Source organism: Ovis aries, chromosome 3, assembly GCF_016772045.2.
Source record: "Ovis aries strain OAR_USU_Benz2616 breed Rambouillet chromosome 3, ARS-UI_Ramb_v3.0, whole genome shotgun sequence".
NCBI lineage: Eukaryota > Metazoa > Chordata > Mammalia > Artiodactyla > Bovidae > Ovis > Ovis aries.
In genome coordinates, this window is record NC_056056.1 from 1,442,865 (window position 1) to 1,500,836 (window position 57,972).

At 57.3% G+C, this 57,972-nt stretch overlaps 3 long non-coding RNA genes across 5 annotated transcripts; 2 read left to right on the forward strand and 1 right to left on the reverse strand.

The window, feature by feature from the left end:
* Window positions 1-404: 404 nt before the first annotated feature.
* LOC121818981 (uncharacterized) lies at window positions 405-10,895 on the forward strand. 2 transcript variants are annotated; one of them, XR_006059045.2, is made up of 4 exons: window positions 405-3,224; window positions 3,980-4,299; window positions 5,766-5,889; window positions 6,723-10,895. It is a non-coding gene; the product is annotated as an uncharacterized LOC121818981 (long non-coding RNA). The 2 variants fall into 2 exon arrangements; XR_006059044.2 differs by having other exon boundaries at window positions 5,766-10,895.
* Window positions 10,896-18,960: 8,065 nt separating this feature from the next.
* Window positions 18,961-31,920, reverse strand: LOC105607203 (uncharacterized). Its single transcript, XR_006059046.2, has 2 exons — window positions 31,163-31,920; window positions 18,961-30,599 (listed from the first exon to the last, which is right to left on the reverse strand). It is a non-coding gene; the product is annotated as an uncharacterized LOC105607203 (long non-coding RNA).
* Window positions 31,921-32,055: 135 nt separating this feature from the next.
* On the forward strand, window positions 32,056-38,711 carry LOC132659542 (uncharacterized). 2 transcript variants are annotated; one of them, XR_009600070.1, is made up of 3 exons: window positions 32,056-32,133; window positions 32,827-32,884; window positions 33,582-38,711. It is a non-coding gene; the product is annotated as an uncharacterized LOC132659542 (long non-coding RNA). The 2 variants fall into 2 exon arrangements; XR_009600069.1 differs by lacking the exon at window positions 32,056-32,133 and having other exon boundaries at window positions 32,697-32,884.
* Window positions 38,712-57,972: the final 19,261 nt, after the last annotated feature.

Sequence of the window (57,972 nt, forward strand, 5' to 3'; positions counted from 1 at the left end):
GGACCTCATCCTTGGAGGAGCATCTTGCGTTCCTGCCGAAACCACTTGGAGAAAGAAACGCCTGTTTATTGGCACCTTTGTTTCACACAAACGAAGATTCTAACGCTTTAACAACCCAGTTCTCAAGTAAACTACCCTTTTTTACAAGGATCTTGCTCTTTTCTGGCCAGACCTCACCCCAAAATGGCCCGCTGCCTTCATCTTCTTTGTTAATAGCTCAGCAACCCCAGCCTGCCTGCGGTGTGCCCAGCTGGGCCCAGGGGGTCTGAGGACGGGGGAAGACCCTCCAAGCTGTGCGGGGAGGCTTCCCCTGGGCAGATTGACCTGCAACCCCCTGCGCCTTCCCCCCGGTCCTGAGAGGCATCCTCCCTGTTGTGGGGTCTGTGAGGTGCGGGTCACTCTCTCCAGACCGCCGTAGGCCTTTCATGCCGTTTCCAAAGGGCTGTCACCTCTCAGGAGTGCGCTCCCGGCAGGAGGGTTTCGCGGAAGGGAGTCAGGGACACAGTCTTCTAGAAGCTTCTGGAAGGGCAGTGAAGGCGGTGAGAGGTGGGCCTGGCTCTCAGCGCAGGAAGGGAACCTGCCTCCAGGGGCCCCACGGAGTGACAGGCACCAGTCTTTGGAGTAACAGCCCAGTAGGGTGGGGAGATGTGGGCGCGCGAGGGATCCGGGGGCCTGGAGCACCGCCCGCCTGCTGCCCGGGGTGGAGGCTGGCTCAGCGTCCCGCCCCTGGTGGGTCCTGAGGGCACGTGGGGGCAAAGGTGGTTGCCTGCGGGGGGTCAGACTTGGCAGATTGAGTGTCTGTGCCCACATCCACCCGCAGGTGTGAGCACACACACACACACACACACACACACGCCCGCGGGCGAGGGGGGGCAGCGTGTGGCTGGGGGGCATGGATTTGAGGTCAGGAGCAGCGGAGTTGAATCTGAGGCTTGAGCAGCCTCAGGTCTCAAGCTCAACCCCACCCCCCAGGTGCCACAGAGGCCCAGGAGGAGGGATGAGAAGGTTCCAGAACCCCCCACACACTCCGAGTCATCGGGCAGCCCTCTTCGGGTGGATCAAGGCCGTTTTGTGGACGCACATGCCCCAGGGGCTCTGTGTAGGTCTGTGGGAGGCAGCTCTTGGGGCTCTGGGGCCCACAGCCCCTCATCACGGGGTACCCAGGACATTTCAACCTTTTTTGCTGCCGCGTAGATGCTGTGAGGCTGTGTGCTGGGTGGGGGGCACACCCAGGTGACCTGCCGGGCCTGGGGCAGGCCTGCAGGGTGGCCAGGGCTCCTTGGGGGCCGGCTCAGCACCTCTCCCCAAGGATCCTTTCTGCAGAAGGAGGGCAGCGAGGCAGGAAGACTCCTTCCCCTTCCTGAGACAGTCCTCGGTGGGAGGCAGCCCAGGAGAGGGGTCAGGCAGGCCTGGTCTTCCACCTCCCTCAGCCCTCCCTGTGCCCCCCACGTGGCACCCTGTCACCCTGTCCCGAAAGCTGTGGAGGCCACGTGGGCCCCAGGCCCCCTCATCCGCAAGGACACGAAGAGCTGATGCTTTTGAACTTTTGGAGAAGACTCCATCTTTTGGAGAAAACTCTTCAGAGTCCCTTGGACTGCAAGGAGATCAACCAGTCCATCCTAAAGGAAATCAGTCCTGAATAGTCACTGGAAGGACTGTGAATATTCATTAGAAGGACTGATGCTGAAGCTGAAACTCCAATATTTTGGCCACCTATGAAGAACTGACTCATTTGAAAAGACCCTGACGCTGGGAAAGATTGAAGGCAGGAGAAGGGGACGACAGAGGATGAGATGGTTGGATAGCATCACCAACTCAATGGACATGAGTTTGAGTGGACTCTGGGAATTGGTAATGGACAGGGAAGCCTGGTGTGCTGCAGTCCATGGGGTCGCAAGGAGGTAGATACAATTGAGTGACTGAACTGAACTGAACTGACTGACCACTTCTAATCTCTTCTCATCCCTGTAATTTTGCCTTTTGCAGAATTTTGCATCAAATTAATTATACAAATCATTTTGCATGAAAAGGACTCCTGTGGACAGTGATCTCTGCGTCCCCGCAGCTCCCAGCACTTGGCTGGCTGCAGAACAGACACCTGCTCATCACAGGCAAAGCACTCAGCAGGGATCCGACCCCCGAGCTGGTGCTTCTCAGCGTGTGACCTGGGGACTCCAGCATCCCCATCTGCCTGTGGAATGCAGGTTCCCAGGCCCCATCAGCGTCTCCAAACGAGAGCCTCTGGAAGAGGCGTTTCGAAGCCAACCAGCTGAGTTTACAGAGTCTTGGGGTTTGAGGATCACACTGGGCATCTTTGCTGAGTCATGTGGGAGGGGCCCAGGGCACAGACGTGCTGTCCCGACAGAGACCCCAGGACTGACGCCTTGCCCTCACCTCCAGGCCCGCAGCCTGGTTCCTGTGGAGTCTGGGCGCACGTCCCAGAATCTGCAGCTCCACCTGCTTCCTGCCTCTGCTCCCACAACTGACGGTTCTCCTTCTGCTCTGAGCAGAGGCCGCCCAGCACCCTGAGCCTCCCGGGGTCCCCTCCCGGGGTCCCCTCCTGGGAGCGCTTGTCCCGCTTCACCCTTAGAGCCTGCCCCTCCCTCCCAGGACCTGCCGTAGCCCGGCCCCGCCTCGTGTGTGAACCTTCCTGGGGCCCTCGGCCAGGGCAGCGGGCGCAGAGATGAGACGGTCAGCCTGTCAGAAGCTCTGGGAACAAGCGCCCTTCACAGGGCTCTCAATGGCGCAGGCCCCGCCCTAGTGGGGAAGGCGGCTGCAAACCCCTCTCCCTGCTTCCTGGAGCGTGTAGGTCGCTATTTCCATTTCAAGGCTGCGGCCATCAGCCTGCCTGCTCTTGAGTGAGGCATGTGGCCCACAGATCCCAGGCCCCGACGGTCAGCGAGGGGAGGGCTTCCCTTCGCATCATGGACAACGGGCCCCCATTAGCCAGGGCACTAGGAAGCTGATCCTGCTCTGCCCCGGGAGGAGGTTGGGGGACCCACCCTGACGGGCCGAGGGGCGGGGGTGGGCCAGAGGGCAGGGGCAGCCCAATCCTGGGACTCCCCCAGCCCCCGCGCCAGGCAGGGCTGCAGGCCTCAAGCTGCACAGCGTCCTCATGACTATGAAAGTCGTGTGTGGAGGAAACACGGGCCCAGTGGACAGATGAAGCAAAGGCCGGTCACCCCGCCCAGCAGAGAGCATCGCGGGAGCTGCCGTGGACCGAGGTGGGCACCGTCGGCTGGTTCTCCCCAGACTGCGCACGTTTCCTTTAACCCTGTGACTGGTGCCACTAGAGCTGGAGGGCGGGCATCAATGCCCCGTGGGGGGCCCGTGCTACAGCCTGTGATCACAGCCCTTCACCCCGCCTGCCTCCCTCCGCCTCCCGTGGTGGCTGTCTTCAGAGCTCTGTCCCAGGCTTGTTCTACCGTGTGCGTGTGGGGGTGCATATATGTGTGTGCATGCGTGTGCATAAGTGTGTGTGTGTCCATGTGTGCATGTGGGTGCGTATATGGATGTGTGTTTGTGTGTATATGGGCGTACATATGTGTATGTTGTGTGTGTATATGTGTGTACATGTATGAATGTGTATGTGGATGTGTGTGTGGATGTGTGTATGTGGATGTGTGTGTGTGTTTGGATGTGTGTGTTTGTGTGTTTGGGTGTGTGTGTGTATGTGTGTGTGTGTGTGGATGTGTGTGTGTGGATGCGTGAATGTGTGGATGTGTGTGTGTGAATGTGTGTGTATGTTTGGATGTGTGTGTGTGCGCACGTGTGTGTGTGTGTGTATGAGCTGAGCTCGCGTTGCTTACATCTCTTGTCACACGACACCCTGACATCTCCGCATCCTCCCCAAATATACTGCTCAGTCATCCCACCCCCTGGAGCAGCTGGCGTGGGGTCAGCAGCTTCTTCCTGCCTGGACGCCAGTGCTCACGTGATCCCGCTTCCTCTAAGACCCCTTGGCTTTCCTCCTGCACAGGGACAGCTGCTCACAGGGCTCACGATGGGTCAGTGGTGAAAAGATGAGACCAGCTGTGTCCCAGGAATCCTCTTGGGCCTCGGGTGCCAAGGAATAGCTTTGGGAAATGCTTCATGCAGGGGGTCCCGCCGTGGCCCCTGGAGCGAGAGAAATCCTGGTGAGCCTTCGGGTTCTGAAGCTGCATCTTCTCAGCTGCCAGAGAGGCACGTCTCTGAGGGCCTCTAGGAGGGACACGCGGTCCTCCCCAGATCAGCGGTCCACAGTGGAGGTGCAGCCGTCTCCAGGAAGTGAGAGCATCTCTCCAGCACTGGGCTCACCAGGTAGAGAGAGTGGGCTCCTGGCTGTGCCCTGGGTAGAAGGAGGGGCGTCCAACCACAGCCTGGCTTCTTCTGGGGCAGCGAGGGTGGTGGGGAGGGAGAGGAGGCAGGTGCCAAGACCACCTCTGTCCCAGGCAGCCTTCGGACACCTCAGCCCTGGGAGGGCAGGGAGGCCGTGCACCCAGAAAGAAGGAGTCTTCAAGCAACAACACCCTGAGGGCTAGGCTCTCAGAGCCCTGGGGAGCCCAAGGCCTGGGGGTGACAGGGAGCCGGAAGGGAGGTCAGAGCGTCTGTGGTTCTGTCTCCCTGCCCCTCGGTTCTCTCAAGCCTGAAAACGGGCAAGCTGCTTTCCAAGATGCTGGCTCCCAAGATGTTGGCTCCCAAGATGCTGGCTAAGAGGCACCACTGGAAAGGGAGTCTCCAGGGCCCAGGGCCACCGAGACCCTTGCCTTCAACTCCCTGGCTGCCGTCGTTCATCGCTCAGTCGTGTCCAACTCTTTGCGATTCCGCGGACTGCAGTCGCCAGGCCTCCCTGTCCATCACTGTCTCCTGGAGCTTGCTCACACTCATGTCCATCGAGTCAGTGATGCCATCCAGCCATCTCATCCTCTGTCGTCCCCTTCTCCTCCTGCTCTCAGTCTTTCCCAGCATCAGGGTCTTTTCCAATGAGTCAGCTCTTCGCATCAGGTGGCCAGAGTATTGGGGCTTCAGCTTCACCTCCTTCTTTGGGGTGTTGCAGGAAATGGTGGGGGCGGATCATGAAACAGAGGCTGACCATGGAACCCAAGAGACACGCTGATCAGGGTTCTGGGAGGGGCGGGGGTGGGGTGCAGGCCTGGGCCCCGGTGCCGAGCAGATCATCCCGGCAAGGGACCCAAAGCCAGGGCCACAGTCGGGGTGCAGCGACGGCCTGAGCTGCCTCCTCTGTGATGGAGGCCCTGCCGCCTCCCCCGCCGTCTCCAGCTTTCTCTAGGGTGAAGTGAAGGTGACGGACGAGGAAGGGCTTCTGTCTGCCATGAAGCACCTACAGTGTGCGCTAATACTGTTGTTATTGCTGTAATTATTGTTATTCCAAGTGCACAAGGATGATGGACGGCCTGCGGGGGCGGGGGGGAAGTCCAACCTGCCAAGAAATTCTCATATTTCAGGGCGAAAATGCTTTGAAATCCGAGGAGGAAAGAGGCTTAGAACCAAAGGCATTTGATTATCATTGCATTTGAGTCTACACACATAAGACCTGACTTCATTCAGAAAAGTCACCCACGAGAAATTAAGTCGAGATTTCCCCCATCCCTTGCTGCATTTACCAGCTCTGGGGCTTAGGAGATGGAAAGTACAGACTCCAGTTGGGAAGAAGCCTTCTGGAAGTTCTGGTTCAGCAGGCAGCCAGCAAGCACCCCTCCCTTCTCCCACCAACAGCCAGGAGCTTAGAAGAGGGAAGCTGAATTGTTATTCAATGTCCTTCCCAGCCCAGCTCCCACGCAGCTCATCCGCGAGCCCGTCAAGGTTGGCTGGAAAGTCCCGCGAGCCCGTCAAGGTTGGCTGGAAGGTCAGACCCCTGTGACCCTGTGACTGCGGGTGCCTGGAACCCAGGTCAGTGATTGCAGAGGCTGGAGAAGGTGCCTGCAGTTCCTGTCAGGGGCGGCAGGGCCAGGCTAGGGGGCTGGGCCCCGGGCCCCCCGCTCACTGACCCCGCATGGCTGAGACCACCCGTGACCGCCTGCCCTCCCTGCAGGGCAAGCTGCTGGCTCTAGTGGGTGAATGAGCCAAGATGCCCATGGGAAGCTGGCTGTGGGTCCTCAGACGGTGGTCTGGGCGATAAGGAATCCCTCCAGCAGGGGTCCCTCCAGTCGTCAGCGTCTCCCACCTGCAGGGAGCTGGGCGAGCGGAGCCCGTTGCTGGAATCAGGCAGCACGCTCATCGCCCACTTCAACCTCCAAATCTCCTTGGCCCCTTAGGCTGCGGGCATGGCTCCAGGTCCTGGAGCTGGGCTCTGCTGTCCGTCCTTGTGGCCGGCTGCACAGGCAGTGCTCAGCTCCTCCAGGCTTCCAGGGGAAGTGGGAAGCCCTTCACACCATGTGGCAGGTGACTCGAGGCCTGGGGCCCAGTGACTGGCCAGGGCATGATGCAGGGCCTCCCAAGACCCCCACCAGGAGGCTCATCGAGCTCCCGCCAACCCCACTGAAGCCGTCGACTCAGGGCTGCTGGCCGGCGGGGCTCCTGGACCCCAGGACAGGGAGTAGAGCTTTTCCCAGACCCCTCTGGACGGCAGACACTGCCCCAGGGCTGGGTGTGCAGGCGGCTGGCTTCCCAAGACCTTTCTGGGTCTTATTGGAGGAGCCAGCCTCCTAATCAGGTGTGCGTGACATCCTCTTCTCACGTATCCCGGAACGAGGCTCTGCTGAGGTCTCACCATTCCCAAGCAGGCGGGCAGGACCGGTGTGTCCCGGAGGAGTCCCCCTCAGCATCCTCACGTGCAGCTGGGAGGCCCCCAGCCCTCAGAGCAGAAGAGACTTCCGCCCAGACCCCAGAGGCTCCTTCCTGCAGGGTGGCGCTCTGGCTGGCACAGCGAAGGACCACAGGTGGGCGGGATTCATTCTCTCCCAGGTTCCCCTCATCAAGGGGCCGGCAGGACCTCGCCCGCCCCCGGAGGCCCCTTCCAGCCCCTGGAGGCTTCAGGCGTCCCCGGGCTTGTGGCTGAGCCGCTGCGGTCAGCGTCTGCCTCCATGTCTACGTGGCTTCTCTTCCAGCCGAGTCAGATGTCCGCCTGGGCCGCTCGTTCGAGGGCTCCCGATACGACATTGGGCCCCTCGATAACCCAGGGTCTCCCTCCCACCTTAGCACCCTTCGTTACATCTGCAGACATCTTGCTTCCATGTAACTTCACATTTACAGGATCCCGGGGTTGGGACCCGTTATCTTCAGGGGCCACAAGCAGGCTGAGCAGACCCAGCAGGAGGCCCACAAAAGCTGGACCCCAGAACCCAAGGCTGACAAAGCCACAGACTCTCAACGTGCCGTGCTCTGCAGCCATTTTTCAGTTTAATTGGCTTGAAATGCATTTGGCTGGGAGGGATGTCCCAGGAAATAGATGGGTTTAATAACACCTCCCATCCGTGCAGGGCATGCCAGCTCCGGAGCCGGGGTGCGTCCGCACGCATCCGTCCTCTCGGCGTGGCCCCTGGAGGGGGCGAGTGACACCAGAGCTCAGGTCACCCCGCCACCTAGCCACGGAGGGGCCACCCCTCCAAGCCCCGGGCTGGCTTTGCAGCTGAGACGCCAACCCGCAAACATCCACCTCCAGCCCAGACACAGGCAGCCGGGACCCAAAGAGATGGCCCTCTCTGGACACGCCCTTCTGAGCATCCTTCCGGGAGCAGAGGGCGCCGAGTGCTGGCACCTGGCACCCTCACCAGTGGGCAGCCGGGGTGGCTGTCCTCCCTGTGACGGGCCCGCATGTCTGGGCAGCAGACGGGCACTGCTGCTGGCCGCAGGCATGGGGCTCCGGCCCCAGGCCTGGTGTAGGCACCGCCCCTCGTCCTCCGAGGTGCCTGACCTCTGGGTCTTCTCAGGGGAATCCTTACTCCCTTGCACCCCTCACACAACAGAGAGAGGCCGTGGGATTTCAGCTCGGGGTGGGGGCTGGTGGGGGTCTGCCGCTGAGAGCCTGTAGCTTCACCCCTAAGGGGCTGAAAGTGCCTCCCCGGTGAACACGGCTGGAAGGGGGCTAGAAGCACCTCCACCCTTCCTCTGCCCCAAGAGCGTGGGCTGGCCTGGGGGGTGGCTGGGCAGAAAGGCTGGGCGGCCCGGCCCTTGTCCACCCCTCCTGAGTGGGGGTGACGGTGCACCCAGCCTGGACCCAGGACCCTCTGGACAGCAGACGCTTCTGAGGCTCAGGGAGAGGCGGCAGGCGGGTCTGGAAATGCTGTCTGGGCGACTCACGGGGGTAAAGGCAGGTGGGACCCCCGGGGCAGTCCCCCGGTGACCTCAAACATGTGTCTGATGACATTCCGAAGCGTTGAAGGGCCTGGCCCACAGCAGGATGTGGCCCCCTGGACAGGGTCCTGGCCCCAGGCAGGGCGGGCTCGGGCAGGGTGGGGTTGGTCCCCATGGACAGGGTCTGGGCTCTGGGCAGGGGGGGCTTGGTAAGGGCAGTGTGGTCCCCGTGGACAGGGTCCTGGCCTCGGGCAGGGCGGGCCCGGGCAGGGCAGTGTGGTCCCCATGGACAGGGTTGGGGCCCCGGGCAGGGCCGCCTCAGTTAGGGCAGTGGCGGCGGCAGTGGCGCCGTCAGCCGGGTCTCGTCTTGGTGAGCACAGGGCCGCAGGGAAACGGAAATACAAGTCTTGTTGATTCCAAGGGATTTGTCGTCCAGGTAACAGTGTCAGGAGCGCTCGGCTGGGAGCGAGATGCCTGCTCTGGATGCGGGCTGTTGCCTCTGCGGCCCGTCTGCAGAGCCCTCGCCTCTCTGGACGCCTGTTCACTCGTGTTTGCGGAGCTGCTGGGGGGACGCAGCCGTGACCGGCTGCCAGCCATGCTTCCGTCCCTCTCCGATCTGTGGGCTCCAGAGTCAGTCCCCGCCCCAGCAACGGTGTGCGGCAGAGCCCCAGCAGGGTAGACCCCAACTGAGGCAGACCCCCCCACACTGACGCAGACACCTCCATGCTGCGGCAGACCCCCCGAACTAGGGCAGACGCCCCACACCGGGGCCGACCCCACCCCCGGGGCAGGTGTCAGGGAGGGAGGCGCAGCCGGGGGCCCTGGATCCCAGAGGGCCTCTGCAGGGCGGGGCTCTGCAGGCGCAGAGGAGCTGGGGCTCAGGTCTCGGCTGCCTGCGAGCACACTTCTCTCCTTCCGGTAGCGGTGCTTTCCAGGGAAGCACCTGGCGTTTCCCTTCCCTTTCTCTTCGAGGAGGTCAGGCCGCGCTTCCTGAAAGCTTCGCCTCTTATCCATGGGGCGTTTGTGCTGTGGAGCCTTGGAGGCCCTGGGGCTCCGGACAAGGACGCAGCTCCGCACTCCTGGGCCCAGCGCCACCCACCGGGGCCGCCTTTTCACCTGCTGCCCAGACCCAGGCCCGCTGTGCGCCCTGCCTGCCCACCTCCGCCTTCGAGTCCCACCAGGATCCCAGGACCTAGAATCCAACTCTGGTCCTGGGAGGCCGAGGAGGAGGGGTCCTCACACCTGCCGGGCGGCCAGCACAACCTCCCGGACGCTCGCCGGCAGACACAGGGCTGCGACCGGCTGGCATCTCTGACTCCTTTCCTCTGTAGGGTCCCTGAGCTGGTGTGATCTCACCCACCACGTGAGGATCGAGTCCATTTCCGCAGCTGCCCTGAGCTTTGTTTTCCTGCTTCGTGGGAGTCTGATTGGGGTTCAATGAGACACCCCACCTGGGACATTTAACCAGATGCAGAGCCCAAGGTGAAATCTCAACAAACGGCAGCCAGTATCAGTCATCTTCGCCTTTTTATGTTGCTCATGGTGTTCGTGCTGCAAGAATACTGGAGTGGTTTGCCATTCCCTTCTCCAGTGGACCACCTGAATATTCACTGCAAGGACTGATGCTGAAGCTGAAGCTCCAGTCCTCTGGCCACCTGAAGGGACTCATTGGAAAAGACCCTGATGCTGGGAAAGATGGAGGCCAAAAGGAGAAGACAGCTGCAGAGGGTGAGACAGTTGGATGGCATCGCTGATACAGTGGACATGAACTTGGGCAGACTCCAGGAGATGGTGAGGGACAGGGAGGCTTGACTGCTGTAGTCCGTGGGGTCGCAGGGTCAGATATGATTTAGCGACTGGACAACAGCAAGTCCGTTATCTTAGGTGCTGTTTCACTGGCTGTGATTTATTATCACGGTCGCTGTTATCACCGGTCCATCCTATCAAACCAGGGGCTGCTTTCTGGAGCCTGGAGAGTGGAGTGCGACTCCTCCAAGACTAGGATGGGCTGGAGGAGAGGTTCCTGAACCTCCCGGGCAGCCAGGGCCAGCCCCGGACAGGCGGGTGGACATCCGGAATGCCTGCCCGTGTGACCTTCAGCTGAACAACCAGTACCCGTGGTACTTTGTTATGCTTAGATTTTTGTTTACCTGAAATTTAAATTTTTTCGGGATAATGTTGACACCATTCAGGGGAAGCAGCTGTCAGGTGGGCGACTTGTGTGTTTCATGTGCTGGGTGGACATCTAATCCACCTGTTTTCTTTTGAAACATCTTTATTGACATACATTCACGGACTCACAATGCGTCCATTTAGAGTATGCAGTTCCACAGTTTTTAGCATATTTGCAGATGAACACAACCGTCACTACGGTCATTTTTAGGAACTTTTATCAACTCAGAAAGGAGCCCTATTCCACTGACTGTCACTCACTGGCCCCGCCCCCCGCCCTTAGCAACGGTCGCTTGGCTTTCGGTCCCAGTGGAATCCCCTCTCCTGGGCGTCTTGCAGGAGTGGGATCATGTGAGGCATGGTCCATGGCGGGCTTCTTCGCTTCCCGTGCTTTCCAGGTTCATCCACACAGTCCCACATGCCAGGGCCTCACACCTTATCATGCTAATAAAACCCTTCGTGTGGATGAAACGCATCTGTTTATCCAGCCATCGGAGGTGGTGGTGAGGGCTGTCTCCTCGACCTCAGCCTGCTGCCTGCCCTTGGCACGGCCAGCCCAGGTTTAGCAAAGAACGCTGATGAAAACCAAACAGCATCCTCCCCTCCCCCAGCACTGGTACCTGATCCAGCTCCCTGCTCCATCCTCGATGTCGGCCTTTAGCAGGAACCCTGACAGGCCAGGTGAGCAGACTTCCCCACCTGGCTACCCAAGCAGCTCCTCTTTGTGACCTCCACCCACTGACCCCACCTCCTGTCTCCCCCGACCCTGGGAGTCCGTCCCTGGCCGTCCTGCTCTGTGCAGAGCTGAGCTCATGCCTGCCCCAGTCTCTCTCACCTACTACAGTGACTTGAGTCCGGTCTGCCTTGCTAATTTAAACATGCGCTGGGCGCAAACATTCTTCATCAGCAGACATCCTGGCTGCTCCCCCTCTAGGCCGTGTTCCCACCTGCTGCTCTAGCGTCCAAGTGCAGGATTCGGCGTGGACATGTGTTCCCGTTTTTCTTAGGTAGTTGTGTAGGAGTGGAACTTCTGGGTCCTACGGCTGAAATTCTGATATCACAGAATATCTTGGATTTTATCTGGCAACTCCGGGCCCTGCCCATGCGTGTGTCTTATGGTGGGGCAGGGGGCGACCCCTTCCACTTCACTGAGGGCTAGGGTTCTGGTCCCCCAGGGGTGGAAAGAGGCCAACGTCAGGGATCACAAGTCACGGCTCTGGGTCACGGGCTGCCAGTCTGCACACGGGTCGTTCGGTGGCCTCTGCCACCACCTGCATCAACTCTGGGCCAGGTGGCCCGGTCCTGGGGTCCCAGGAACCCTGGAGGACCCAGGCAAAGCTCGCAAACAGGAGGGGGAAACGTGCTTTCAGATGCCCACCCTGGGCCCCCAGCCCCAGCGAGGCCAGGCGAGTAGAAACAGGACAAGTTTCTCAGGCGCCTTTATCGGGGGTCTGCCCCGGGCGGCCAGCACACAGCTCCCCAGACGGGCTCCGGCAGCAGCGAAGCCTGAACACTCCACCTGCTCAGAGGCTGGACGTCCAGGCAGGCGCGGGCAGGGCTGGCTCCTCCCGGCCTGCTCCCTCCTCGCGGGGCCTGCAGACGCACCTCCCTGCCCTCCTCCCACTCCGCCTCCATCTGTCTCCACACCTTTCCGGTCCCTCTCTGTGTGTCCACGTCTCTTCTCATAAGGACGCCGGTCAGCTGGGTTCAGCCTGCCCTAAAAACCTCATTTCTAACTTAGCCACCTCTTTTGACTTTATCTCCGAGTCCAGTTACACACTGAGATCCTGGGGTTAGGACCTCAATATGGGAATCTTGGGGACACACCGTCCTGTGCATATGTGCTAAGTCACTTCAGTCGTGCCCGACTCTTTGCGGCCCCACCAGGCTCCTCTGTCCAAGGGAGTCTCCAGGCAAGCATGCTGGAGTGGACTGCCATGCCCCCTCGGTTCATCCTGGAGCGTGAATCAAACCTGGACGTGCCGCTGGGCGTCTCCCTGGGGATGGCCTGCTTTTCTGGAAGGGAGAGGCCTCTGGTAAAGACCCATTTACGCACAGGAGGAAGATGAGAGAGAGACTGGGGAGGAAGGAAGACGGGACGGCAGCCCATAAGGGGTGGACACGGGTGAGCCAGGCCTCGGGGTTCCCGAGAGGAAGGGCGGCCGGCCTGCCTCCCAGCTGCGGACGTGGCTCCAGGCACCCTGGCGAGGCGGCTGTCTGGGCCCCCGGTTCCAAATCAAGACTGTAACAAGGGCAGCCCTGCCTCTCTTCTCTAATTAAGGCTGCAGGGGAACAGAAAGCTCCTCTGTAATTCAGCCCTGGCCCCTCCTCTGTCATCTTAATTAAGGTTAGGGCTACCGTGGCTTAGGCGGCTGCCATCGTTAGCACTAAATCAAATGCCGTTTTAGGATACGGGCCGCTTGAGAGCGAGGAACAGCAGGGCTGAGAAATAAATATTTGAAAAGGGCAGAGAAGCTGTGAAATTGCCGGCCTTGGCCTCATCAGCACGGATCCCGACGCCGCTTGTCTGAAGCCCTCGCTCCGCAGGACCCTGCCGTGGAGGCGCCCCCGGCCGAGGCTCCCGTGGAGGTCATGCCCCGGGGTGTGGAGGGCAGGCTGGGCACTGACAGCCCCTGGGGGAAGCGGGGATGGCCGCCAGGTGGAGAAGCCGCCATAAGCGGGCCTGTGGGCCCTCCAGATTTGATGCCTGGGTTCTTAACTGTAATTTCCTTTTTGGGAGAGGGTCACGAGCCCTTCTTTGGGGGCACTGAAAGGGTGGCCCACAAGTGCACCCCAGCGTCTCATGAATAGATGGCAGGTGCTAGATGCGTTGCCCACGGCGTTTCAGGAGCGTCTGAGCCCCGGGGAGAGGCCCCTTGCCTGGTGAGGCTGCAGGAAGCACTAATAATGAAATAGGTCCCTCTCGGAAAAATAAAAGTCGTTGTCAGTGGTGAAAACTGACGAAGCCCAACTCAGCCAGGTGGTCAAGGTCAGGGTCAGCAGAGATGAAGGTGGTGAGTTGTGCTGACAGCAGGCACCCTTGATAAGACAGGGAACCTCACCTCTGTGGCCTTTCTCCCCAAACCCACCACCCAAGTGCAAACTGGAGACGGAGGAAGCCGGACCAGTGACCCAGGGAACATTGCCCCCAAGCCACTGATGTGAGAATATCTGACCAGTCCCAGCAGAGGGGCAGTCTACGAAGCTCCCGCCCAGCCCTCCTGAACTGCCCAAGGTTATGCCCAAAGGCGACGAAAGTCTGAGGAAACGCACCAGCCCAGAGGAGGCCAAGGAGACGTGAGAGCTACCAGCCCCGTGGGTCCCTCGGGGTCCTGGGACAGAGGAGGACACTGGGGAGACACTGGTGAGACCTGAGTCAAGTCTGAAGTCTAGTTAGGGATGGCTCTGTGGAGGAAAACAACTCTCCCAGCCAGAACCGATTGCTCATTATCTTTTTTTTTGATTGATTGAAGTATAGTTGATGTACAGTATTATATGAGTTGGAGTCCCAGGTGGCGTTAGTAGTAAAGAACCTGCCTTTCAATGCAGGAGATGTACGAGACCCGGGTTAGATCCCTGGGTCGGGAAGATCCCCTGGAGGAGGGCATGGCAACCCACTCCTGTGTTCTTGCCTAGAGAATCCCCATGGATAGAGGAGCCTGGCGGGCTGCAGTTCATAGGGTTGCACAAGGTTGGACATGGCTGAAGCAGCTGAGCACAGCACAGCACATTATATAAGTCACAGGCGCCGGCATAGTGATTCGCAGTCTTTAGAGGCTGGACTCCCCTCGCAGTTATTATCCGGCATTGGCTGTGCTCCTTGCACTGTGCCCTATATCTCGTAGCAGGTCTTCCATATAAGCCTGTAGCACTGACCCCTCCACCCTTGTCCCCCCCACCCCCCGCCTTCCCTCTCCCCACTCTAACCGCTGGCTTCTTCTTTTCTTCTGAGTCTGTTTCCTTTTGGTTGTTTGTTGTAGTTTCGTCACTGAGTCATGTCCGACTCTTTGCGACCCCATGAACTGTAGCACGCCAGGCTTCACCATCCAAACTAAGTCCCAGAGTTTGCTCAAGTTCATGTCCATTGAGTAGGTGATGCTATCTGAACATCTCATCCTCTGTCGCCCCCTTCTCCTCCTGCCTTCAGTCTTTCCCAGCATCAGGGTCTTTTCCAATGAGTCGGCTCTCCACAGCAGGTGGAACGTATTGGAGCTTCAGCTTCAGCATCAGTCCTTCCAATGGATATTCAGGGTTGATCTCCTTTGGGATGGACTGGCTGGATCTCCATGCTGTCCAGGGGACTTTTGTGAGATTCCTCTAGCACCTCAGTTCAAAAGCATCCACTCTTCAGGGCTAAACCTTCTTCATGGTCCAACTCACATCCATACATGACTACTGGGAAAACCATAGCTTTGACTACACAGTCCTTCATCGCAAAGTGATAATTCTGCTTTCTGCTATGCTGTCTAGGTTTGTCGTGGTTTTCCTTCCAAGGAGCAAGCGTCTTTTAGAGTCATGGCTGAAGTCCCATCTTCTGTGGTTTTTTCGTTGCTGTTACATCCGCCAGCTTGTTGCATTTTCGATTCCGTGTATAAGTGACGTCAGGCAGTGTTTGTCTTTCTCTGTCTGACTTGACGCTCCAAGCCCATTCACGAGGTTGCAACGGGCACGTCTCCTTCTCTTTTAAACGGCTGAGCCGTCTCCCACTGAGCGTGTGTTCTTTATTTGTTCATCTGCTGACGGACACTTCGGTTGCTTCCACATCTTGGTACAAAAAATGCTGTTGTGAACTTTGGGGTGCATGTATTTTTTCAAACAATGCACTATGGGAAAGAGAAATTAAGGAAACAATCCCATTCGCTATCACATCAAAACAAATACAACACCTGGGATGAAGCCTGCCCGAGGAGGCGTAAGATCTGCATCAGGAAGGCTGTGAGACGCTGATGAGGAAAAGCTGGAAATGGCACAAACAGGTGGGAAGATGCACTTTGTCCTTGAAATGGAAGAACTGATATTTTAAAAATGACCACACTATCCGAGGCAACTTACAGATTCAGTGCAACCCCTATCATAATACCAGTGGGATCTTTCACAGAACTAGAACAGATAATGTGAGAAAGTTTGTATGAAAATGCTAAAGACCCCCAAGAGCCAAAGCAATCTTGAGAAAAGAGGAACAGAGGTAGAGGAATCATGGTTCCTGGCTTCAGACGACACTACAAAGCTACAGTAATCAAGGCAGTGTGGCGGCAGGGCAAAAACAGACGCACGGTCAGTGGAGCAGGACGGGGGCCCGGAGAAGAGCTCACCCCACGGCTAGGCAACCCACGACGAAGGAGGCAGCCACAGCCAGGAGAGAAAAGACAGTCTCTCCAAGAAGGATGTCGGGAAAAGGAGACGGTTATGTGTGAAAGAATGGAATCAGAGCATTCTCTAATGCCTTACACAAAAATAAAGGCAAATGGACTGAAGGTCTAAACGTAAGATCTGATGCTGTAAACTCCTAGAGGAAAACAAAGTCACAACACTTTTGACTTAAGTCACTGAGGTGTTTTTTTTTTTTTTTTTGGAACCACCTCTTAGAATAATGGAAATAAAAGCAAAAATAAACAAATGAGACCTAATTAAACTTAAAAACTTTTGCACAGCAAAGGAAACCAGTGATAAAGGGAAAGGCAACCTACTGGATGGGAGAAAATGTTTGCAAATAATATGACCCATAAGGGGTTAATATCCAAAATATATAGACAGCTTTTACAGCTCAACATCAAAATAAATAAATAACTGAATAAACAACGTAATTAAAAACCAGGCAGAAGATCTGAACAGATGTTTTTCCAAGGAGGACATGCAGATGGCCAATCAGCTCAGCTCAGCTCAGTCCAGTCGCTCAGTCGTGTCCGACTCTTTGCAACCCCATGAACCACAGCACGTCAGGCCTCCTTATCCATCACCAACTCCTGGAGTTCACTCAGACTCACGTCCATCAAGTCCGTGATGCCATCCAGCCATCTCATCCTCTGTTGTCCCCTTCTCCTCCTGCCCCCAATCCCTCCCAGCATCAGAGTCTTTTCCAATGAGTCAACTCTTCGCATGAGGTGGCCAAAGTACTGGAGTTTCAGCTTCAGCATCATTCCTTCCAAAGAAATCCCAGGGCTGATCTCCTTTAGAATGGACTGGTTGGATCTCCTTGCAGTCCAAGGCACTCTCAAGAGTCTTCTCCAACACCACAGTTCAAAAGCATCAATTCTTTGGCGCTCAGCCTTCTTCACAGTCCAACTCTCACATCCATACGTGACCACAGGAAAAACCATAGCCTTGACTAGATGGACCTTAGTCAGCAAAGTAATGTCTCTGCTTTTGAATATGCTATCTAGATTGGTCATAACTTTCCTTCCAGGGAGTAAGCGTCTTTTAATTTCATGGCACATGAAAAGATGCCCAACACGGCTAGTCATCAGGGAGATGCCAATCAAAGCCACGCCTGTCAGAACGGCCCTCGCCCGGAAGAACATGAGCAGTGAGCCTGGGTGAGGACGTGGAGGAGAGGGAGCCGCTGTGTGCTATTGGTGGGACTGTGAACGGCTGCAGCCACTGTGTGAAAAACGAGGTTCCGGAGAAAATTCAAAAGAGGGCGACCTCGCCATCCAGCAGCCCCACTGCTGGGCACGTGCTGGTCACGCCTCATCGTCCTCCATGGGTAAAGGGACCCGATAAACGCTCCCAGAGCCACTGACGTAAGCTCTGCAGCTGGCGTCTGAAGGCGTAGTTTATCATCCCCAGTACCTTCCTAGTTTTTAAGGGCAGGCTTCACTTTCCGGCAGCGGTCTGCTCCTCGTCACAGCCGGGATGTTCCGTCAGTTGCCCACGCGTCGGCCAGGTGAGGGCAGGTGTGGTCTCTGAGGGGCTGCGAGCGCTCTGTGTGGGCGCGTCTAACTTCCACAGGTACACCCTGAGACAGGTGCACCCTGAGACAGGTGCACCCTGAGACAGGTACTTCTGTTTCCATCTGGGGGGCTGGGCACACACAGGGTCGCCGAGAGGCCTGAAGGGAGCATCGGAGGGCCCACACGTGCAATCGCCAAACCGCCCAGGAGCAGGTCGCTGCCGGAAAGTGGAGCCTGCCCTTAAAACACAGGAAAACACTGGGGATGAGAAACGACACCTTCAGACGCCAGCTGCGCCGCTCATGTCGGTGGCTCTGGGAGCGTTTATCGGGTCCCTTTAACGACAGGTGCCGCAGTTCCTGTCCCCGAGGAGCTGAGGGCAGCTAATGGGCCTGCTCAGGGCAGCCGTGGGAGCCCCACCTGCACGTGGGTTACCTTGAGGCCCAGACCTGCGGATGGCGAGGCCGCGAGGAGCGAATGGGAGAAGCCAGGCCCTCAGCTGCCAGAGAGGTGGGAGGGGATGAAGACACAAGGCCACACAGCAAACAAGCAGCTGCTGGGGCCACGCAGCCCTTCTGAGCCAGAGTCTGAGGCCCAGGAGTCTGCACGTGTAGGGGGCTCCCGAGGTATCCTCACACTGGTCGGCACCGAGCTATGGGTACCAGCCACGTGGATTTCAGCCCGGTCTGATGCTGGGGGCGCCTGCGTCCAGTATTGGTGCTTTAGCTGGGCACCGCTCTCCCACGTCCAGCCACTTTCCCCCCCACCCCACTGGCTCCTCTAGCCGCAGGACTGTTGCTGCCTGCGCGAGGCGGGCAGGGCTTTGGCCAGGTTGGATGGATGTGTGCCTTGCCCTGGGGAGATCCCAGAGTCCCCTGCCCCGGAGAGACGACCACCTGCAGCCCTGCCCCTCGGCCCTCCAGGGGAGCTTGCCGTGGTCCCTTCTCCCAATTGTCCAAATCTGCCAAACTTCAGATGCACCAGTTACCAGCAGGGCATCTGGGTCCTGGGGACCCTGACTAGGACCACTGCTAACGAGTCTGCCTGGAAGTGCCACCTGCCTTGGGGCTCTCGCCGACTCAGGGCTGCCCCCCTCCACCATTCCCTTCAGGCCTCTGGGTAACCGTGTGTGTGCACAGACCCCCCCCCACACCCCCGCACAGATGGAGCGAGGGGGCCAGGGCATGGGACCTGCCGGCTGAAGGGCTGCAGGCGGAAGCTGCGTGTCTCCTGCAGAGCCCAGTCCTCCAGATGCTTGCTGAGCTCTTGGCTGACCTCTCCACGCTGAGCAGACACCAAAGCGGGGGGACCTTCACCTGGAAGAGCTGTCTGCAGTCACCTACCCCAGAAGAGGGACCATGGTCACGGCTGCCCAGACAGAGGAGCCTGCCCACGCCCCATGGCTGCTGAGACGAATTACTACAAGCTGGGAGCTTAACACAACAGAAACCTCCCCTCTCACAGTCTGGAGAGCGGCAGTCCCAAGCCAAGGGGTCAGCAAGGGTGGGCTTTCCCGGAGGCTCCGGGGGCTACCCCCTGCCTCCACCAGCGCCCAGCTGTGGGCACGTTGTTTCAGAGCCCGCTCAGGCGTCATGTGGCCGGCTGTCCTCCACGGGCCTCTTCTCGTCCCCAGGCCTCCTCCTGAGCCCCCTCTTCCTACGACACCAGGCACGTTGGATCAGGGCCCACCCTGCTGTAGAGTGGGCTGCTGTAACGAATTACATCTCTAAGGAGCCTGTTTGCAAGTAAGGCTGGGCTCTGAGGTGCTGGGCGCGGGGCTCCACACGAGAATTTGCGGGGGTGAGGGTACAATTCCTCACAATGCTGGGGGGGGGTCGGCTTTGAATTTCTTTCATGCTGAAATACCTACCAGCAGTTTATCAAATGCAATTCTTCTCTTTTCTTCTCCTCCCTCTTGGCGACCCAGCACAGGCTGATTCTAATCTCCTTTGTTAGCACCCCGGTTCTGTGGTTCTGGCTTACCTCTGGGCTGGGGGAGGGGAATGTGGCCGCCGTGGACCGTGCCCTGCTCGCTGGCCCGCGCCCCCCACCCCCGCACTCCTCAGCCTCCGAGCAGTCACCTCATCCCCCCCATGGCAACCTGCCTTTGTCCCTGTCCTGGCACGACACAGCCCGTCAAAGCTGCGGAGCCCAGGCTCTCTGTGCACCGGAGGATATTTTCAGCCAAGAGAAAAAAATCTTTGAGAGAAGGAATTTTTAAGATCTCAGAGAAAAATAATAATTGCAGACTGCACTGTTATTAAGTCTATTTTTAGAGAGCTTCTCGCGCTGTTCCTCCCACCCTAACTATCAGTTGTGAAAAGTGATATGTGTTTTCACCTGCAGAGCGCAAACCCAGCATGATTCCAGGTCTGATTTATCTATTCAGGGCAAGCGGATCTTCAGTGTCAGCTCCGCTCGCCTCGGCAGAGAAGGACCATGAAGTCCTGGAGTCAGAGGTGGAGTTAAACCCACGCTGAGGGTGCCAGCTGCCATCACCCTGAGTGCTGGACCGCCGCCCAGGGAGAGAGCGGCTGCCAGGCCAGGAAGGGGGCATGGCGGGGCCGGACCCCCGCAGTGAGGGCACGCATCTGGCTTTGGGCGGCCCGGAGGGAGGGTCACCTTGGCTGGCACGGCCCGCAGCCAGCAGGAGGCCCAGGGAGACTCACGCCCTGCACCTTCTCTCCGTGACCCCGAGGAGGAAGGGCCAGGCGGTCTGCGGGCGTCTGTGTGGCCGTGGTCACTGTCGGCCAGCCTCAGCCGTGCATCCGTGCTCCCCGCCCTGGCCTGACGCTGGAAGCCCCTGGAGCATGGGGTCACCAAAAAGCATGGCCCGGGGCTGGGGCCCGAAGCCGGGCGTGGCGGGGTGGCGTCCCACACTCCTGGACGGTCCCTCTGGCTGCCCCACTGGTATCTCAGACCCGCCGTGTCCAGAGCATTTCTCCCGAGTGCTGCCCTCCCAGACTCCTGTGATCCAGGGAACAGCGCCCCTGCACCTGGCCCGCAGGACAGAAAGCAGCGGGTCACTTCTTCCTCCAGCCCCGCTGGGCCTCCACCCCACAAGGCAGAGCCAGCTTCTCCACCCTGAAACTGGGCCTTCTCCCGGCCCCCCACGAGCGGGTCCCACTGAGACTCTGACACCTCCCTCTCGCCGCCACTCAGACGCTTTTCAGGACTCAACATAGAAGGCCCCTCCCAGGGGAAGCCCCCCGACGCCCTCAGGCTGAGTCATGCTCCAGCCTACCCCTGTCTGGCTCCCGAGGGTCAGGGGCCCAGAGCAGGAGTCTCCCAGCACCTGGCAGGTGTGGGGAGGGGGCCACAAGGAGTTAATGAAGGGTCAGGGGATGCGTGAGATCCCAGCAATCCAGGCGCTGCCCTGGGGTCTCATGGTCTCGGGCGGAGGGGGCGGGGGCTCAGGCGGGACCGAGGACAGCCTCAGGACGCCTCCGCTGGCCTCAGGCAGCCCCCGCCCCGCCTGGGCCCTCCACTGGGGCTGGCTGCAGGGCCCGTGAGCTCTCCAAGCCCTCCTCTGCCGGCTCCCCAGGACGCAGACAGATCCACAAGCGAACACGAGCTTGCGATGGGTTCTCGCTGTTTGCTTTGCAGTTAATGACTTTACCTGTCATCTCAAAGCAGAGCCGGGACGACCACAGGGAAGGGGGCCTGGAATCGTCCCCAAAAGGCCAGGCCAAGGAGGGCTGGAGGGCCGGCCCGACTGTGAAAGGGGCCTCGAAGCAGGACAGCGCAGCGCGGGGTGGGCCGGCCGGGAGCGCAGTTTCCCTGTTGCGAAGCGTCCTGCCCGGGCTGACGGAGGCCTGAGGGACGCGCGGGAGGCGGCAGCCCCTCTGCCAGCCCCCAGAAACCCCCGGGGGCTTCCACGAGGGCCTTTAAGGTCTTTCCTGCCAGCAGTGTTCAAACGTTGCACCAGAACCTCACAGCGTTTGTGAAGGAGAAAAACACACAAACTTCCCTCCCAGGCAGGGTCCCCAAATAGAAGTACAAACCAAAATGCAGGGTGCCCACTTAAATCTGACTTTCAGATGAACAGTGAGTACTCTTCTAGTATAAGTGTGTCCCATAACATTTAAGATAAACTTACACTAAAAAGGCAAAGTGATTTATCGGATCAAAAAAAATCCAAGTAAATAAGGAATCCTGTATTTTCTCTCTTTGAACACTTCCCTCAGGCATCCAGCGTGTTCCCAGCACATCCCAGAGGCCACCTCCATGCGGTTCTCAGGATCTCCCAGCGCTTCCGGGAAAGGAAGCTCTGCCCTCTCTAGACAGGCTACTCAGGCTGTGCAGAGCTGTTCAGTGTGCAGACTTCTGACCTTTCAAGAGGCAAACAGCCAGCTGGCGGCAGACAGGCCTGCAGCCAGGCCTCCTGCCCGTCCATTCACTCCTCCCTGCCCCGTCTACCCATCCCCCACTCATCCCTGCCCGTCCTTCCCTCCATCCATCCGTCCGTCCGTCCATTCATCTTCCCAGCACCCCACCGCCCGACCATCCACCTTTCTACCCATCCGTCCATTCACCCCCATATCCATCCACTATCCACTCAGCCAGCCAGCCAGCCAGCTACCCAGCAAACATTTGTTCAGAGCAAATGAGGCTCCGGGGCCTTGTGCAGCTGCTGGGAAACAGAAAGAACAAGACGGAGTCGATGTGCGCAGCGGGCGTCATGATCCACCGAGAAGCTAGCACGTGCTCTAGGGTCAGTGCTCTCACCTAGGGCTTGTGGAGCACCCTGGGCACCCTGGTGCAGGCAGGCATTGTCCTGAAAGTGATCCTGGGGCTTGTCTTCCAGAAGACCAGGGCGTTTGCTAAGAGAGAAGCCGGGAGGCGCTCCAGGGAGCAGCAGAGCAGACGCGGAGCCGCGCGCGCCACTCCCCGCCCACAGACCGAGTTTGCTGCAGCCTCAGACCTGGGCTCCTCCTTTAGCGCTACTGACATCTTTGGACAAGTCAGTGCTCTGCTTGGCTACATCCCTGGCCTCTACCCACTGGATGCCCACAGAAACTGACAGCCACAAATACCTCCAAGCATTGGCCGATGCCTCTTGGGGGCCAAAGTTGCCCCAGTTGAGATCTCTGTGCTAGAGGCTAGAGGGACAAGGAGTATAAAAGTGCACCTTTTTAAAGGAGCTCGTGGTCTTCCCAGAACCTCGGTGGCACAGATGTTGGTGGGACGGGATGGAAAGCAAGCCTGCTACAGCAGCCCCTCGATGGCAGTGGCATCTGAGACTCTCGAAACCACAAGCAAAGGCCTGGAAAGTGTAAAACTATTCAGGCAGGGTTAACAGCGTGAGGTAGATTGCTACTCTTAAATATATATCAATAATATATATGTGTGCATGTATATATAAATGGTCAATAGCATATTGAATTTTTTCACAGTTTATCCAGCATAATTTGCAGTTGGTCTGTATTTGATTAAATGCCGTCATCTTTTATGTACGAGTTACATAAGTAAATAGAAAAATCATTTACAGTCCAACACCCCATGAAAAATTAATCTCAGGTCTGTCCCACACGGCCTTTCTGAGTTGAGCCCTGGGGCTCACTGGGCGCTGGGCGGGGGTGGGGGTGTCGTCCGAGATGCTCTGCAAACTCCGTTTCTCCATCTTAATCAGCTGGAATCTTCAAGAATGTTCCTCGAGTGTACGGATTCAAAACTATAGTTGATGGTTTTTTAATTAAGTAAGTCTTGCAGAAGTTTCAAAACAACAAATTATTTAGTATATTGGCAGACCGGAAGCTTCTCCTGGGAAATCATTTCCTTGGTTGTAACATTACCAGAGTTTGAAAGCAAATCCGCTGCACTGGGGGGCTGGCACAACCCAAGGGGCTCTAGTTTCACCCCTGGAGGGTCTCTGGAAAGAGAGGGGCTGACTGTTTCCCTCTGAGCCTCGGCCTGGCTCTCAGGCCAGGACACCCTCTGGGCTGGCCCTGTGCCCTACCATCCACACACACCTCTCCAGTGAGCTTTGGATATGCCCTCCCACCCCGCCCCATTCAGCAGAGCCCACAGCAGAGCCCCCCGGGGCCAGGCAGGGTGGTGAATGCAGAAAGAAACCATGCTGGCCCTCTTTCCAGGCGCTTTCCTTGCGCCTTCAGGAGACGCCCACTGCCTCCAGCATCAGCTCACTTCGCTCCCCGCCCCCATGGTAGTGGCCTGTGACTGCCGTGCCAGAGGGCCACAACTGGGTGACTTAGGGGAGCAGAGCTTCATTCTCTCCCCATCCTGGAGGCCAGACGTCTGAGAGCAAGGGAGGGTCTCCCACCACCCTCAGCTCCTGGAGGCCCAGGTCTCCTTGGCCGCAGGCGCATCAGTCCTGCCTCTGCTCCGTCCTCTCCTCTCCTCTCCCCGCTGAGTCTCCCCCCTACGTCACTTATAAGGACATTCGCCTTTGGGTTTAGGGCCCACTGGGGTAATCCTGGGTGATTTCATTTCGAGACTCTTAGCTTAGTGACATCTATAAGAATCCCGGGACTCCCACCTATAAGGTTTCATTCACAGGCCCCAGGAGGGCACCATTCATCCCAGGACACCTTCCCCTCCAACAGAGGGCCCCCGCTCCAGATCAAAGGCTTTGTTGAGGTCTTTCCTTCCTCGGTTCCCAGGGTCTCAAGTGTTGCATCCTGTCCCCTGCTGGACAGTCAGCTCCTTCCCCCACCACATTCTGCTTACACGTGGGTGCTCCAACATGCCCCAGGGGCATCCCTGGACTTTAGGCAGGTGCCTTCTCAGCTCCTGGGCTCACTGGCCAGTACTGCCCCCCAGGCTCTGCAGCCTCAGGAGCGGCCATGGGATTGGGAGTTTGCAGTGGTGATGAGCTTTCTCCATGCAGGGCCATGAAATCCCCCAGTTAGAGCCTCTCTGACTTTATTAGGGGCTTGCCTGGTGGCTCAGAGGGTGAAGAGTCCACCTGCAATGTGGGAGGCCCGGGTTTGATCCCTGGGTTGAGAAGACCCCCCTGGAGGAGGAAATGGCAACCCACGCCAGTGTTCTTGTCTAGAGAATTTCATGGACGGAGGAGCCAGCCACATTACAGTCCATGGGGTCACATGACTGAGTGACTAACTATTTTTCTTTTCTTTCTTGACCTTATTCCTTCCCAGCACCTCCCCTGGCTCAGTTCGCCCTCCGTTTCTGTATCCCCTTCCAGCAGGTTGACTTTGGAAGCCATGGGTAAAGGGACACGAGGGGAGGTACAGATGGCCCTGAGTCTCCGCCCAGAGAAGGCTGCCTCCCAACAGGAAGCTGCGTGGGGCTTCCTGTGAGTGGGAAATAAACACATGTGGGGCTTGGGTATCATACTGGAACTAACACTCTTGTCAGGGATCCCAGGCCAGCCCTGAAGGTCTATTAAGAGTTGCTCAAGCTTCTGGGATTGGGGGCTGGGTGCCAGAGATTTCCTTCCAAAGGGTAGTTTGAATTGTTAACCTAAAACAATAAAAAGCCAGTTAGTTTATCAGCAAAAAGGCATTATTCAGGACAGGCAAAGAATTTCAATTTGGGGCATGCAATCTATGGCAAACCACATACAAGTCTGGCAAAGGAAAGAAAACTCTTAGAAGAGAAGGGGAAGTGGGAGGGCTGTTCTAAACAAAGAGTCCATTGGAGGAAATCGGAAGTTGGAAGTGTGGCGGCTTTTCATTGGCTGTGCTGTGCTGGTCCCTCATTGGCTGAGCTGTTGCCAGGTGGGGAGAAAATCTTCCTTTCCCTGCTGGGTAGTTAAGGAGCAGCTTTCTTCCTGTTGGAGACTCAAGGTAGGTGTCTGCTGCGGCTGCTGCTGCTAAGCCGCTTCAGTCGTCTCCGACTCTGTGCGACCCCACAGACGGCTGCCCATCAGGCTCCCTGTCCCTGGGATTCTCCAGGCCCAGAATACTGGAGTGGGTTGCCATTTCCTTCTCCGATTCATGAAAGTGAAAAGTGAAAGGGAAGTCGCTCAGTCGTGCCCAACTCTTAGCGACCCCAGGGACTGCAGCCCCCCAGGCTCCTCCGTCCTGTTGGGATCTGTGTCTACACTGAGCAGTATATGCGTGAGAGCTCCATCTTAGTGAGATTTCCCTTTATTAATTTTCACAGATCATGTTCTTTCGCTTTAAAAATCTAGTAATGCTGAGAAGCCATTACAAAGACAACATTAATAACATGGGAGACATGCTCGTTGTCAAGTTCAGTGAAAAATGCAAGATATCTTTAAAGAATAAAAGAATCCTGTATGAAAGAGCTCTGTGAGGCAGAAGACTAGGTGGGAGGCATGTTGTTCAGTTGCTCAGTTGTGTCTGACTCTTTGCAACCCCATGGGCTGCAGCAGGCCAGGCTTTTCTGTCCTCCACTATCTCCTGGAGTTTGCCCAAACTCTTGTCCATTGAGTCAGTGATGTCATCCAACCATCCCATCCTCTGTTGTCCCCTTCTCCTCCTGCCTTCAATCTTTCCCAGCATCAGGGTCCTTTCTAATGAGTCAGCTCTTCACACCAGGTTGCTAAAGTATTGGAGCTTCAGCTTCAGCAACAGTCCTTCCAATGAATATTCAGGGTTGATTTCCTTTGGGATTGACTGGTTTGATCTCCTTGCGGTCCAAGGGACTCTCAAGAATCTTTTCCAGCACCACAGTTGGAAAGCACCTATTCTTCGGCACTCAGCCTCTTTCTGGCTGGAAAGTAAGCAGCGGCCGCCATGCTTTCCATGATCATTCCTGCTACATTTTGATGTCTGTGTTATTTCCTGTCGCTGCTGTGAGCGATCATTGTAAGCACAGTGGCTTAAGCCGATGCAGACCCGTTCTTTCAATGTCTGGAGGTCAGAAGTCTAAAACCAAGGCATGAGCAGGACTGGTTCCTTGGGGAGGCTGTTTCTTTTCTTTTTCCAGCTTTTGCCAGGATTCACAGGTTCTGGGATTCACAGGTTTGGAAGATTAGGACACTGCCATCTTGGGGGCCATTATTCAGTTCACCAGCGTATTTTCTGATTTTCCCATAGTAAATACACATTATCTTAAAACACACAAAAACATTTAATGCATGTTGTATTGCAGAACTGGGGATGCCCTAGCAGTGGTGGGCTTGTGTACTTATCTACAGTTAAAAGTGCTTAGCAAGGCATCCAAAGTCCCCCTAGTCCAGCTCACTCTTCCACTTCAGCTCCAGGAGTGCTCATCCCCCATCTCTCCAGAACCTTCTCTGCCTTGCTCTCCTAACTTTTGCATCTCCTAGTCCTTCAGCCCACCTCCGGGTCACGTCCCACCATGATCCTCCTCTCTCCGGCTGCCAGCACTCTTGCCTGGACCACCAGGAAGAGCTGTGCTCCCCCGCCCGACCCAGGGAATGCCAGGCGGAGCTCTGGAAGCTCCCAGGCCACTGTACGGCTGCTCCTGCCTGCACCCTCCCCTGACGGTGCAAAGCCCCCACTCCTGCCCCTCTCCAGGGGCCCTGCCACCCACAGTCACCCTCCAGCCAGCCCCGTTTCCATGTCAGCGCAACACGTCGTCTCCCGGACTCTGAACACTCTGGGAAACGACTGCTTTATCCCCTGTCATTGTCTCTTTCCCGGCCCACCCCTCCCATCTCCACCCTCCCGCCCCCCACCTTTCCCATCCCATCGCCCAAAGCATCCTGTTCGTTCGCCACAGTCTCTCCCACTTGGCACAAAGGGGGGATGCAGTGAACACACACTGTACTTCAGAGTCAGTTAGGAAAAGAGGACTGAGATGCAAAGTGGTGAGTGTGCCTGGACAAGGCCTCTGGGAGACCCTCTGAGCCCAGGCTTAGGACGTCCACCTGCCTGGAGGAGCTCCGCTCTGGCCGCGTGGCCCCAGCCCCGCGGAGAAGATGCCTGGGCAATCTCCCTCGCCCCACTGCTCATCTGCTCCCCAAAGCTGCTGAGGAAGGAACGGCCTTTGATTTGCTAGAAAATGATTGATTTGACTCAGTTTGAAGCAGCAGGAGTCATTTTAATTAGCAACGTCTAATGCTGTTAGAAACGATTGCTGCAAATGTTAGCAGCTCCATTTGTTGTCTCTCGAAAGTCACTGCAGTGAAGACCCAGACGTGGCCCAGCCAGAGCGCTGGAGGGACCCTGCGGAGAGCCCGGCCCCTGGTGAGTCACGCAGACCCTGGCGGCCTCGAGGGATTGTCCTGGGGTACGGCCCGCCCCCATCAGGCCTCCAGGGAAACACCACCTTGATGGCCGCCGGGGACACCAGGCTTGGTCAGTGACGGTCCACACCTGTGGGTGGCTCGCGTGCCTGGCACGGGGTGCTCTTGGGCTGGATTTCACTCAGCACATGCAATACCCTGGGGACCCTGGCAGCGTCCCCTCCCACCTGTGAGCTGGGGACGGGCGAGGGTCCAGGGTCCACCCTGGTGAGTGGCCAGGGGGGGTGCCCACCCCTCCTCCAGGGCTGGTTCCAAAGCACTGAGGGGCTGGACATCGGCCACCTCTGGGCTGACAGAGTCCCTGTATTTTGTCCAAGCTCGGCCTTCTGCTCAGCTCTGACCGACACCCAGACAGGGCCTTGGCTGGGCCTGTACTCGGGGCTGGTTGCATCCTTACTGTTGCCCTCACGCCCCATGAGGGCAGGACCCCTATCCCTTGGCACAGTGTCCGGGACTCAGGAGGCATCTGTAAAATAAATGAACAAGAAGATGAATTCACAGGGTGATGTTAAGGATTGAGTCTGCTACCAACCAGGGTTCTTGGCCTTCCCCAGTCAATAGAAATTGATCAGAGGCCAGACAAGAAATTCAGGCAAGGCTTTATGCGGCCCCTGCTGCAGCAGAGAGAGGCGAGAACAAACAGCTGCCCTCGCTTGCTCGCTGAGGGGGTTGAGCTGGCTCCTTACATGGGTGAGCAGGGCTGTGTCCAGGCTTTGGCCCAGAGGGGTGGTTGGGAGGCCTGCCCACCCCTTCGGGGGTGTTGAGTGCAGGGGCCACGCGCAGCACACCCTGCGTCTTTGGCCGCTGGTCGTCCGGAAGTGGCCGTGGGCTTCTGGGCTTTCGCAGCCTGTCCGTGCGTCGCGCACGCTGCGCACGAGCGTGCAGCCGCCGCGTCAGTCCCTTACCGTCTCGTTTTGCTTCTGGAGGAGACGTGTGTCCACGTGCAAGCACGGCAGCAAAGGGCCCCAGGTCCCAGCGGCCAGAGCCCGGCCTCCCCTCGACGCCGGACGGCTGCTCGGCGAGCGCTGCTGCGGGAGGAAGCGGGGAGGGCGGGCTGTTCCGTCCAGACGCCGCGCCACTCTCTCCAGTCCGCTCAGCCCCACCGAGGGCACTGGCGCTGCAAGCCTCGGGCCATGCCTGGCTCCCAGGGGCAGCCACGGCACCACGCGGCGACAAGCGGCCTTTCCTCCGAAGCCGCACTCCAAGCCCTGACAGGAGGTCTTTACGGGCCGGGCTCTGGAGCGGATCACACCTTCCCCTGCAGTCTCTCAATCCCCTCCACCCTTCATGGTCCATGGTGAAGAACGCCACCCCTGCATGAGTCTGCCCGGATGAGAGGGTGCCCTGAGGCTGAAACGCCTCCTTCCCAGGGCAGGCCCGCAGCCCAGACTCCCAGACGCGCCACCCTCAACCACCTGCCCTTGGGTGAGCTGGGCTGCGTCCAGCCCTCTTGCTGCCCCCGAGCCAGGGAGGGTCTGGGCTGTGGAGGGAGCACTGAGCAGAGCTCGATCCCTGGGTTGGGAAGATCCCTTGGAGGAGGGCATGGCATCCCATGCCAGTAGTCTTGCCTTGAGCATCCCATGGACAGAGGAGCCTGGCGGGCTACAGTCTATGGGGTCGCAAAAGAGCTGGACATGACTGAGCGACTGAGCGCACACACACGTGCTCCCTGATACAGGCTGGAGATTCAGGTTCTTCTCCAACAAGCCAGGGAGGCGATCAAGGGAAACAGGAACTGAATCTAAGGTGGGGATGGGACCCCCCCGCCCCCGCCCAGTGTGTGTCTGCCAGGACTAGGGGCATCTGCTGTGCTTTGCTGGAAAATGGATGACGCTTCCTTCCAAGCTGATCACAGCCTGCGATCAGGCCCAGGCAACTCAGCTTTCCAAGAATCCGCCAGGCAAATCCTTCCCAGGCACCGACTGCAGTTTTCAAAGCTCTCTCATATCTGTTCTCTCATAAAAGAAAAGAAAAGAAAAGCCACTGCTTGTTGAGCGCTTGGTGTGTGCGTGCCAACTGCCGAGCAGCGGGAGTTAGAGCCGGTCTCGTCCGGCTGTGCCGTGGGTGAGGCCTTGTCATGGCGATGGTGCCCATGAGGAGACTGAGGTGCAGAGAGGTGAACCCGCCTGCCCAGGGGTCCCCCGGTGGCCAGTTGGTAAAGAATCTGCCTGCCAATGCAGGAGACCTGGGTTAGATCCCTGGGTCGGGGAAGATTAAGATCCCTTGGAGAAGCGGCATGGCAACCCACTCCAGTATTCCTGCCTGGAGAACCCCATGGACAGAGGAGCCCAGTGGGCTGCAGCCCACGGGGTTGCAAAGAGTCGGACCCAAGCCGAGCAACTGGCGCGACAGCATGGGGTCAGACAACAAAGAGGCCGAGAACTCGCTGCTCCCAAACCACACCCTCTGGCCTCTGTCCAAGGCTCCTGACCGCCTGCCCAACCGATGACCCAGAGCTCAGCTTTCCAGCAAGAAGAATCACGTTGCTGTGCAGAGGTAAGGACAGCTGGGCGTTGGCGATGTGGGCAGCAGGCACTCTTTACCTTCTGGGATTTCTGAAGATGTTCACGCAGAAAAGTGAAAAGTGAGTGATGAGCTCTGAAGGTGCCCAGGCCAGGCCTGGAGCTGAGGACCATGTCCCCCAGGCCTAGGGTCTCAGTGTCCAGAGTCTTCAAAACTTTAGCGAAAACAGCAAAGGGAAAGTTAAAGCCAATCTTTGCTGCAAAGGGAATTTAATCTGTACCTTTTCTCATCTTCTCCTCGGCTTTAGGGCTCAGACGGTGGGGGTGAGGGGTGGGCGGCAGGCAGACAGGCAGGCATCCTGCCTGATTCACAAACAGACAGCTTGGTGGTCCGCACTCCTGGACGCCACTGTTTCATCCTTAGAGGCACCAGGGTGGGCGGGGCACCCGGAAATGCTCACCAGTGCTCCAGAGACAGCTGGGTTGGGTACCAGGCAGAGCTGGGGGTCAGGACTTCACAGCAAGAGGCTCTGAGGATGCTGGGGTCTCAGGAGGCCCTGGCCCTTTCCCAGCATGCCTGGCAAGGTAGTGGGGGGGCCTGCCGCCCAAAGAGTGCACCCTTGGGCAGGTGACAGCTCCTCTGTGTCCCAGCTGTCGCATCAGTGAAACCAGGGCGTCCTGAGGGTGAGATCACATAAAAGATGGTCTGACGCACAGTAAAGTGAGTCACTCAGTCCTGTTGACTCTTTTCAACCCCCTGGCCTGTAGCCTACCAGGCCTCTCTGTCCATGGGATTCTCCAAAAAAGAATACTGGAGTGGGCAGCCACGCCCTTCTCCAGGGGATCTTCCCAACCCAGGGACTGAAGCTGGGTCTCCTGCACTGCAGGCAGGCTCTTTACCATCTGAGCCACCTAACACTTGGTGAAAGCAGTCACTCCGAGCGTGAGCCGGCTGTGTGAGCCGGGAGCAGGGCGGGGGCAGCGGAGTCTCTGCACCACTTTCGTCGAAGTCTCTAGAGACGCTCACGTGGCTGACGCCCACATACAGAGCGACAAGCCCACCCCTGAGGAGACCCTCCCCAAGGTCTCTGGGGAGGCCCGCGTGGGGAGGCAGCGGGGCCCCGTGGGTGGACCTCACTCCTCCCCCCTAGCCAGGTTCTCCCAGTGCACAGAGCCCTGGGGCCCCTGGTGAGGCTGAGGAAACGGGGCTGCTCCCTCTTCCCAGGAGCCTGGAATCTCACCTGGAGATCAGGTGGCAGTTCAAGGCGTGTCCAAGGCAACGGCAGGCCTGGAGAGGGATGCCCACACCCCAGGCCCTGCAAGAGGCACAGATGGAGGCTGAGGCGGGGAAGTGGAGCTGGGAGTCTAGTGGGGCACACCGCCGGCACGCAGCTGCTCCCCTCGGATGCCCACAGTCCCGGCCCCGAGGCGGACGCTGGCCCCTCCCCGCTGGGGGAAGCAGGGACCACCTCGCCCCCCTCGTCCCTGGAGGCCAGGCTCTGCAGAGGGCGATCTGGGACCTGTGTGTGTCCCTGGAGCCTGAAGCCCAGCAGGTGCAGCGTGCACGCACCGCTTAGTCAATTCCAAATCCCCGGCTGCCAGGCCGCAGGGGGTAGGTACATTTTTAGAAATCAGAACGTTGATAAAAATAGGTAGTTGGTGGGTCCTGATGGCAGAGGACGTTCCAGGCTCTCCAGCAGGTGCTTTGGGCAGAGGGCGGTCCCTCCTAACTGTGCTCTCGCGTGAAGTGCAAAGGGACAAAGCAGTCACGTCCCCGGGGAGAAAGTCTTTTTCCGAGGACCCCCTTCCCCAGCCTCAACACTCCGACATTCCAGAGCAGAGCCACCCGTCAGAGGCCCCTCACGCCCAGCAGAACCGGCAACTGCTGAGCGATGCACGCGCACCCTGGGCTTTCTTTCCGCGTGGCTGCCCCAGGTGAAGAACGCAGACTGCGAAGCTGAACCGGTCGGTCCACTGTGCACCAGGCCCCGTTCACCGTGACACGAGCCCCGCCCACCGTGGCCCGGGGCCCACCCACCGGGACCCTGCCCCACCCACTTTGCCTTGGCCCCGCCCACCGTGCCCGAGCCCCGCCCACCATGCTCTGGCCCCGCCCGCGTGGCTTGGGTCCATCAGCCTTCCCGTTTGCCCCTAGAGGCCGCTGGTTCTGCAGTTCCAGTCCACAGGGGCCTTGGCTTTCTCCCAGACACCCGTGAGTGAGTCGCCTTGAAGAGCAAGAGCCTTCGTTTTTGGCCCTCAGGCAGATGTTAGGAAGTCGGGGCACGAGGGTCAAGAAAAACCTGTCCCGAGGCTCTCTGCCGGGGGAGGGGGGACGGGGGAGGGGGGACGGGGGAGGGGGAGAGGGGATGCGAGGAGGGGGCGGGGCAGGGGCGGGGCTGGGGGAGGGGCGGGGGCCGCCCCTGCTCTGCCTGGCCGTCTCATCTCCTCGCCTAGCGCAAGGGCGAGAAGCCTTCCTGACATTCAAGGCTGTTTCTGTGCTGAAAGCACAAACACGCTGCTGGGGCTTAATAAGCCTACTTAATTAAGCCGTAAGTCTTAAAATTAAGTTACAGTGAGATCCATACATCCCTTTGAAGAAGTGTAAGTGAGGGCGGCAGCCGAGTCCCTGGGCTGGCTGGCGGGAGCCGCCCTCCACCTCCCCTGGCTCCTCTGAGTGGCCCTCGTGGTGCTGATAGCCCGGGGCGCTGCGCCAGCCTGGGGGCCTCACCTGGAAGAGCTCTGCCGCCCGCAGTGGGAGGACACTGGCCACGCCCCAGGGCTGCCCCGCGGCTTTGCGGGGCGGGTGCTCTTACCGGCCCAGCACGGCAGAAACTCAGGGCCGCAGAGTAAGGCTGCACGGTTGAGCCGCAGGTCCGTAGGCAACGCCTTCGTCTGCTCCCCACAGTTGTGCCGAGACCACTCTGCTTCTCCAGCCTGGAGCCTACTCTGACTTCCACGACCAGGTCTGTTTTGCTAGATCAAAACCCTGCTGGAGGGGCTTCCCTGGGGGTCCAGTGGTTAACGCTCCGCCTTCAATGCAGGGAGAGTGGGTTCAGTCCCTGATCGAGAAGCTACGATCTCATACGCTTCCCGCCAAGAAATCCAGAACGTAAGCAACAGAAGCAGCTACTGTGATGTGTCCAATAGAGACTTTAAAACGGTCCACATTTAAAAAAATCTTAGAAAACATTACTGGAAATGATGAGTAATTGCTCGTTCCCTAACTCTGTTCCCAGCTCCGAAAGTGCCTAGCCCGCTGGTGACCGCTGCAAGGGCCAGGGGCACCACCGTGCCGGCTGGAACTGTGGGCAGAGGGCAGAGAGGCCGAGCCCCAGCCCCCGGCAGAACGGCACCAAGCTCCAGGGAGGAGTTGGCCCCACTGCTCCCCAGGTTCTGAGCAGGTGGTCAGGGCACCTGAGTGGGTCCCCGGGGATCTGCAGCAGAGGCTGGAAAAGCCAGCTGCCCGGGCTCCTGGAGGCCAGGGTCCTGGGGGTGCAGCCCCTCCTGCCGGGGAGATGAGGCGCCACCAGTTCCGGGGAAGTCGGGGTCAGATGTAGACCCTCTCAGGGGCATAAGGGCTCAGCCCCATCTCAGCCAGCCCATGACTCTTTAGCTGAAACCAGAGCCTGGAGCCAAATCACAGAAAACCTAAATTTCCAGGTTGAAAAGCTGTGTCTTGACGCTGTGTGCAGTCGGCCCAGACACCGTGAGGCCCGCAGGGAGCACCATCCTCGGTCGACACTGACAGAATTCTCGGCTTTCGGCTAGAGCAGGGTGGAGAGAGCTGAGGGCGGCTCCCGCAACAGCTGATGGGCGCCTGCGGTCAAGGGCCAGATCAGTACCGGCCAGGCTGCGCGGGCCTCCCAGACAGCGAGGGAGGAAGAGACAAGTGGGCCTCGGGCTCTCCCCTTGCAGCCCCACTGTGCACCTGTCGCCCCGCCTCTGCTCTCCAGCGGCCTTTCTAGTGTGGGGCTCACTGCACCACGGGGCGGCCCTTCTCTCCTGGTGAGAGAACTGGGACCCTCCAGAGACTCCCCCTGTTCCCAGCCGGGGGGCTCTCTGCCCAGGACCATCTTGTTCTTCCTCTGATAACGTGAAACGATAGCCTCACTCGATCATTCCTTTCCTAACATTTTGCAGTTGCTGTGCCAGCAATGGGCTGTGTTCACTGAAGCTCTTCAGGCATAATTTGATTAAGATGTTGAAACACCATCGCAGAAGCACAGCTCCGGAATAATCCATATGGACAGCTGGTAGAAACACGAGCTGGGGCCCCTCACACCCAGGAAGCTAGAAGCAAAGCGGAAGGACACTGCCTTCTTCCCAGCGCACGGTCAACTCCTTGCACACTGACCTCACGTGCAAAGGCACTGCGGTTAGCTGTGCTTGCCACTGAGGATGATGACCCCTGAAGGCCTATAACAAAAACGTGTCCAACCCTCCTTTTCACAGCCGGGGTCTCTGTATTACTCATAAGAAATGTAAGTGAGAGCAGACAGCTACTGGTTGAGTTCCGGCTGTGCATAAATTCTCTGTCCTGGATTACTCACGGTCTGATTATGGAGATAACGCATGTGCCCGTTAAACAACAACAGAGACAGCACAGATGAAGGGGAATTAACTGGCAAACAGTGTGGTTCTCTTTAGGGAGCAGAGAAGTGTGGAGAAGGAGATACGTGAGCGTGTGGAGGCGTGTGTGACAGGACTTCCTCGGGAGGGGGGGTTTCATACCGGACTTTGAATCAGCCAGTTTTACTTGCCCAAGGTTCTGGGGGTCAGCAGTCTGGACTGGCCTCATCTGGGTGACTCCTGAGCTGCAGACAGCTGGCAGCTGGTGGTCCTGCACGGTCCCAGATGGCCTCGCCCGCACGCTGGCTGGTTGGGACTAACCGTCGGCTGGGCCTCCCTCCCCTCTGAGCCTGGGCTCCTTTATGTGTCGTCTCAGGGCAGTGAGTTGAGGGTGAGACCCCGCCCCCATCCCGGTTCCCGTAGCCTTGTCCACCGCTTCCTGTTGGTCTCCGCAGGCCTAGAGGTCAGCCCTGGTGCAAAGGGCAGGAAAACAGCTCCGCAAAGAGCTGCGGAGTCATGCTAGAAAGGGGCCTGTGCTCAGGGATGGCAGGAATTGTGTCCTGCTGTGCATACAATTGAACATCCTTGGAAAAACCTCCGTGTTGCAAACCACTAGCCTCAGGTGGGATCTTTTTGTGTCTCTGGGTTTCCCAGGAGGCTCATGGTAAAGAATCCTTCGCCAGTGCAAGAGATGCAGAGACATGGGTTCGATCCCTGGGTCGGGAAGATCCTCTGAAGGAGGAAATGGCAACCCACTCCATTAATCTTGTCTGGGAAATCCCATGAACAGAGGAGCCTGGCAGGCTACAGTCCGTGGGGTTACAGAGTCGAATGCAACAGTGTGAATGTCTGTAGGAAGTTGTATGATACCCTTTCTACGCTGTGAAGAGCCACAGGCTAGCAGGCCTTAGTAAAATCGCTGGTTGACACATGATGGTCCTGGGAGAGTTTGAGTGGGAAGCAGATGGCATCCAGATCACATCGAGGGTGTCAGTAGTCGGTGCCAAAGGGCACGAGCAATCTGAGCCCGTGAAGAGCTGTCTGATGTCTGATTCAGAGTGGAAGGACCTCCATGCCTACCTGTCTCCAGCATATTTGTGGAGTGAATGAACAAGACGAGGGAATAAAGTAAGGTCCGGTTGGCACTCACACAGGTACCCCTGCCGCTTATGGAGCATTTTATGTACGTGACTTTCTTGACCCATTACAACGTCTTTCAATGCCATTATTACTATCTTCTTATCATACACCCGTCAAGGGCTCCTTCTCCAACCTGTGATGTTCCAACAGGTAACCCTTTCTTGTACACTCCTCATCCCCTGAGGAGAGAGCTTTCAAGGGTCTAAACCTGAGCAGATCTGGGTGAACACATTTAAAGTTTGGAGCAAAATCACATGCAGCAGGGATGCCCGGCCTTATTACTCCCCCATTCCATCTTGTCCTCGCTCAACCCCAGGACGAACAGCCAGAGGCCCTTCTGTTCCCAATCAAGGCAGACTCCAGGGACTTCAGGATCCAGTGGTGGACACAGAGATGCACCAGCTAGGCCCCCTCCAAGAGGACCTGGTGGTCGGCTTTGGGGAGAGGTCAGCACGTAATCTCCAGCTATCAGCTCCCTTGCAGTTCTATCAGCTTTTGCTTTGCTAATGTTTTTGAAACTGTTATTAGGTACACAGATGTTTAAGATTTTTATGCCCGCTTATGAATTGACACCATTATCATTATGAAAAGACTTTCTTCATCCTGGTGATATCTTTGCTCTGAAATATTCTTTGTCTTATAGCCAACCAGCTTTGTTTTGATCGGTGCTTGCATAACGTATCTTTTCTGAATTGTTTTCTTTTAGCCTGCTGCTGCTGCTAAGTCACTTCAGTCGTGTCCAACTCTGTGGGACCCCAGAGATGGCAGCCCATCGGGTTCCCCCATCCCTGGGATTTTCCAGGCAACAATACTGGAGTGGGTTGCCATTTCCTTCTCCAATGCATGAAAGTGAAAAGTGAAAGTGAAGTCGCTCAGTCGTGTCCGACTCTTAGCGACCCCATGGACTGCAGCCTCCCAGGCTCCTCCGTCCATGGGATTCTCCAGGCGAGAGTACTGGAGTGGGGTGCCATCGCCTTCTCCGTCTTTTACCTTTATAGTAATATGGATTTCTTATGATTCAGATTATACCTGGTCTTGCTTATTTACCTAATTGGTTAGTAATTGCCTTTTAATTGGTGGGTTTTGGATCTTTTACATTTATCATTTACATTACATTTCAGTTCAGTTCAGTTCAGTCCCTCAGTCGTCTCCGACTCTTTGCGACCCCATGAATTGCAGCACACCAGGCCTCCCTGTCCATCACCATCTCCCGGAGTTCACTCAGGCTCACATCTGTCGAGTCAGTGATGCCATCCAGCCATCTCATCCTCGGTCAGCCCCTTCTCCTCCTGCCCCCAATCCCTCCCAGCACCAAAGTCTTTTCCAATGAGTCAACTCTTCGCATGAGGTGGCCAAAGTACTGGAGCTTCAGCTTTAGCATCATTCCCTCCAAAGAAATCCCAGGGCTGATCTCCTTCAGAATGGACTGGTTGGATCTCCTTGCAGTCCAAGGGACCCTCAAGAGTCTTCTCCAACACCACAGTTCAAAAGCATCAATTCTTCGGCGCTCAGCCTTCTTCACAGTCCAACTCTCACATCCATACATGACCACAGGAAAAACCATAGCCTTGACTAGATGGACCTTAGTTGGCAAAGTAATGTCTCTGCTTTTGAATATGCTGTCTAGGTTGGTCATAACTTTCCTTCCAAGGAGTAAGCGTCTTTTAATTTCATGGCTGCAGTCACCATCTGCAGTGATTTTGGAGCCCAAAAAAATAAAGTCTGACACTGTTTCCACTGTTTCCCCATCTATTTCCCATGAAGTGATGGGACCAGATGCCATGATTTGCGTTTTCTGAATGTTGAGCTTTAAGCCAACTTTTTCACTCTCCTCTTTCACTTTCATCAAGAGGCTTTTTAGCTCCTCTTCACTTTCTGCCATAAGGGTGGTGTCATCTGTATATCTGAGGTTATTGATATTTCTCCCGGCAATCTTGATTCCAGCTTGTGTTTCTTCCAGTCCAGCGTTTCTCATGATGTACTCTGCATATAAGTTAAATAAGCAGGGTGACAATATACAGCCTTGATGTACTCCTTTTCCTATTTGGAACCAGTCTGTTGTTCCATGTCCAGTTCTAACTGTTGCTTCCTGACCTGCATACAGATTTCTCAAGAGGCAGGTCAGGTGGTCTGGTATTCCCATCTCTTGAAGAATTTTCCACAGTTTATTGTGATCCACAGTCAAAGGCTTTGGCATAGTCAGTAAAGCAGAAATAGATGGTTTTCTGGTACTCTCTTGCTTTTTCCATGATCCAGCAAATTTTGGCAATTTGATCTCTGGTTCCTCTGCCTTTTCTAAAAGCAGCTTGAACATCAGGGAGTTCATGGATCACGTATTGCTGAAGCTTGGCTTGGAGAATTTTGAGCATTACTTTACTAGCGTGTGAGATGAGTGCAATTGTGCGGTAGTTTGAGCATTCTTTGGCATTACCTTTCTTTGGAATTGGAATGAAAACTGACCTTTTCCAGTCCTGTGGCCACTGCTGAGTTTTCCAAATGTGCTGGCATATTGAGTGCAGCACTTTCACAGCATCCTCTTTCAGGATTTGAAATAGCTCAACTGGAATTCCATCACCTCCACTGGCTTTGTTTGTAGTGATGCTTTCTAGGGCCCACTTGACTTCACATTCCAAGATGTCTGGCTCTAGTGATCACACCATCATGATTATCCGGGTCATGAAGGTCTTTTTTGTACAGTTCTTCTGTGTATTCTTGCCACCTCTTCTTAGGCTAAGTAAATTCCTTTTCTTGATTATAACCCCCTGCACCCTCACCCTATAGGAATGCAACTTTATCTAGTACATTCGGAGGGTGGCACCTAGTTTAAGAAAAAATCACCCCTGGAAAAAATAAGTTTTCTGGTTGACTGACCATTATCAGAAAGGGCCATGAAATGTCAGCAGGCCTCATGGCCAGAAGATGATGTAAACCCCTAAGACCTTTGTATGCATTTATATGAAGCACCTGATTTTGATAAAGGTCAGGTCTGCTGACCCCGCGTGACTCTGTATTCACCCCTGTGTGTAACAAAAAGTGTATAAGCAAACCTGAAAATAAAGACAAGGGATCCGTTTCTGGAAAGACTGATTCCCCCGTGTCGTTCTTTCTTGTTCTCCGTTTTTCTGGCTGAATTCCCGTCTGGAGTGTGGGTATTCGCCAAGCCTGCTAATTTTTCCCCGGCTTCTAAGATCCATGTGAGAGGGAGCACAAGGCGGGGCACCCTCTGCTATTCAAGTGGGTGCCGGTGGCCTACATAGGTGGTGCAAATCTCTTGTCTTGCGATTTTATTGGTATTCCTCGTAAACCGAGTTACTTAGCCTCTTTTTCTCCACTAGTATTTTCCTACTACACTATTTCTTTCTAGTCTCCCTTCATATCTTTAATATAGCAATTAATTCCTGGGACGCTGACTCCGTCCCCACTTCGAATTACCCTGGATCCTCCCCGGCAATCTGCCATAGCTTTTCTTCCAAGGAGCAAGTGTCTTTTAATTTCATGGCTGCAATCACCATCCACAGTGATTTGGGAGCCTAAGAAAAAATCTGCCACTGTTTCCATTTTCCCCCCATCTATTTGCCCTGATGTTAATGTTGGAGAACTGTGTTCTCCAAATGCGGTGTTGGAGAAAACTCTTGAGAGTCCTTGAACTGAAAGGAGATCAAACCAGTCAATCCTAAAGGAAATCAGTCCTGAATATTCATTAGAAGGACTGATGCTGAAGCTGTAATACTTTGGCCACTGGATGTGAAGAACTGATTCATGGAAAAGACCTTGATGCTGGGGAAGATCGAAGGCAGGAGGAGAGGGGGACGACAGAGGATGAGATGCTTGGATGGCATCACCGACACTGTAGACGTGAGTTTGAGCAAGCTCCGGGAGGTGGTGATGGAGAGGGAAGCCTGGCGTGCTGCAGTCCATGGGGTCGCAGAGTTGGACATGACAGAGTGGTTGAACTGAACTGATTTGGCATAAAGTGATGGGACTGGATGCCGTGATCCTAGTTGTTTGACTACTGAGTTTTAAACCAGCTTGAACTCCTTTCTCTCCATTAAGAGCTTCAGCTCCATCTCTCTCATGTGGTTGTTTTTCTCGGTCATTCTTTAACCTCTGCGTCATCTTGTGAGGTTTCTATTGCTCTGTCTGAAATCTCACTGATTGTTCACTCTTCATTCTGCCATAGCAACTCTGTTATTTATTCTATTTAATGTGTAAGCCATCTTCAGTTCAGTTCAGTTCAGTTCAGTTCAGTCGCTCAGTCGTGTCTGACTCTTTGTGACCCCATGAATCGCAGCACGCCAGGCCTCCCTGTCCATCACCAACTCCCGGAGTTCACTCAGACTCACGTCCATTGAGTCAGTGATGCCATCCAGCCATCTCATCCTCGGTCGTCCCCTTCTCCTCCTGCCTCCAATCCCTCCCAGCATCAGAGTCCTTTCCAATGAGTCAACTCTTCGCATGAGGTGGCCAAAGTACTGGAGCTTCAGCTTTAGCATCATTCCTTCCAAAGAAATCCCAGGGCTGATCTCCTTTAGAATGGACGTTGTAGTTTTCATGTCTAGAAGTTTGATTTGAGTATTTTTATATCTTCCATGTCTCTTTTTAATACGTTTCCTCTCCTGTAACATTTTGAATGTATGGGATTCAATTAGACTAATTATGTACTCCTTCTTCACTAATTCGAGTATCTGTGTCATTTCTGGGTCACTTTCAATTGATTGATTTTCCTCCTTAGTATAGGTTGTATTTTCTGGTTTTCTGCATGTCTGCAAGGTTTGGTTAGATGCTAGATATCATGAATTTTGTCTTGCTAATAATAACATTATATACAATCCTATACATATTCTTGAGCTTCCTCTGGGATGTTAAGTTCCTTGGAAACATTTTATCTTTTTGGTGAGCTTTTTCAGACAAAAACAGAGAAGCATTTCAGTTCAGTTCAGTCACAGTCGTGTCTGACTCTCTGCAACCCCATAGACTGCAGCACACCAGGCCTCCCTGTCTATCACCAATTACTGGAGTTTACTCAGACTCATGTCCATTGAGTCGGTGATGCCATCCAGCCATCTCATCCCCTGTCATCCCCTTCTCCTCCTGCCTTCAATCTTTCCCGGCACCAGGGTCTTTTCTAATGAGTCAGTTCTTCATATCAGGTGGCCGAGGTATTGGAGGAGCAACATTTAGTCGAGTGCTATTTTTTCTCAATACTCTTTTGAGTATGTCGCTTGATGCCCTGTGACTTACGATGTCTTACACTCTGGTTGGGGAAACAGACATGCTTCTTAGTCCTGCATGAGCTCCCAGACTGTTCCCTGCAATCCTTTTGAATGCTTTCCCCTCCAGCCTCAACGAGTCTCCTCACTGACTTTGCTGACTTGCTGAAAACTTGTGGGTCCCCCTGCTGATGTCTAAGGCTCTCTGCAGCTCTGTCCCCTGAAGACCCCAGCCGCCCTGGCCTCCCTGAACGTTGAGCTCCAGCTCCTCCACTGTGAGTGACCTTGGCATCTCCCGAGCTCCCTTCTTGCCTGCATCCTGGACGTTCTCCGTGGGCAGCAGCAGGAACAGTCACAGGACTTACTTCCTTTGTTCCACAGCTTCCAGGTACACTTTTTTGTTTTGTTTTGTGTGATGTTGAAAATCTTCGGAACTATTGTTTGATATATTTTGCCCAGTGTTGTTTCTGTTTTCAGTTTGGGTTTTTTGTTGTTGCTCTTTCAAGAGGGGGAATAGTTTGGTTTCTGTCAGTTCATCTCGGCTGGAAGCTGTGTTAGTTTTTAATATCGCTCCTGCCGTGAGAAGGTTTGCTCGACACATTCACTCACCAAGCACTTACTCACTGAGTGTAAGTACGCTGGGCAGAGGGTCACACAGGGGGAGATGAAGCAGTAAACAGGCAGGATGGTTGCCCTCAGAAGTAGGGAGACACCAAATGAGTCTCACAATTAGCTATTTAGTTATATAGCTGTGATCCCCGAGGGTTATACAAGCTGACAGTGTCCAAGCAGATGTGATCAAGTCCATGTGATGGTTCCTGAAACGTACATCTTTAGGTAATGAGTCATGATTAATTTCCCCTGCAGACTAGAGAGAGCAGCAGTGGGTCCAAATGGCCACTGGATTTGCCAGGTGGGAAGTGAGGGGAGTCCTAGCTAGAGGGGTGTGGGGAGAGGGAGGGAGGAGGGGCCTCCAGAACACCCGTTGCTCCCGCACCTGTGCCCCAGGGAGATCCCACCTTCCTGCAGCTCATCTCTGCAGCCTCTTGTTTCTGCTGTCAGACAGCAGCAGAGGTCACTCAGCTCCCAGGTGCCCAGCTGGTGTGAGGGGCTGAGGGTTAAAGAACAAAGAGGGCAGCTTGGTTCTTTCATGGGGGAGAGAAAGCGTGAAAGTGCTAATCTGGAAACTGCAAGGAAGTGGGGGAGGAGGCCACATCAGACTGTGTGCGTGGGGTGTGTGTACGGTTACAGGGAGGAGTGAGACAGAGGGTGGAGGGGCACTCCAGCCAGTGCAGGGAGGAGGGTGGGCACCATGGGGGAGGAAGAGGGGGCAGCACTCCTTCCTGAGCAAGGAAGCAGGCCTCCAGATCTCCCACCTCTGGGGTCTGCCAGGCCCACCGTCTCCCTGGAGCTGAGTGCCATCCGTCAGGAGGCCCCAGGACCTTTGCAGGGAGAAGACCGTTTCTGCTGTGCCAAACTGCCAGATGGCTTTGAATCGGGGCTGCTGGGGTCCAGGGACAGTGCCAGTGCATGAAGACGCTCCAACACACACATGCAGTCAGGACCACGTCTTTGTCCTTCCCACCCTCCTGCAGAGCCCAGATGCTCAGCCAGAGACAGATCAGTCCTGTGGCCTCGCCTTCTTCATCCTGACCTTTCAGACAGGATACGGCTCAGAAGCGGGGAGTTGGGAAGCTTCGACTGACATTGTAGCAATATAAGGAGGTAAAGATGTGTTGACAGCTGGCCTTCAACAGCCAAATCCCCTGAAGTCTGGTCCCCGTGTGGGGGGAGGTTGGTAAGATGGCGCCAGTCAAGCTCTCTCACCCTATTCTCTCATGCCCTCTCACCCCATGTTCTGTACACAATGGCTTTGCAAGGCTATGCAGCCGCTAAATCACTCACAGCACTGCGCACGCATGCCACGTGGCGCTCACGTAGTCACAGGCTGCTCTGCACCGGGTGCCTGTGTGTGCAGCCCTGGGGAAGGCTCTGCTGCTGCACTGGGGCTACACTGCTGCGGCATCACGATCTCATATCTGTGAGGTTATCGCGTGGCTACAGTATGTTATGTTATGCCTGCCCATCAGCCAAGACAGAGGCTGTGTTATGGAAGCCATGTCAGCCAGGAGGAAATGAATGTGTCTGGGGTTCCTGCCACTCCTGAGTCTTCTTCTAGCCTTTCAGCTCGAGCCTTGCCTTTCCTGGGTTCAGAGAGCAGTGTGGGCAGTGCGGGCAGTGTGGGCAATGGGGGAAGTGTGGAGAGTGAGGGCAGTGAGGGCAGTGTGGACAGTGAGGGCAGTGTGGACAGCATGGACAGTGCGAGCAGTGTGGGCAGTGTGAACAGTGAGAGCAGTGCAGGCAGTGTGAGCCGTGTGGAGAGTGAGGGCAGTGTGGAGAGTGTGAGCAGTGTGGGCAGTGTGAGCCGTGTGGAGAGTGTGGGCAGTGTGGGCAGTGCGGGCAGTGTGGAGAGTGTGAGCCGTGTGAAAGGCGTGAGCAGGAAGACAGTCGGTGCCATGACCAGCTTAGCCGTACACTGTGTCTCGCCCCCTCGCCTGTGCGTCCCGAGTGGTCCTGAGACTGGACACCTGCCGGGCGAGGGAGCCCGTTCCGATGACCACGCTGGGCAGCAGGGGTGCACTCGCGAGCTCTTCCTTCCCTGTCGCCTGGGACATTTTTGAACCAAAGTTCCTTGAAATGCACCCACCCACTGTCCCTTGGCCCTGCCAGAGCTCATGACTATTTGCTATTCACACCAAGAAGGTTTTAGGAGAGGCTGGGTGCTCATCGACCAGGAAGCACAATTATTGTTTCATTAAAGATGGATTACACAGGTGGCTGGTCATTATAATGATGACTCGGCTGACACTGTTAATTGGATGATAAACGATTCCACCCTTGCTCCTCTGGGTCAATACCAGAGCTGCTCCGAGAAATGCCGCCAGCCTTTCTCCTCCACCCGAGGGTCATGAGAGAGTCGTGGAAGGGCACCCAGTGCTCAGCCTACATGTGAGGTCAGCTTGGGGGTCAAAGGCGCCGGGCTGGACGTTTCCAGCCTAATCCACGGGCACACCCAAGGCTGCCAAGAACTCAGTCGACCTTAACTGTCTCCATAAGGAACTTAATTTCAATTTAATAAGACAGATACTGTGTGTGGTTTAATGACACTTTATCATTAGAAGCAGACTGATGGACGTTGAAGGCCTGAGGCAGCCCTACCAGGTGCGGTGACGCTGGGGTCCTCTTGTTAGAATCAGTCAGCACCACTCACTCATCCACCCATCCACTCATTCATCACTCACGGGCGGTCAGGGGGTGGCTGTGGGGAGCAGACAGCCTGCACCCTCCCTGGCTGTCGGTCACGAGGGAAAAGAGGACGATGAACTGAGAACAGCCGTGCACGGAGAGCCCCGGTACTGTGAGCAGGGAGAGCCCCGGTACTGTGAGCGGTGGGCGGGGCTGGGGCAGACCTTGATCTGGAGCCAAGGGTGTTGAGCAGAAGTGTTTATGGGGAAGGTGGCGCCTCACCTTCCTCCCCCCCACCCCTGCCTCCTTGAGGGTGAGAGTCTTTAGATGGAGGTCAGCGGGAAACGGGCAGGAGAGAAGGTCGGCAGTCCTAGGGGTGGCAACTCCAAGGGGATGGGGAGGCCCTCAGGAGGGGTGTTTACAGGAAAGCTGGGGGTGGGGGAAGCCAGCAGGCAGGGGGGGATTCAGGCTCCTAGAGCTCTAGACCCTGAGCTGTCAGAGGGAGTGGGAAATTCCAGCCAGGGATGTCGAGGACTGTAAATGTTGGAAGGAGGTGCTCCAAGCCCAGGAGGCCCCTGGGGAGTCCCCTGAAGCCTCCCCGGGGGCCTTGCTCCCAGCAGCCCACTGCAGAGTCTTCATCTGCCTTCTGTACAGACGGTGAATGTCTGACTTGTTACAATCGACAAATAGAAGCTGGTAAATGAACGGCCCACTTTCCGCCCACTAGGCCGGCAGGATTCCTGCTGGTCCCGTCCAGCATCAGCAAACACAGCTGTGAGCTCTAGGGTGGCCTTGCGTCTGAGCTGGGGCGGGGGGTGCCGGGGGCTCCGCACAGGGCAGGGCGCTGCTCGCAGTTAGAACCGTATCACTCCTCTGCTCTGGGGACACCAGCAAATGTGGGGACAAGTCTGGCCCCTGTGTTTTGCTGAAATTCAGGCCTCATTTCCGGCTTCTAGCCACTGAGTTCTTGCCCCCCAGACACCATGCTCCTTTGGAAGCACACTTCCGAGACTGAACAGGAGTGAAGATGTAGAACAGAGGGTTGTCCCAATCGTGTCTCTCTTTCCCCCACTTTTTTTGTGGTGAAGGAAGCAGAATTTAGCACTGTGATGAATTAAAATATTGAGAAGGCAGAAATGAGAAAAAATGATTTTATCTTCCCAGCAGCCTTTCCTCCCTTGATTGACCAAGTGATGGGAGGACCTGAGCAGCCTGGATGTGCTGAGGCTGAGAGCTGAGGGTGGTGAGAGTGTGTCCAGCAGGCGGGCCGCGCCCCGCACTCCAGTCCGCGTCCTGCGAGCTGTCAGCAGCTGCCCACGCCAGGCTGCCTCCTGCCCACAGACACGCTTTTTATAAAGGGAAGGAGCTGTTCTCTTTCTCCTGGTGGGGGCGAAATCCTGAGAGGAGCGCAGGCGCCTGGAGGCAATCATGTTTCCCCAGCAGGGATGAGCTGGTAGAGACGCGCTGGGCCAGGTCGCTTATTCAAGGTCAGGGGCAGAGTCGGCAACGCTTGGGAGCGCTTTAGCCCCTTTTAAAATTGATGAGGGTGCAGGCGTACTGTAAAGAGGGCCTCTAGAGCTGCCTGGGGCTGGCTGGAAGCCCCGCCCTCCGCTGGCTCCGAGCTGGGAGGCTCTGCTGTGCCGCCTCCCCTCCCTCCTGTCCCCAGGCAGCTCCGAGGCAGGCTGTGCCATTCAGTCTTCGAGTCGAGGAACCTGAGTCTCAGGACGACCATCAGCTGCCCAGTGCCGCCCCCTACCCCAGGGGCTTGGTCACGGGGCTGCGTGACTGTATCTTCCTCCCAAGGTGACTGGTCTCCCTGGGCTGAGCTGTCCTTCACCGTGACCCCTCTCCTCCCCATCCAGGGCTGGGCAGCACCTGGGGGCATCTTTGCTGCCTTCCCGCGGGTGTGTCTGGCTCCCTAGCCACCCCCTGGGCCTCCCTCACAGGGCACCTTCAGAGCCCACGGATCTGCCTGCAGCTTCCCGTCAGAGAGGACAACATGGATCAGGGTGTGAGAGGATGGCCCGGTACCCCGGGCAGTGACCGGCGCAGACCTCAGCGGCGCTGCCCGCCTAGTTCTGAGCCCTCAGGGCCATGGCGGTTAAGTGCAGGGCAGGCCAAGCAAGCTCCAGGCCACCAGGAGTCCATCTGGTGCTTCTCTCCACCTCCTCCTCCCTCCAGCTGACCCCGTGAGTCAGGCGAGGTGTGGCTACCCTCACGCATGAAAGGCCCGCAAGGGAAATGAGTCTGGGAAAGCGGTTCTTACCCCCGCTGTGGCCTTAGACCACTAAGTACCTGCTCAGCCCATCACGGAGCGTGGGGCCCAGCCCTGAGTGGTCTTTCCGGGAAGGCCCATTAGCAGGTGGGGACCCTCCGGGGATGGGGCGGACGCCCCGCCCAGCTCTGTTGATTGTGTTTTCAAAGTCCCCAGTCCATTTGCAGTAGCTCTTCCCATCAACCAGTGAGACCGTTTCCGCCCACTACAGACCCAGGGAAACAGCCTGCATCCCAGGAGTCAGCGGGGGAGGGCTAGGAGGAGGGGGAGGTGCGGGCAGAGCCCGAGGCTGGGGAGGCTGCCCGGCACCCAGAGGGCGACCCGGGAGCAGCACGCAGAGCTGCCACGCCCCTGCTCCCCTCCCTGCTCCTGTGGGTCTTGCACCAACACACTTGCTCAGATACTGTGTGTGTGTGCTCAGTGTGTCTGACTCTCTGCGACCCCGTGGACTGTAGCCCACCAGGCTCCTCTGTCCATGGGATGCTCTAGGCAAGAGCACTCGAGTGGAGTGCCATTTCCTTCTCCAAGGGATCTTCCCCACCCAGGGATCAAATCCACGCCTCCCGCATAGGCAGGCGGATTCTTTACCCCTGCACCATCTGAGAAATCTTACGTGCTTTATTCCCCCCAGTTTCGAAGGTCGCCCAAATTAATCCTACAGGCTTTTCTCTGCCCATCCCGCAAGGATGTATGCGGGCTATCAGGGGGCTTGGGGCAGATATGTCCTGGCGTTCCAAGAATCAACGGTTGTGATGTTTCAGCTGGCTTTGTCCAGACCGAGGGCCTTGGAGGAGGACGGCTGGAGCACTGGGGGCTCCCTGGGGGAGGACAGAGAGGCAGGTCTGGGGCCACCTCTCTGCCCCGAGAGGCCCTGAGAAACTGCGGTTGGGGTTCACATCCAGGTGGTCAGTTACTGCAGTCAGGCCCCCCTGGCCTCAGCTGACTTCCTGAGTCCAGCCAGGGGACTGTCAGACTCAGCTCTGAGTGGACACAGAAGGGAGGTAGCAGAAGGCAGGCTCAGAGACTTAGCCCTTTGTTTTGCAAAGACGGTGTGTTAGTCGGGTAACAAATTACCCCCAAGCGGAGAAGCTTACTTGGCAGGCATCTCATCTCTCGGTGTCAGTGGGTCAGGAGCTCAGGAGCCGCCCGGAGGAGAGCTTCTGCCTCCCGTTTCCTCGAGTCTGCTGCCAAGGTGTCCGTGGGGCAGCCCCACAGGAAGGCCAGACCAGGGCTGCAGAAGGTTCCTGCAGGATGGCACACTGTACGGCGTGGGCACCTCTGAGGGCTGTTTACGAGACTCACTGCAGGGCCAGCGCCTTCCCCCGGCAGACGGTCCAGGAGAGGAAGCTGGGAGGAGGGTCGGCTCCCCTTCCGAGCGGGTCTCAGGAGTCACTCCCAGTCGTGTCCTCCACGCTCCTTAGAAACAGCCGCTGAGACCCGCGCACAGCCCCGGGGAGGCGAAACCAGCCCAGTCTGTGGAAGGCACACTTGCCACAGGGGGTGTAGACATCCTTGTCAACTTTTGTGAAAGTCTTTCCATATTTCTCTATGATTATGTGTACCGAAGGGTATAAAAACTTGAATTGTCAGGATCTGGATGAATTGGATACATTTGGATGCATCTGCATGGAATCCTGGTCTTGACATTCAACCGACATCTGTGACTACCAACGCGTGTCACTGGCTTCCTGGGCTGCACAGCGTGTCGTCCAGGTAAGTGTTTACGGGATAATGGATGTTGCCCGAATGCCTGGAGCCACCATTAAATGTATTTAGCTCATGGTTCACTGGCCATTCAAGTTGCAGTCCGAGATTAACTACTTCAGACCGACTTTGGGAGACGGCTGGCGCTCTCCCTGGCTCTCTTCTTCCAGGGCACCCGCAGCCTCATTCTCAAGGCGTCCTGGGGTTGGGGGTGACCGTGTTCAGGGGTCACCCCATGGGACACGGGGGTGAGGGTGGGTGGGGAAGCACCCATGCAGCCCTCTCTCTCCCTTTCTCTCTACTTGAAAGGCGGGGGCCCTGGATCCTCGAGTGACTGCGTGGGTTTTCTGTTGGGAGAAGGCCCTGGAATTTGGGGGCTGTCCAGTGGAGCCCACCACAGCCTTGTGACCTTGTCCAGGGACCTCTGGAGATGTCCTCCAGGGGGCTGGGGGCTGGGTCAAAGGACACGGGCATTTTAAACGCTGATACGTGGCATTGCTGCCTGCCACGAGTAGCGCTCACCCTCCTGGGGCCTCTCTGGGGCCTGGCCGCCAGTCCCGCCAGCTCCATCAGGAGGCCGGGTGGCCACCAGGGGTGTTCACTAGGGCTCAGGACTTACCCTGCTCTCAGGCCTCACCCCCTCTGTCGTGGATGGTGGAGTGGACAGACTGGCTCAGCCCGGCATCTGTCCAGGAATGTGGTTTTGAGGAAATGAGTATTCAAAGAGCCCGCCTGTGTGAGTCCTGGAGGGGGTGCAGGGCGCTGCAGAGCAGGTGGGCCCAGCCTGGCTCTGGCCTTGCTGCGGTAGGTGCCCCAGGCTCCGTGCTGGTGTTCCGTGGATGCCGAGCTCCTGAGGGCAGCTTCTCTCTTGGCCTAGCTGAGCACACAGTAGGCGCAGGTGCAGTTCGTCATGTGAGTGAGTGAAAACCAGAAGGGCTGAGGGTCCGAGCGGCTGCCCCTGGAGCTGATGTGCTGCGGCCCTAGGCCAGGGCCTCAGAGAGTGGCCGCGCCAGGAGACACGGTCTTTGCAGAGGAGCTCACATTACTGTGAGGCCATTAGGGTGGGGCCTAACCCAATATGTTGCTATTTAGTCAGTAAGCTGTGTCGGACTGTAGCAGTTGTGTGGACTCTAGCCCCCCGGGCTCCTCTGTCCACAGGATTTTCAGCAAGACCGGTGTTCTTATAAAACGGGGACATGCGGACACAGACAGGCACAGAGGCGTTCGCATAAGGGCACGGGGAGAGGGCAGCCTCAGAAGGAGCCGGCCCTGCAGACTCTCCATCTTGGACACCCAGCCTGCAGAGGGTGCATTTTGAGCCTCCGGTCTATGTACAGCAGCTGAGCAAACCGACATGGAGGCTTTGTGGAAAGTGCTGGCTGGCAGCCTGGCTGAAGGGGGGCCTAACCCTCCAAGCAGGTTGGGGCCAGGTGTCCCCAAGGTCTGAGGAGGTGTCTGTCACCAGCCCCAGTAAATGCGCCTCCGGGCCACCCCCACCGGCCACGCCCAGCGCCCCGCCGTGCTGTGTGGCCTCCCAGCTGCAGCTCCAGGCCAGCCATCCCTAGTTCGTTTCTGAAACCTGCTGATTCGGCCTCATTACCTGCTCCGGGCCTCACTGCCGGTGGCTTTGTTTCCGCTCGGGCTTGTCAGCACATTTCATTTCCACGGCAAGAACTGGGTCTTGGACGGCCAATTATTCCCCATTTAGAATCGTTCTCTTCAGCACAAAGAACCTCACACGGAAGGTTCTTCATTTTATTTCAGGCAACTCAGACAGCAGCTATGCCCCTTGATGAGTTATCGGGGAGAGGGCGAGCAGGTGTGAGCGTGAGCGTGTGAGTGTGTGCCCCCGTGCTCCCGGCTGCTCTCCTATTCACTGTCAGTTACCGTCACACTTTGGAGCTGAAGACGCCAGACTGTGGGCTGAAGCTGAGCTGGACGCCTCTGCAGGACGGAGCGTCCGTGCCCTAGCTTCCCTGGGCCTTGGTGTCCCCTCCACGCATGGGGATCACGGGGACCACGTCTCAGGAGCAGAAACTGGTGGCACAGGGCCCAGGTGCCAGAGGCCCAGCGGTGTGTAACGATCAGCCAGCCCTGGCAGGCGTGTTCCTCCCGACAAGCCCTTGAGGCTGGTGGAAGACATGCAGCTAATCAACCCATTATACAGAGGAGAGAAGTGAGGCTCAGAAACACCGAGGGATGTGTGCCTAGCTGGGACTCAAATGCAGGCTTCTGATCCCAAACATGCTTCCTTGCAGGGCAGGCAGGACACGTCCTCTGCCTCAGGGGCTAGAGGTGCCCAGCTGGTAAGCGCTGTGCCCAGCTGGTAAGCGCTGTGCCCAGCTGGCAAGCGCTGCCCCCAAAGCCAGGCACCTAATACAAATATGCATTTGCGTGGGAGATGCTTTCTTCCTGGCCTTTCAAATAACCACAGCTGATAGTCACCCTCATGCTCTGAGCAAGTTAAAGAAGAGATTCTTTAAGGGCATTCATTTGCCTCTGTGGGCTTTAAAAAGTATAATTAAAGTTTATGTCTCTGGCTGGGAGGATGGACCTCCCATTTATCATAAAGTCACGGCTGGAGGGGTCAAAAGGAGGGGCACCTGGGGACCCGCTGATTGTCAGGCTTCTGGGAGGGGCTCTGTGCCGGGGAGCCCCGCGGACAAGACCTCGCAGCAAACCCGTCCATGTTCTGTGCAGCCACGGGTGCAGAGGGTGCACCCTGCACACTCCCACCTCCTGGGGTCGAGCCCGCCCTGTGGGGGTCGGGGTTGAGACAGGCAGGGGCCAGGTGAGGGCCCTCGGGGGTGGAGCTGTGGGGACACCTGTGCTGCTGGCCACTTGAACAGGACCTAGGCCTCAGGCCCCCAGAGCGGCCGGGGTGCTCTTGTGACAAAGCCTGGAAAGAGTTCCATTCACCTCCCCGTCCTGAGAGTGCATCCATCAACATGGCTGGGAGCATCGCAGGCCTCCGTCTGCGTCCTGGAACGATCTGAGCTTTATTGAGGTGCAACTGGTATCCCAACACAGGCAGGCTTAAATGTACATATCTTTTTTTCCCCTGTGCCATTAAAACCTTTTTCTTTAGATCGTACTGGGCTGTGGTGACTCACAATGCTGTGTCAGTGTCAGGCGCGTAGCTTAGAGACTCAGGGGTGCCTGTGCACACACCCACTCGTTTTCAGGTGCTGTTCGCGTCCAGGTTATCGCAGAACACTGAGCAGAGCTCCCTGCTACACAGTAAGCCCTTGCTGGTTAGTAAACATGGACGGGTTTGCTGCAAGGTCTCATCCGCGGAGCTACCCTGGCACAGAGCCCCTCCCGGGGAGCCTGACAATCAGCAGGTCCCCAGGCTGGAGGAGCAGAGAGGGGAGAACCCCTCCTCTGGACCACTCCAGCTGCGACTTTACGGTTGTCTCTCTTCTATGTAGTCGTGGGTGTATCTTAACGACATCTTGTTGAGTTGGGACGCAGGCACACACTCATGGTACCTTCACAACCCCGGTGCTACCCGCACCCATCACCTCCCAAAGCTTCCCCGTGTCTTTCTGTTCCCCTTGTAAGAACACAACCTGAGGTCTGTCCTTTGCCCCTGTTCTAAAGGGTGTGGTTCCCTCTTGGGAGGTTGGTGTCATCTTGGACAGCAAAGCCCTAGAACTCACCTTGCCACCCAGAAAGACTGCACCCAGGGACCTCCATTTCCATTGGCTCTGGCGGGAGCACAGCTGCTGTGAAGTGGACAAGGGCTGATGGAGCCCCTCCTGTGAGCGGAGCCCCTGGGACACGGAGAAGACCCAACCCTGCCCCCTGCCCTTGGGTGCCGACAGCCTGCCCAGGAAGGTCAGAGTCCCGAGCACGGATTTAATCACTCACTGTGCGTGTCCACGTGCTGGCGCCGAGGTGGAGAGACATGAGACAGTGAAGGCCGGGCAGCCTGTGTGTGTGTGTGTGGTGGTGGGGGGTGCTGGGGGTCTGTGGGCCCAGCAGGGGCTGAGAGGTGAGCCTCTGGGGCGGAGATTTGGGGGCTGTGGCCCGGGTGAGCGTGGCACCCTCAGGAGACTACACGGGGTCCCAGGGCACCGGGACTTGGGCTCAGGAGTCCTCTCTGAGAACCTTGGTCCGCGTCTTTGCCGGTAAGTGCTCATGACTGAGCATCTTACGCGAGCTTCAGGGAGAGCTCAGAGAACTGGGAGGCCCAGGTCCCGGTCCCAGCTTAGCCTCCAGCTTCTGGTCGCAGCTGCCCTTGGCCTCAGCTGCCCTCTGTGGGAGCCGGAAGTGGGGGAAGTTAGTTTCCAGGTGGGCCACCTGGAAAGGCTCTATGGTTTGATGGCACATGATTATTTAGACAGAACAGGGCAGCTCAACTGTGAGATCCTGGGTGCTTGGGATGGCGTGCGGGCTGATGGCCCAGGGACCACCCCCTTCCCTGGGGCTGGCCGGGGGGCTGCTGGCTGGCTGTCTGCAGCTCTCTGGTCCTGGGGAGCCAGGGAGGCCCTCATGACGCTCCACGCACCTTCCAGGCAGCTTGCCCCTGTACTGCTGTGTGCTGGCCCCAGAAAATCCACGACACCTGCCATCCCAGGCCCGGGGCAGATTTGGGAACTGCGTGTGCTGTGCCTGGTGCCCAGGAGCAGAGGCCTGCACTGTCCTCCTGGCCAAGCCTCTCGCCCATGTCCTTTCATGAAGCAGCTTTGACAGACGCCATTGCTGTTTCTGCAGAGCAGCTGGGCTGCGTCACCATCCCTGGGGACGAAGGTCATGGCGCCCTTGTCTGTTCAGCACGGCTCTGCAGAAAGCGCCTAATTACTCATTAAAAGCCGGGTTGGAGCCCTGGTCCTGCAGCTGCACAGGCCTTAATTACGCCTTTCCCTGCACGTCCCAGAGAGCAGGGCCTGGGAGGGGACGGTCGTTGGTTCTTAATTGGCTTCATGTGCTCAGCCCGAGTGGTCCCTCTCCTTGGGCTCCCAGAGATGCCAGAAAACCCTGAGAGCTTTTCCTGCCCTCTCCCAAGGCCACGTCCAGAACTGGGCATCGGGGCCTCTTCCTCCCGCGTGCTGCTCACTTCTTCCTGAGGAAGCGGCTGTGACTGGACCACCTGGCTCGGGCCTGGCCGCAGGGGGCAAGCTCCTTCCCAGGGCCCCACCCGCTGTCTTTGCCTGGGTGTCCCCCCCGGTGTCCTTGGGCCGTCTGCCTCAGAACTGCCCTTGCCGGTCATATAGCTGGTGAAAGCCTTCCCTGGTGAAAGCCTTCCATGGCCCTTACCCTCCCTTACCCTTACCCTCATGGAAGCTGGTCACCAGGCCCCTTGCAGTCATCCTCAGAGAATGAGTGTCTCAGAGGATCAGAAAAGGGGGTTTCCCAGGCTCTGGTATAAGCAGTGAAGGAGGGACACTCCCCCCTGGGTCGGCTGGAGAGAGGGCGGCATGCTCGTCCCGCATCTTGTCCCCACCATCGGGCTCGAGATCCTGCTTGTCTCCTGCTGAATCAGTAAGCAAGGGTGTCACGGCCATCAGCGATCACAGGCCTCCAATGTGAGCCCTAAGGGCGCTCAGGAAGGAGAGGAATACTTGTGATCTGGCAGGTATCAGACTGTAGCCACTCCCAACGGCGAGCCCAAGGAGCTCAAAGTGTGGGAAAACACAGGAGACTGGCCCCTTAGCTGAGACGCGCAGGAAAGGAACAGATCCAGTGAGCCCAGACTCCTGCCTCTTCCCAAGCAGAGGAAAGTGCTGCGTTCCTAACTGGAAATACCTGGCTTCCTTTAAATAACAATAGTTTTTTGATGTTCAGACTGCCAGTTGTTTGTTGCGAAACTTCCTGGCTCCCCTGCTCCCCTCCTCGGAGCAGTTCTCTCAGGGATGCTTGAGATGCTGCCTCCCGGGCTTAAGCCCTAAAAGCTCCCCCTGGATACAATGGAACTCTCAGCCTTCAGGTTGCGTGTATTTTTCTTTTTCAGTCGACAGGAAGGTTCCAGGCCTGCAGCAGCCTGGCCTTCCTGGCCCTCTCCACCTCTCCACGTCCCCTCCAGCTGCCCGCCTGCGGGCCGGGCTGACACATGCCCGCCTCCAGGCCCCCTGGCACCTGCCTCAGGGACCTTCTTGCTGACACCCATCGAAGGGGCCCTCCCTCCCATGAAGCCTTGCCCTCTGGGCTGTGTCCACCTCTTTGCTGCCTATGAAGTGGACTTATGCCCTAAGTGAGTCAGGGGGCTTCGTCCTCCCTGTGGACTTGACTCCATGTTGCAGCTGCCCTGCCTGTCTTGCTCACAGTCGGCATTTGCCATCTCAGCGCCAGACCTGTAACGACTCAAGGAAAGGAGGAAAGATGCAGGGAACCCTGGCCAGATTCCTGACAACAGGGCGGAAGCCAGAGGGGTGGCTGGTGCTGCACTGGGGCAGGTAAGTGGCCACAGCCTCCACCTGGAGCCAGAGCTGCCACCGCGGGGGGAGACTTCCTGAGAAGACCCCTGCCAAGCGGAGCTGGAAGGCAGGTGGCTGTGGGTCAGATCTCTTCTGCGGACCCAGCCACAGATCCCCGGGGGAGCCTGAGGCTGGACCTCAGGCTCCATCTATCTGGAAGGCCCCGGGGCAGCAGCAGGCCTCTAGAAATGCAATTACCTAGCTCTAAGGCGTCTGCCTTCTTGAGATGCTCAAAGCACCACAGCTAAAGTGGAAAACAGCAACAGTCCCACCCACGGGCAATGCTAACAGCCCAGACGCTTCGGGAGTGGAGGCTTGGGTCACCATCAGGCAAGGAGCCTCAACAGCGAGGAGGGCGGAGGCTGAGCATGGGGTGGAGAGGCGGGCAGGAACACTCCCTTGACTGCGTGACCAGGCCTGGCTCATCCAGACACACACGTGTTGTTCACACAGTCACCGAATGCACTCTGCCTCCCGGCCCCGTGTCCCCACCGCTAACCCAAGCCGTGTCGGCAGCAGTTACTTGTCTGTCTGAGTTACACGGGGGCTGGGGCGCAGTCTCTAAGCTGCCCCGTATTCACAGCTTTACATAAACCCCCTTCTCGAGTACAGGCTCACCAGGGACTCACGGCTAATGAATGGATAACTCTGGTGCAAGAGCTGGGCCATCACGTCTGAGACGCCACTTATGAGAAGACACGGACTCCACCTTCTTGGGCCTCCCTGGTGGCTCAGACAGTGAAGAATCTGCCTGCAATGCAGGAGACCTGGGTTCGAAGGGATGCAAACTGCCCTTCGGAGAAGCTCGCGTGTCGAGAACCTGGCCACTCAGCTGGCAGCTGCGTGGGGAGCGTGTGAGTGCAGCCGAGCTGGGCCCTCTGGATCTCTCTGGGACAGACCCGTCTCCCATATCGTCTGCTGCGGCTCCTCTGCAGTGCCCAGCTAACAGCATCTGACGCACGCTTCTGCGCTGTTCTACAGACGCTGAGGCCACCGCAGAGTGGAAGGACTTAACGACTTGCTGGCCATGAGCACACAGCCCCCAGACATACTGGTGCCTGAGGACCGAAGACGTGAGCCCCTGAGACACGCCCTGCTACCTCCCCGTCAATAACGGAGAATGTGCAGGAGCCGGCCAGACAGCCTGGAGCCCGGGCCGCACATGGCCTTTAAAGAGGCCCTGCTGGAACCTTCTGGGGAGTCGGGGTTTAGAGCATGAGCCACCGCCTTGCCTTGCCTGGTGCCTGGACTGGGAAGGCTGCCCTTCCGTCACCACAGCCTCCTGTCGGCAGCCCGGCTTCACAGCTGTCGGGAGGCCCTCCCCAGTCCAGGCTCCAGACCAGCACTTGCGGGCCCCTGACTGCAGCCCTAGGTGACTTTGGGCAGAGGGCCCCAGCTAAGACACCCCAGATTCCTGTCCTCAGGGGTATCAGTGAAGCCTCCAAATTTTGGGAAATGTGTCCCACAGCCCCCACATGATAGACAAATAACACTTTCAGTACTGAAATCACAGGGGGCCGAAGGTGAGTGTGACTCAGCGGGAGGCGGGGGAACAGCCCCGGGGGTGAGGAGAGGGCTCTGTGTTCGCTTTGGGCAAGGCTTAGCATGTTTTCGGTTTTATGGAGGTCGTTAGCATCACGTCAGGTGTAAGGCTGGATCCTGCTGTTTCTCGGGCACTGAGACTGTTCAGATGAGCTTGGTAGGGGTAAGGGGTTGACAGTGTGGATGTGGTGGCTTCCTGGCGTGTCATCTGCCTTACTCACTGCCCTCTCCTGCACAGCCCTGGGCTGGTTTGGTCCCTGAGGGCAGTTGTGGCCTTGGGGGGAAGGCTGGGGCAGCGCCAGGCACAGCCTGTCTCTCCTCTGTGGCCAGCACCTGCCGACTCCTCCTGGGTTCTGGCTCCTGGGCCACGTGTGTGTTCATCTCTTAATCAAAGGTCTGCAGTATCTTCCCAGGGCACCTGGCCTTGAGGCTGGAGGCCGTGGCGGTGAGGCTACCCTTGAGGGTCCACACATCCCAGCGGTTTCCCGGTGTCCTGCTTTCCCATTGGACATCCGCCTCTACCCCTGGCAGGCTGCCTGCTGACCTCAGGCGCCACTGGCAGAGGCAGAGGCGGGGCCTCCTGGTGACTGTGTTGCCAGCTCCCACAATTGCATCAGGGCCGAGTCCGGCAATAAACCCTTTAACTGCATCTCCCGGTGGTCCTGCCTCTCTGATCAAAGCCTCATCCTGACCTCATTCCTAAACAGCGAGGCCTGGTCCCCCAGCCCTAAAGGAGAAGAAAGGGCCTCTCTGCGGTGTGTTGGCTGTCACCAGGAAGATGGCGACAATGTCTGAGGCCAGCCAGACTTTCCACTGAAAGAATCACAGGGACACCATATGAAATTCATAGACATTGCTCCTGCCCTTTAGAATAATCCCCCTGAGCCAGGGCACCGGAGCTCTGTGGTTGCTCTGCTCATCAAGCCAAGATGGCAAGGACTTGGCTTGGTGCCGAGAGCACACACATGCTCAGAGGCACACGCACAGAGACACGGACACACACGGCCTGACGCACAAGCCACGTGCATAAAGATACAAAAGCTCACTTCAGCCCCGTGTTACGTTTCCTAAGCAAAGGCCAGGAAAAATGGCACCTCAAAGGGATCCGGGTGGATTCGACGTTGTTGTTGACTCTTTTGAGACTTCAGGAGGAGAAAAGTGTCTCAGAAAAAGATTTCTTGTTGCTGTTGGCAGTGAAGGTGAGCCCGGATGGTGAAGACCTGTGTCGGGCGGCATGTGCCCAGGCTGCAGCGCGAGCCTTTGTGGGCGCGGGTCTTTCCTCAGGGGGCTCACAGTGTGAGCAGCCTCCTGGGGCCACCTGGGTTGCCTCCACTGCCTTCCAGCTTCCTGCCCAGGGGCCGGGTGGGTGCTCTGCACACAGAGGTACAGATGTCGCTGGCTTAGGCCGTCACTCCATCCCGGCAGCTCCTTACACGGTACCGGCCACATGGAGATGAGGGGGCTGGCCCAGAGGGACAGGGAGGCTGCAATGCCGCACTGTGGCCAAACCTGCGGGGACAGCACACAGCCAGGGTCCGGAACGTCCCGTGGTGGCGAGGGTCGTTCTGCAGGCGGGCACTCTCGTGATCAGCCGGCCTCCCACGTGGGCCCAGAAAGCCTCGCCAGCGTCCAGGGTCAGCTTCCGGAAGCCCCGCCAGCGTCCAGGGTCAGCTTCCGGAAGCCCCGCCAGCGTCCAGGGTCAGCTTCTGTTCATTTATCAGTGTGTGCGCGCCTTCAATATTACGCTCCGCTGAAACCCTATAAGGAATCGTGAGGCGTGAAACCAGAGGCCTGATGAAAGACCAGCTGGACAGAGGAAAATGCCTGTTTATGCCACCTGATGAGAAGAGCCAGCTCACTGGAAAAGGCCCTGATGCTGGGAAATACTGAGGGTAAGAGGAGGAGGGGACGACAGAGGATGAGATGGTTGGATGGCATCGCCGACT